We start from the raw sequence: 60,902 nt of genomic DNA, 5'->3' as shown, positions 1-60,902 counted from the left end.
CACAAAGCAGTCCTGAACGTTGCGTGTCTCTTGTACACCTAGGATCGATACTCAGCAGCAGAAGCAGCGACTCAGTCTGTGGGAGCGAGAAGAGCAAAGCCACTTTACAATCCTCCAGTTTCTAATCTTAGAACTATGATGTTCAGCAGAATCTGATGCTTATATCAGTGTGTGGAGGATGACTGCAAACTGTGCTTATATCAAAAGCATTAAATGCATTTTAAAATCCCACCATGAGAACGGCAGCACAAAGCTCAACAAGATATTGCTGAGTACGAGAAAAATGCCCGACACACACCTTTATGCGTACTGCTCAGGTATGACAAACATGAAACATTTAGTTCCAGAGTTCCAGCTGAACACACAACCCCATGATCAATCTGGATTAATTAAAGGTCCTGACAGAAGCCTAAGAGAAGTTAGTTTTTTTCTGACTGTCTGCCCCCCCCCAATCCTTGCCGTCCTCCATGTCATAATGCCTCACACTCCCTGAGAACTGCAAATCACACACATCAAGGCAAAGTTTATCTACAGATGAGCGGACATTTAAATGTTGAAGTAATAGGGACCTCTCCTGGATGTGGTTATCATCGGCTCCATTCTCACACAACAGCAATATACATTTTAGTTATGTCATAATTTTTTTTAAAAATAATAACATACTCACTGTTTTTAAAAATAATGACAAACATTTCAGACCACTTTAATAACTTAAGCTAGATAAAATATGTTCTACTTCATTGTATGAAAAAAAACAAGTTTTCTGTTGCTAAAGAAACAGAAAAAAAGCCATTTTTCCAAGGCATTGGATGATTGATGATTCTTTCATCAATCACTGATTGATGAAAGAACATTAGAATAACTAGATGACAAAAGAGCTGCTCCCAGAATCATGTTTGTGCAGATCCTAGCTATTTTTTATGAATTCATAGTGGGTTCACTAAAAACAAACACATAAACACACATGCCATTTCCTTTGAATAAATGCAAAGGAAGCTGAATGCTTTTTAGCGGCCATATGGAATTCTAATAATATTTTGGTGACATGATGCAGGTTTTCAGTGAAGCTTAAATTTTGTTAATGAGATCTGGTGCTTCTTTAAAAAACAGCCAGTGGTTCAACCTAACAGCACCTCTAGCTTCCCCCTCTTCATCCTGCTCAACAGGCACGTGCAGAGGGGGGTGGGGGGCTAGGGGGGCTTGAGCCCCTGCCCTTTTTATCCTTGATGCCCCTAATAATAGCTAAATATAATAATTTAGTAAAAATAAACTAGTCTGGCTGCCCTCAGTCTAATAATGACTCTCAGAGCCTCCATGTTGTTCAGACACCGGGTCCATGGTTTGGAGGAGGGGGCGGATCTGTGTCCTCTAACTATCAAATTATGGGCAAGAATATTTTTTCATACACTGGTTTGTGAATAAAAACGTAGGTCTGATGTTGACATTAGAAAAATTGTTTCTATTTTTATTTTCATAATCATCCTTGCGGGACAAAACCTGCCTCGCCCCTAAACACAGAAATGCTTCGGCTGCAGAGAAAACTTCTGGGGTTGCACGCAGTACTCCGATGTTGTTTTGTTACTCATTCTGCTGCAAGTTGGCTCAATTTCAATTTTGACGGGCAAGACGGTAAAATCCGGTTTAGGAATTTCAAAATAAAAGATCCGGAAGTAGTTCATTATTTCTTGCGCAGCCCGGTACCAATTGGTCCGCGGACCGGTTGGGGACCACTGCCTTAGACAGAACCCCCCTCCCTCCGGAACCCGTCCTACTAAGAACCTCAGCATCACTAATATGTTTAAATATAGATAAGGTGAATCTGTGAGAGGGAGATCAGGTTTATTGGCCAAGTTTAAAATCAATCACTGATTATTGGTTATTTGCTGTGATGTATTTGTGAACAAACCCAATCCAAACACAAAGATTACACCATATTGTAGCCATGGTAACACAACAATTAAACTATCAAGATGATTCTTTAAACTTTTACAAAGTAAACTTCCTAATTAAATCCTAAATGTACTATTTATTTTTCTCAGCTGAATGCATTAATAAAATGTAATAACATGTCATTCTCTATAAATGATGCTACAGGATTAGATCTATGGGCTGTGTTACAATTAAACCATTTCTAGGGGCCCCTGAGTGTCTGGAGGCCCCTGAATGTCTGGAAGCCCCTGAATGTCTGGAGGCCCCTGAATGGCCCCTACCAGCAGCTACTGAGTTTTCTTTGCCTTGATATCCCAGTCTTATAATTCTAGGTCTTAGAGGTGCTAACATCAAACTATTATACAGAGTTAAAAACCCCTTTGAGCTTTTTGATCTATAAATCAGTCTGCAGCCAGGTTGTTCTAGAGGTTAAATAGATATTATTAGGGCTTAATTAGTAAAATGGCAGCAAATTAGCTTATTTCATAACTTTATAACCAGAGACTTTCTCTCCTCTGGTCTGTTTAACAGCTACAGTCTCAGATCAGCTCAGCCCTCCAGGACTGTCAGCAGCAGAAACAGAAACTTTATACCTGCTGGGGAAAATATAGACTATATTTGCTTTGCATTTCCCCGCATGATGGCAGTGATACAGTAGGATCCAATTAAATTCTTGATTAATATGGGTTGTTGCTATGTTGTTGTATGGAGTTTTTGTTCAATGTGCCCCTTTTATAAATTTGAGCCCCTGCCCCTCCATAGGTCTCTGCGCAGCCCTGCTGCTCAAAGCTTTCTGAATTTTATCCTCACTAATCTTTTCCCACTTCCTGTCCACAGTTTCTATGACCTATGCTCTTCCATTCTCTTCATTTATTAGCTCCTCATAGCATTCCTTTTATCTTCTTACTACAGTCCCCTCGCTAGTTACAACACTATTACTGTTTCTATCTTTAACAAACAAAACCTGCTGCACATCATCTTCAGACTGATCCCTCTGTCTTGCTAATAAATACAAGTCTTTTTCTCCTTCTTTAAGGAGAGAAGGACTTAACAAAGGAGTATGCTGCAGTATGCGTCATGGTGTTCTGTCATGTGTGTGGTTTCTAACACTACAGTAAACACAGCAAGCATGGCAGAGGATAGACAATTATGAGTTCAGAGGTTTGGAGGAGGAGGAAAAAATGATCTATGACCTGGAAAATCTTGTTTTATTTTCCATGCTGTCAGAAAATAAGAATGGAAGGGGTAGGTGAGAAATTCACAACAAGGGGCGGACAACATGAGGCTGAGAACAAAATGATGAGACTTTTGTTATTCAACTATGACAATGAGAAGTGATGTTAGCAGTTCGGTTTGATCATGCCGAGCCCTTCAGTGCCTAGCCCCTTGTATAACTCATCATAAGCATTCTGTTTTGCCTGTGCTACCTTCGTTGTTGCATCTCCATGTATTGTTGTCTACTCCTGGGGCAATATAGGAGTAGGTGAAAAGTTCAGTTTGAATCCCCACTTTGCTCTGCCTTGCCCTTGACATGGCCTGCTGGTGATAGTCCAATGGTCTGGTGGCCAAGGTGCATGGCAGCTTTGCTTCTGTCAGTCTGCTTCAGTGCAGCTATGGTTACAATCCAGTTTCTTGCCACATCAAAGGGTGAATGATTTAATGTAGTGTGAAGCACTTTGGGGTCCTCTGGACTTCATAAAACACTACACAACTACATGCTATTTACCATTTACTCTCTTCGATCCATCCATCCATCCATCCATCCATCCATCCATCCATCTATCTATCTATCTATCTATTTTCTTCCGCTTATCCAGGGTCGGGTTACGGGGGTAGCAGCTTCAGAAGGGAGGCCCAGACTTCCCTCTCCCCAGCCACTTGTTCCAGCTAATCCGGGGGAATCCCAAGGCATTCCCAAGCCAGCCGAGAGACCTAGTCCCTCCAGCGTGTCCTGGGTCTTCCTCTGGGCCTCCTCCCGGTGGGACGTGCCTGGAACACCTCAGCAGGGAGGCGTCCAGGAGGCATCCTGACCAGATGCCTGAGCCACCTCAACTGGCTCCTCTCGATGTGAAGGAGCAGCGGCTCTACTCTGAGTCCCTCCCGGATGACTGAGCTTCTCACCCTATCTCTAAGGGAGAGTCCAGACACCCTACGGAGAAAACCCATTTCGGCCGCCTGTATCCGCGATCTCGTTTTTTCGGTCATGATCCAAAGCTCATGACCATAGATGAGGGTGGGAACGTAGATCGACCGGTAAATCGAGAGCTTCGCTTTTTGGCTTAGCTCTCCTTCACCATGATGGACTGGTACAGTCCCCGCTTGAAGGCAGATGCTGCACCAATCTGCCTGTCGATCTCCCGCTCCCTTCTTCCCTCATTCGTGAACAAGATCCCGAGATACTTGAACTCCTCCACCTGGGGCAGGACACCCACCTGACCAGGAGAAGGCACTCTACCCTTTTCCGGCTCAAGACCATGGCCTCGGATTTGGAGGCACTGATCCTCATCCCGGTTGCTCTCTTTAGTCCTCTCACTAAATTCTTCCTATGGTTAACTTCTTTCACTTTACCATTCCAACACCAGATTTCCTTATTATTTGTTTCCTATCCAAATGATACATTAAGTCCCTTCCTGCATGTCTCTCTAATTCCTGCTGCCCAGTCACCTAAAAGCTCTCTCTTACCACCCAGAGATTTTATCATCCCATTTCTGAAGTCCTCTCACATTCTTTCTTCCTTAACTTCTAGCATTTGGTTCTCTTCTCTGCCTTTGCTTGTTTCCTCTTCTTTATCCTACAGTCACCGTACACACCACTATGAACTTGTTCTTTAACAGGTTTGATGAGTAGCCTCTGATAACTCTGCCATAGTCTGCTTCATAACTCAGAGTACAGAGTCAGAACTTTGTGGACTGGTGCCGGTGAAACCACCCTCTGATCAGTGCAGCTAAAAAGAAGGAGTTAGTGGTGGACTTCCACAGGCACAGACCCACCTCACTGACACCGGTGAACATGCAGGGAGTGGACACTGAGACAGTGGCCTCTTATGAGTACTTGGGTGTTCACCTGACCTTTACAGGAAGGTTCAGAGCAGACCCTGCTTATTGAGGAGGATGAGGTCTTTGGAAGTACAGGGGGGCGTCCCCAAAGACCTTCTTTGACTCTGTAGAAGCATCATGGTGTTATTTGTTGTTTCAGCAGCTTGCAGTTTAGAGGAAGCCGTTAGCTCAGGATGGCCAGCTCTGATTGGATCCCAGCATCCCAGCAACCCAGTGCGGGTGGTCAGACAGAAGGACTCTATCTAAAATAACATCAGTCCATGCATTATGCTGTTGCTGTTGGAGACTTCTTTAAGTGACAGACTGTTGCATCCTAAATGCACAAAGAAGCATTATAGGACATCCTTCCTCTGAGCAGCTGTCATACTTCATAAAAATCACTCCTCTTAACAAAATCAACAAGTCCTTGCAATACATGCTGGCATTCGCATAATCATTTACTCTGTTCTTGCTCATTTTTAAATAACATTGTTATTGGACATCTGTTTTTCTGCATTGATATGCTGTATTATTACCCTGGGCAATGCGATCCTCTGCTCTTCCATTTAATTCAAATCTCACTTACAGCAGAGACTGGACTTTCTCCCATTGACATGGATTCCCTCCAGTGTTTTTATGGGTCCCAGGCTTTACTGCTCTGCTGATGTTTGGTTTGTGGTATGTTACCAGGCGTCCATTAAGCGTGATAAAAAACAAACAAATTCTCAATCATTCTACAGTTACAGTCCCATAGCTACACTGCATGTCTTAGCAAAGGTTTTCAGAAAGCTGAATGACTGAAGGATATATTTTATTTTTTGCCAAATGTCAGTCCTGTCAAAACATCAGACAGGATTCAAAGCAACATGCCAATAAGAAATGCTGTTGGTGAATGATTACAATAAATAGAAAAAAGCACTGCTGTCATTTATTGACTTGTTCAAATCTTTTGGCTGAGTTGACTACAATACTTTAAAAACGCTTTATATTGTATTTATATTATATATTATATTTAAGAAGAAGATCTTAATTTTAACATAGGGCTGATAAAGTTAAAATTACAAAAATATGGTTCTGGTTTTTGATTTTCACCAGAAGTCTTGCTGTAGCATTTTGGAGCAGCTCGTGCCTTTTACACAACTGAATTGCATTGGGTATGCATGACTGCAAATGTTATAAATGCCAAATTATACTTTTTTTGTAAATATGCTTATCTGTGTATTGATTAGTAATTTGTATGGCTCACTACATTGTTTTTGGTGCCAGGACTTTTTACATTCACTCAGCTTGTTGTTTGTGTATATGTTCATTCACCTCACATAAAAATAAAAAAAATATTCTCATATTTATTTTCTTCATCCAGTACCGAAACAGAAAAATGAGTGTATTCCAGAACCCGATGACCCCACAGTAGTAGATTCTTCTTTTTTCAGGGACAGGCTCTTGGTTTTTTATTCCATGGTGGGGAAAACCACATTTGGAAGAATAACAAACAGAGATGGAATACAGACTGAGAAGAGGGACTCTGAATCTCGCTGCTCTTCAATGAAAACCACATGTAGAACAGAGGGAGGGGTGACGTGTGTGTGTGTGCTGGGGGGAGTGTAACGACTAAAGATCCAGCCTCCACAAGAGAAAGGAGCTAGTCCCCTTGAGCCTTACTGGCATTCTCAACAAGCTTTGTAAGGATTGGGACTGTGGGCGTGCATGTGTGTGTGTGCTCAAAGAGACTTTACCATTTACACCCAGATTCTCACACACTTCAGTGCTGTTTAACTTGGTACAACTTCAGGACAAAAAAACTTCTTTCAGAGAGGTTGATCTTAGAGCTATATCAGCAGCTGGTGTGATCTCTGTTATTTCCACCAGTGTGAGGCAACAAGAAAAGGACAACTAGAGGCAGAAAAGAGGCAAACATGTCCCACGCTCTGCTGAGGAGGAATTCCAGCAAACAGGGTTTGCAAAATCTAATGAGGTATGTGATGGATACATCTCAGTTTCTCATGGTCGTTTCTTTTTGTTTTAGAAAGCTGCACAGCCACTGAGGTTAATGTTTAAAAGACATGTATCTCAAACCTGAGAGGTTTTGTCAGTTGTTTTTTTTTCAGATTTTGAGTGTGTTTGCTGGGAAAATCAATCTGTTTTAGTGGAAACCCTTTGATTAGTGGAAACGTTATGGGTCACATGGGGATTTAGGTGTATTTTTCCACAAGCTAATATTTGTAGTAAATAATTAATCTATTGCTTGGTCATTTTGCTATTAGACCTCACTATTGTTTTTTTGAGGATGGCAATGGAGACTTTGCAGTTGAAACATTTAAGACAAAGTAGTTGCCGAAGGATTTTCTGAGAAATGGTGTCACTAACCAGAGTCAGAGGGGAAAGGTCACCTGAGTCCATCTATTGTTTTCTGTGTGCTCATGTATGGAGGTATGTCCTGTTTCTTCTGGGGTTTGCCTCTCTGAGTTTGGTTCTATGAGGCTCTTCAGTGACTCAAATAATTTCTGCACCTGCAGCCATAGCTTGACTGGTCATTTGGGGTGCTACTTAAAATTACGATTCAATCATTTCCTATGGTTTCCTCAGTTCTGTTCACTTTTTTCATTATAACAAAGATTATAACAGGTTATAACAGTTTTTACTAAACTAAGACAGAAACAAGTCAAAAGATCTAAAAAGATTCCTTTAGTCAAGTTAATACTTTTCTAATACGTCTTACTTTTAGTTTAAATTCATTTACATTTTATGCCAACTTAAATTTCTGTGTTGTTATATCTGCAGCCAAAAGAAAAGAAACAAGAAAAAGTATAAATTTCTCACAGAGCAGTATATAATAAAAAGATTTCACTTCACTTTAAACATATTTATGTTTATTTAATTTGGACAAGAATGACTGCTTTGATTCATTTGTTCTAGGGGAGTAAGGAAAGAACATAGAAGAGAAGTGACTGCCTTTTGATGGCAAGACATCTTGTTTACAACCAGATCCAGTAGGAGGCAGACAGCAGAGGACAGAGGAGAGACCGTGATGTGGTCAGCCAGGACTCTGAAGGAAAGCTTTTGGCTCAGATATCACAACAAAACAACAAACATATAGTTTGAATTTCCTTCTCACATGCTTGTTTAAAGCCACATTCACCCACTGCTGATGTGTGTTTAGCCTGTGCAAACTTGTGACGCGCTAAAAGGCATAGTTACATGTCAATCAATCGAAACCAGTCAGATTGCTGTCATAAAATCTTACGTCGATGTACCAACATGTTATTTCGAGCCAGAATGAGATGAATTTGACTCATGGAAAGTTCTACCTGATGAAAGGAGTTCCAGGACGTCTGAATCAGGTGGTATTTGAGAATTTACACACTCCTGCTATGGAGGTGTTGTTAATCAGCAACATCCATGTCATTCATCATCAATGTAACAATCACTGGTGACTGCTCTTATGACGGATTACATTTGTGAGATGTTGAACTGGTTTCTTGAATGTTTCAATCAGCTAAAAACAATATCTGAAGAAGATCAAGATTTTAGCTTTTTCTCAAGAATACCATGACTTCTGATGAGTATTTGTTCTTCAAATGTATGAAATGACTCATCTGTCCAAAGAACATCATTCCCTGAGTCCTGGACTTTGTTTATATTTTTTGTGCAAAACTTTAGTTTGACCTTCATGAGTTTAAGTTAAGCAACACTTTCCTTTTTGCACATGAAAATTGAAATTGTGCAGTCTTTCTGATTGTACAGGAATGCACGTTCACCTCAACACTAGCACATTTATTGGTCCCCAGTTGATATTTCATAGGTTTCAAAGACTCTTTTGTAGCTGTCTTGGGCATTTTTTACAAATTGTTGTGAATGCCCACAAACTACATACTTTGGAATACTCTGATCACTGATTGGGGAGATCCTTGCCCCCAAACAAAACCAAACCTCTGTCACTGGCAGTCAACTTCATTTATGTCACGTTGTTTTCTTTAGTGTGTCGTAGTGACCGTTGCTAATTTACTGTTAGCTACAGCAGCCGTCCCTAACCCTGGTTCTGCATGTCTTAGGTGTTTCCCGTTGCTGAACACCTGGCTTAAATGAATGGGTGACTAACAGACTTTCGCAGCAATTGAAGGCATGCTAAGGAGGTATTTCAGTCATTTAAATCAACTGTGTTGTAGTGAGGAAACATCTAAAACAGACAGGACAGCAAGGGCCCCGAGGACCAGGGGTATGGGACCACTGAGCCAGAGTTATATTTACTGTTATATTTATATAACAGTAAATATTATTTTTATGTATGGATATATTATTATTATTAGTTGTTGTTGTTGTAGTAGTAGGGTTACATTATTAATAATGAATCGTATTATTCATTTGAATGGATATTCATTATTTATTCCATATAACATGATTTGTTCCATAAATAAAGCATAAATTGCTTTATTTCCATAAACTCATAAAGCCTGTTTTTTTTTTACACACACATATACTGTATATATACTGCTCAAAAAAATAAAGGGAACACTTAAACAACACAATATAACTCCAAGTAAATCAAACTTCTGTGAAATCAAACTGTCCACTTAGGAAGCAACACTGATTGACAATCAATTTCACCTGCTGTTGTGCAAATGGAATAGACAACAGGTGAAAATTATTGGCAATTAGCAAGACACACTCAATAAAGGAGTGGTTCTGCAGTTGGGACCACAGACCACTTCTCAGTACCTATGCTGTCTGGCTGATGTTTTGGTCAGTTTTGAATGTTGGTGGTGCTTTCACACTAGTGGTAGCATGAGACGGACTCCACAACCCACACAAGTGACTCAGGTAGTGCAGCTCATCCAGGATGGCACATCAATGCGAGCTGTGGCAAGAAGGTTTGCTGTGTCTGTCAGCGTAGTGTCCAGAGGCTGGAGGCGCTACCAGGAGACAGGCCAGTACACCAGGAGACGTGGAGGAGGCCGTAGGAGGGCAACAACCCAGCAGCAGGACCGCTACCTCCGCCTTTGTGCAAGAAGGAACAGGAGGAGCACTGCCAGAGCCCTGCAAAATGACCTCCAGCAGGCCACAAATGTGCATGTGTCTGCACAAACGGTTAGAAACCGACTCCATGAGGATGGTATGAGGGCCCGACGTCCACAGATGGGGGTTGTGCTCACAGCCCAACACCGTGCAGGATGCTTGGCATTTGCCAGAGAACACCAGGATTGACAAATTCGCCACTGGCGCCTTGTGCTCTTCACAGATGAAAGCAGGTTCACACTGAGCACATGTGACAGACGTGACAGAGTCTGGAGACGCCGTGGAGAGCGGTCTGCTGCCTGCAACATCCTTCAGCATGACCGGTTTGGCAGTGGGTCAGTAATGGTGTGGGGTGGCATTTCTTTGGAGGGCCGCACAGCCCTCCATGTGCTCACCAGAGGTAGCCTGACTGCCATTAGGTACTGAGATGAGATCCTCAGACCCCTTGTGAGATCATATGCTGGTGCGGTTGGCCCTGGGTTCCTCCTAATGCAGGACAATGCTAGACCTCATGTGGCTGGAGTGTGTCAGCAGTTCCTGCAAGATGAAGGCATTGAAGCTATGGACTGGCCAGCCCGTTCCCCAGACCTGAATCCGATTGAGCACATCTGGGACATCATGTCTCGCTCCATCCACCAACGTCACATTGCACCACAGACTGTCCAGGAGTTGGCGGATGCTTTAGTCCAGGTCTGGGAGGAGATCCCTCAGGAGACCATCCGCCACTTCATCAGGAGCATGCCCATGCATTGTAGGGAGGTCATACAGGCACATGGAGGCCACACACAATACTGAGCCTCATTTTGACTTGTTTTAAGGACATTACATTAAAGTTGGATCAGCGTGTAGTGTTATTTCACTATTTCACTCCAAATCCAGGCCTCCATTGGTTAATAAATTTGATTTCCATTGATGATTTTTGTGTGATTTTGTTGTCAGCACATTCAACTTTGTACAGAACAAAGTATTCAATGAGAATATTTCTTTCATTCAGATCTAGGATGTGTTATTAGAGTGTTCCCTTTATTTTTTTGAGCAGTGGTATATATATATATATAATATAATACCTATCCCAATGACTCTCAGTTTTCCAAAATGTATTTATGAACATTCAGATAGGTCAGCAAAACGTCTTGTAACCTGACATCAAATATATGGTTTTATGTATGAATTACTGTCCTCATAAAGTTACTTCAGATTTTCCTCTGAATCAGAATGAATGCTGACGGTTCGATTCTTGCCTCTGTCGAGGTTTTGTAATTGGCGAGTCACTGGAAGAATCACAAGGCTTCAAGATAACAGCTGGCAGTGTTTGGCTCTCTCATCCTGACTTATAGTTGACTCAGAAGATGGACTCTGTGTGGAGGTGCAGACAGAAACCATGACATCACACTAAATGCAGGGAGTGACTCCAAGCCCTCTGCTGTATCAGACAATTTACTGCTCGGCTGTTTTTCAGCACCGTTCGTCATCTTCCCTTCTCTTAGGGAGTTCAGATTGTTTGGACATGTTTGACCTGCTTCTGAGCAACTTCATGTAGTGGTTTCTCTATAATGTTTATTGTTTCTTTGGTTTATAATTGTCTTCTATACTGAGATCTATGTTTCTAATATTTGGTACAAATTTGAAGGATGTAAAAAATGATGAAATCCTATTTTTTTGTATCAAATTTAGACACATAGATATCACATGGATATCTGAGACCAAATATGGTCTCAGATATTTGGTCTGAGATATCTGAGACCAAATATGGTCTGAGACCAAATATGGCCTCAGATATCCATGAGATATACAGTATATGTGCATAAGGTCTCATGCACATATACTACTAACGTAGTGGCCTCAGTAGTATAATTATATGCCCAATATACCCATTTGTTGGTTTCTGTGAGACGAAGGCCACTACCAAAGCAGCTTCTGGTCAGGATTAAATTCAGACATTCCCACATACAGTATATTGCCATTTTAAATAGCTAGAAGTACACACAGGTGTATCATTTCAGATGAACATGAATAGAAAACCATTTCAGTAGAACCTCAGACAGCTAGCTTGGAAGACTGTAGCAAAGAAGGAATTCAAAGAAGTCTTATTGTTGGGTTTAGTGATCTACTGCAGAACCTGGTCAGCTCACCATCAAAAAACCAACATTAACTTCACTATGTAAAAAAGCTAGTTAGTGGAGGAAAATACTGAACCATCTAGAAATCAGTCTGGACACAGGAAGTGAAACATGGAAATGGCACAAAATGTTCAGGGAATCCACCAAAGACAATTCTGAAATGGAAAGTCCAGACAAACCCAGATCTTGATCTTATTGAGATGAAACCTGCTGTACATTAAAGAAATCATTCAAATATTAGACAGATGTCAGAAACTTGTTCAATAAGTCCCTCACTAAAGGCATTTCAACCAAAGGTGTGAAGAGTAGTTGTCAAAAATCAAAAGAAGAAATAAATACAAATTCAATCTGTTAACTTGTTTTTTTTTCATTCAGTAAAAATTTGGGTGAAATTTTCATTTACAGTTGAATAACTGAGATTAAACAACAATACCTGAACCTTACTCATAAAAAAGGACATTCTTAAAGGTGTGTCCCAATAGTTCTGAACATCTGTTGGTATGAAAAAAGTAATCAGCTCTGATCTCTTAAATATTTGTTGGAGGGATGTTGGAGGTGTTTAGAGCATGATCTTAATTTTGAACTAGTGCTGATGTTTTTTTGGAAAGACTTTATTTGGTCTCAGATTCTTTACAGGTTTCTTATTGTGTGACAGAAGAAGCGGTCACAAGGGCTTGCTGTTATGTGAAGGGGTCATGGCAGGCGTGCCGCAGACCTGATCTGCTTTTAATCAGCTCTTTGTCAGGTTGGCTCAGCCTGCAGCACAGACCGGGGCAGATCTGTGACCTCTAAGACTGGATCTCTGACTCATGTGTGGGTTGCCTCAGTGTGTCCAAAGAGATAAGACATTCTGGAATGTGTTTGGGGGAGGTGGGCTGATGAGTGACGAGAGCACAGGCCTCTCGCAACTCTCCACATGTTGTCTTCATTAAAAGGATGAAGGACCGTCAGTCATAGGTAGCTGTGATACCAGTTCTTTTCTGGCCTACCTAGCTACTTGCTAGGAAAAGTAAATCAATGAAGAGTTGTTTCAGTTGTACAGCTGCCAGCTTGTTTTCTCCTGACCACAGTGGTCTTTTGAATTGATCTTTTTCCCTTTTTTCCACTCAAAAATAATGCTAAATCTTTAATCTCAAAGTTTCTCTTACGGTTAGCAAATAGGAAAATGTCATAAATTAGGTGGAATCTTCTCAAATGTCCAATTGGTCAACGGTGTCCAACCAGCTACCAGAGTTAGCATCAAAATGTATCAACATTAGCTCCATGTCAAAGTGACACAAAGCAGTCAGTTGTTTGGGCTACGCATCCCAGGTTGGGTTTGAAATATTGAGTTTCAGTAATTTTATTTAAAAAAAACTTTGAACTTGTTTAGTTCATGAACTGCAACGTCAAGTTTTTCCTCTAAAAAAAAAATCTCATGCTTGTTTCTGCTCCAACGCATTGGTAGTTATGAAACCAATTTTTTTTTTTTCTCATAGAGAAAATCAACTCTGTGTTGTGCCAAGATACCTCAAAGTCTGCTTCTGCTGTCCTGTCTCATGGTCGCCTCATATTGTTTGTCTGAGTATAGCGTAAAGTTGAACTTAATTTAGTTTCAGTAAATTTGCCCAAGTGATTGATAAAATAAAGACAAGCGGGAGTCTGACTTGTTGTGGCCTCTGAACCCACCTGTTGATTTATGTTCTGGAGTTGCAGTGACTCATTGCATCTCTCTGTTCTGACTTGTTCCTGCAGCACAGTGACTTCATCTATAACGTGTTCCCACCATGCCCGTCTGCACCACATAGGCTGGAGGGCTTTCAGGCTGAATGCTAAACCTTGTTATTATTGTATCATTCAATCCATTCATCCACCTGATGACAGCGTGAGAGATTACAAAAGAACAACTGAAGTATAATACCCTCAACCTGTTCCCTCCTGACTGTGATCCCTCTTCTTCTGTTGCACTTCAACATGTGCAAACAGAGCAAAAGGCTTTGTGTGGTTGCCGTCAGTTCTTATCCATCATGTGAGTATGGATCTGCTATGAAACAAATCTGCCAAGTAACCGATTCTGCTCCAACGACACAGCGAGGCTCCGAAGAACTGTTAGACTCGTCTAGATTTCCGGTCTTGTCTTTGTTTCCTTAATGTCCAAATAAACATTAACAACAGAGTCACCTTCTGAAGGAGTATTCAGAAGGCTGGTGGCCAGATATGAAAGGTATCTGGGAAGGAACACCAAGAGACAAAAGCAATAAAAATTATGGCAAATAAACATGTAAGAAGGAAGACGATGCTGAACAAACTTCTAGCAGCCTTGGCTCGACTCTGACCAGAACCCACAGAATGATGATCAACATGACATAAGCAACTGAAAACACAAAAGCAGAGAATTGGACATATTCACTTGCATGATGACCAAAAGCATTTGCAATGTGTACACAGAAATGAGAAGCTGCTTTTTTGTTGTGCACAAGTGACACAATGATTTGAAGATTGAACGAGCATTGAACAAGTTTTGGACTTATTTACATTAATCTCACTTAATTCTTTTGGTTTGTTCGATGACAAATTGCTTTTTTTGTGTTGAATTTACTTAAGAGTTCTACATTTTTAACTTAAAGAAACTTTTCTTTGACTTTACTTGAAACAATTAAGTTCAATGCTTCGTTCGTATCCTGACATCTGACGTCATGACACAAGCTTCACCAGAGACAGATCCTGTACCGACTGTGATGCTGCAGTGGTGGAGCACATAAACAGGTCTTAGTCCTTGATGTGGCCATCACAGGTTCAATTCCCGGCCTGATGACCTTTGCTGAATGTCTTCCCCATCTTCCATTACTCACTTTCTTGTCTAACTACTCTTAAATAAAGGCCACTAGAGCAAAGAAATCTTTAAAAAAAAGATCCTTTATTAGTTTACTTCTTCATTTGAAGTAAACTAAATGATTTCAGAAAGACTGACTTAAATTTGCCAAGTTAAACCAACTTAATAGATTGAGTTGGATAAACGTAATTGGATTGCTTGTTACCAATTGAAGCAATTCAATTAAGTTGGTTCAACTATTTTCTTTTTTCAGTGTAGCTTTCTTAGTATTTAATGAAAGTACCCAAAAATAAACCATAGAAAGCAAATGAAGACAACAACCTCTGACTGGCAGTGTGAGGCATGTTCATATTCGACTTCATCCTCAAATATGTTGTTGTGACTTTCCGCCACCTCAAACTGAGGAACTCAGCTTCAAATCAACTCAAACCAACGATCACTTCCTGATCTGACTTCAGAATTCGTATGAAGAAATTTTAAACGTTAACTGAATTCATGCAGACACTTTTCTGCTCTTAAAAACTGGATGTGTCCTTCTAGATAAATCACTGCTCCTAATCTGGTGTGGACTGGACTGATGTCCATGACGTGGCTCAAGGGAACTTCATCAACAATTATTTGAGGAAACGCTCAGTGGGACAGCATGTCCGTTCTTGCCTCTGGTTTTGGTTTACAACAAAAGAATACCACCTAGAAGAAGTTTGTTTAAAGTCACTGCAATGGCAACATCAGCACAGATGAGCTCTGTATGTTAAGCCCGTTTTGGAAAACAAGGTTAAAATCTCCATCTCTATGCAATAATTACATGGCAGGAGAAAGAGAAACAAAGAATGTTTTTGTGAAAAAAAATGCAGCAGAAGAAAGTTAAAATACTTGTAACACCTTTGCTTAAAATCACCAGTTTAATGATTTATCATTTAAATTTAGTATGTTGGGGATGCTGCCGAGAATGACAAAATACCTCAGCAATAATTAAGAGAGAAAATGCAAGGTGAAAGCACAGTGAAATAAAAATAATTCTTTGACCAATTAAAAAAAAAAAATCTGAACTTGCACTAATGAGCGTTTTTTTCATGAAATCAGTCTGATCTGATATAGTTCTGATCTATTACATCCAGATGGAGATTGTGAGTTTGATTCCTAGCACTTTACAACTGGCAAAACCTCCCAAAACAAACTGAAACAAAAACACTTGCTTTTAAAAAATTTAAGTGTCATGTCTTGTCATTACAGCCTATGATGGGAAATCATGTTTGTTGTACAAAATCAGGAACTCAAGACAGAGATTGAGAAATTGACCTTATGAAATCAAGACTGCATCTATAGCATCAAAGTAGACTCACCATAATAAGTGAGATATCAATGCCCACCGCCACCAGGAAACAGCACTTTCTTCTGTTTCCTGTCATGACATGGTTTATTGACAGAACAAAAAACTGAACAAGTTTATTTTCTCAACTTCCAGCTCAATGTGTCATGACTGTAATCTATGAGTTTTACATATAAATGATCTGAGCTGGCCTGACACTTCTGTTCCTTCTGTTCTCACAACAATTAAAATAAATAAAAAAATCCCACTGATTTTCCATCCAACTGTTCACACCAATGACACCCAACTTATCTGCATACTAGGGCTGGTGCTTCAGCTTCAGAAAAGGTAACCCTCTATGGCACATGTGTCAAACTCAAGGTCCATGGGCCAGATCATAGCTTTTTATGTGGCCATCATAAACACTAATTGTGCTTAAATATTATTTTATCAATCAAAGCAATGTAGTTTATCTTATACTGCCAAATTTCATCAATCAGTCCCTCCAGTTTCTTGTGAATTTCACGCAAAATCAACAAATCCACGAACTTTTTTGCACTAATACTTAATTGGTGTTTTATTGCAAAAATGATCAAAAACTTTCTTACTTGTACTAAACAGCTGCCTCAGCCTTAATTGATGACAGATTATAATCCATAATCTATACAGCAAGTAATAAAAAGTTGCATTTACTGTCAAAAATAAGCTCAAATATTTCCAAATTAGTAATACAAACACTTTGGTTTTTATTGCAAAAAATCACAAGACAATCGTGTCATCCTAGAAGGACTGAAAAGATGTTCACTATTATTTAATTTTAAGAATTCATTGATATTTTAACAGTTTGTGAACGGGTTTAATCAATACATCCCGTCACAACCGACCCTTTAAGAGCATTTGTGCTCTTGATTTGGCCCAAAACAAAAATGAGTTTGACACTCCTGCTCTATGGTTACATGTTACTGTTGGAGTTCATTCATATTGTCTCTGTGCACCACCAGGTCCGTTAACCAGCTTCAGAACCTGACCAGAACCCCTCAGGGTTATTACCTTGAGAAATAATGAGATTTGGTTAAATAAAAAGAAAAAAAAACAGGCTTTAATGCTGAAAAATTGTCAAAAGTTACAAGACATGCATGTCATAAAAAAGGAATAGAGAGAGTTACATTCACTGTCCAGTGCTGGGCCACACTTAGTTCACCTTAGGGGTGACACCAAGTGAGGCAAAGATTGTATCGTGTGTTTAGCTTTTATTATTTTCTGCAAACTGTGTCCTTCCTAAAGGGTAGTCTAATCAGTTTCAATCTGTTGCTAGCGGTAGTCACACATAAACATGGTTATGTCAACTGCAGCGTGTGAGTGTATGCAGATAAAAGAGGATAAAAGAGATAGAGGAACACATAGAATCCAAAACATTACATTATTGAGGGTAAAAACAACATGCAAAGTAACCTGTTTACAGATGAAGCAATGTGAAATATTTGTGGAATTTACACCACAACGCATACTGTGGATATAAACTTACATTTTGCACGTTTCCCAGCAGTCTTTTTGCATATTTTATCAAAAGTGTTGAAGCATTTACATTAGTTAATGCCCTGTTTTCAACCACTCCTTACTGATGTATGAAAATGCTGCTCCTCTCCTTTTGGCGTGTTTGAACGCATACGTAGCATTTTCACAAAAAGCCGCTGGGATGTTTCCATGCCTGGAACTTCAGTAGTTGTTCTTCTGCCCAGACTCACCGCTCAGAGGAGCATTGAGGATGCTGAAGAAGTGGAGCGGGAACGTCGCCGAAAGGCTCGAGAATCTTTACGCCGACGGAACAGCGGCTCAACACCTGAAGACTCGTCACCAGAGAGCGAGGCGCTGGAGGAGAGGAACACGTGAGCACACACAACAAAACTGACCGTCTTCATACTGCAGCTGATTCATGTTATAAGAGACGGGCGAGTTTGACTTCCATTTTGATATATTATTAATCAGACTGCAGACTTCTCTAGCAAACAAATGGTTATATCAATCAATCAAACTGACGTCACAGTTACAAGTTTAGATAGGTCCTGTATAATAAAGCCGCTAAAACATAATTCTAGAAGTCGTGAAGTAACCCTTACTCCTGCCCACTCTCTCAAAAATGAGTGTAAAATATGTCATTCAGCATACTATCAAAAATGAGTTTCTTCTCAGTTTGCACCTGATATTGTAATGCATACTGAGATAAGTGAAGGAAATGCTAATGCTCACTGAACTGAATCAGTTTTTATCCACTTCACTGTTTTTTACATTTTGTTTTTTGCATGATTTGCCAGTGGCTGACAGTGGTGCAGTTGGTAGGTGGTAGAGCTGTTGCCTTGCAGCAAGAAGGTCCTGGATTCGATTCCTGGCCTGGGGTCTTTCTGCATGGAGTTTGCATGTTCTCCCTGTGCATGGTGGCTTCTCTCCGGGTACTCCAGCTTTCCAAAAACATGACAGTTAGGTTAATTGGTTTCTCTAAATTCTCCCTAGGTGGGCGTGTGTGTGTGTCCATGGTTGTGCCTCCTGTCTGTTTCTGTGTTGCTCTGCGACAGACTGGCGACCTGTCTAGGGTATACCCCGCCTCTCGCCCGGAACATTAGCTGGAGAGGCACCTCCTGACCCCACTAAGGGGTACAGAAAACGGATGGATGATCAGCTAGTGCCTCATTGCATGCTCTCTGCATAAGAGACTCCAGCTCTGCTGAAGGGAAGCTGTTACTTCTCCTTATCTAAATCAATACTAGATATTGATTAGGATGTTTCCTAGCTGGGTTTTCCTTCTTTTTTGTTATATAGTTTTTCAAATATTTTCTTTTGGGTGTGTTGCGAGGAACAGATCCAGACCTCTCAGGGGAGCTTTCATTAATTTTTATCTTAGCTGCTTATTTTTGTTACGTAAAACATGCTTAAACCGAGACAATTTTCTGTAAACTGCCAAACCATTGAATCAATGTGATAATAAATGATGTCATATTTATTTGAAGGTTTGGTGTCTTATGGATGAATTTTTCTGAAATCCTGCTTTCAGACTGAAAATGTGTGCTCTTGGCAAAAATATTCCTCCATAGAGCCTGGAGATTCAAACTTTTTGGAAATGCATTGTTAATAAGAACATTTTATCACTTTATATTGTCATAGCAACCTGATTTGGTCAGAATGCATCCAGGTGAAAAATTTAATGAACTACAGAAAACTGCATCACACAAACAGGCTGCTGCATTGCAACAAAAATGTTAGAGTTTCACTGAAAACCCAACAGGACTTATAAGAACAAGATATGTATATACTGTACATGTGTACACTCAATATTTTCCTCTTTTTTAAAGTATTTTCCAGGCACACAGTGGCATTTTATAGCATGATCAAGTAACTATGTTACCTTCAGTTGTTATAAAAGTGCTGTATATATTTCAAATATGACTTAAAAGACAATTTACTTTAACACCTTGAAATCCACAACAAACATAAAAAGAACGAGATGGTGTCCTACCGAGGCACCGGACATCTGTGGGACCATCTAATGTCAAACAGTCTTAGCTGATTTACCTTCTTTGCTTGAGAGCAAACAGTCCTTCAAGCAGATTGTTTGCTGCTTGAGAGAAGCAGTAAACAGTCTCTCTCCCCTGCACCATGATGATGATCTGAAGAGCGACATGCAGCTGCTTTCTTATTACATAGCATGCAAAGAATGTCTCAAGAGAAAAAGCATCACCATGCCACAACCTGTGGTGTCTCAGGAGACCTGAAATTTAAGGCCTGTAAATTACTGCTTTCACCTCCAACACCTCCTCTGTCTCATGGCAGGCTCAGCCGGCCTGGAATTGTGGTGATTCAACATTAGGTAACTCTGCTGCTGCAAGTCTGTCATTTCCATACCTCTTGTATGACTATAGCAGTGATGTAAGGCTCCCTTTTAATTTGTGGTTAGATGGGAGATTTTGTAATTCGCCTTTTGTGGCAATTCAATAATTAGTCTGTGATCGTTTTTCTAGTGTAATAAGCATCTGCTGGAATAACAGCGAAGCAGATTATAGTTACTCCACTGGCTAAATGAGCAGCCAAAGTAAATTTCCTTGTTCCTAAAGGAAACACTTCAGAGACCTCAAAGCAGTTTTAGTGACTCCCAAACAGAATTGCTGGTATTTTAGTTTTGCTACTTCATCAGGAATCAATCAGAGACTTAGGGTTCTACTGGGTGATCAAGCGATCACCCAGTAATCATCTGTGGAATGTTAATAAAATCCTCCTGCCACCTCCCGGAGACTCAGAACACATTTTCACTAGGAAACAGAGTCCTGATTAAAGGTGGCAGAGTAAGACATCATACCATCCTGCATGTAACAGCTGCAGGTAGCTCTTGGACAGCCCTGATTCAAGCCAGAAATATCATAAAGTGCTAGCTTATTTGACTCTTTATTCAAAAAGTTTCCAACTCTTCCTAGAATCTCTGAATCCATAATTTTTGTTGAACCTTGTAATCTTTTCGTGGAAGAAGAACCTATGTCCTTTAGAGTACATTGTTTCAGTGTGCTGCTGAAAGGTAAAATCACTGACCAATAACTGTTAGTTAACAATATAACGGTCTGGCACTAAAACCAGCTAATACTCGTAGGTAGAAGAATATTTAGCTGTGTTCCAGAGAGCTTGTTCATATTTACTATTAGGAATGTAGTTATAGTTCTTACAAAAGCTTTGAGAAAAAGGTTTGGCTAATAGCTCCAAGCCTCCCTGTCAACAATAACAGTGTTTCTGAATGTGTTATAAATATTCTGAGTCAGACAAATCTATACAAAACTTTCTCATTAGTCTGCTGATAAAATGCAATCTCATAATTGTTGTGTTTCCATTAAATAAGAGGCGCAATTGAAATGACACATGAACAAGTCATTAAAAAACGTTACACCATGATCCTCCAACTACTTCCTGTTATCTTCTTCTTTGTGACCCGTGTGATGCGAAAAAAACTATTTCCGTTGCAGTTTTGCAAAATGAACCAATTTTGATACAGCCGAAAAACCTACCTCCAAAACTGTTTACCAAAAAACTGGAGTTTTTTTCTTTTTGGTGTGTTTCGAAATGTCCAATTGGGCAATTATACGGTCAATGGAGACGCAGTTACTGAAATATTCCTAATTTACGTGGAAGGCCCACACTACAACAAAGTGATTTTAAAGATTTATTGAAGTGGAGAGCTTGAAATGAATTGGGCAAAGCGATGCATCTTTTGTGGAGAACGGCAGTTCCCTAAGCTAACCTAAAACCCAATTATACAATTAGAACAAAGAGGAGACGGAATAAAGGACATGAATAATAGTTTGAAAAGAAGGTCAATAAAAATGTTCATTGTTTTAAACTGTAGCTGCCCTTCAGAAAGTCCTACTGAGCTCATTATAGGCGCTACTTCTCAGTGTAACGCTGGTAAAAATGTTTTTAAAGGGTTTAAGAAGAGCCATGTTGTCTTCCTGAAGGCGGAGTTTCAGAAAGAGCAGGAGTTTTTGAAGAAACAGAGGCCCAATTTCAAGGCCTTAAATTAAGCAATTTAATTTCTTTTAAGTCATATCTTATATATGGGAGTTCTTACAACTCTAGTTAACATAGTTACTTGATTGGGCTATAAAATGGCACTATATGTCTTGGAAACACATAACACTGCCCTTTTAAGAGGTACATGGTTACAGGTGTGCCACCCAAATAGTTGAACCATATTTGTATGACTGTCTCTTGTTACTTCAGGTATGATCGTGAACTGAAACCCAGCAGTTCCCCTTCTCTTGAGGAGGATGAGGGTTTTAGTGACTGGACTCAGCGCAGAGAAAAACAAAGACAGCAGCGACTGCAGGAGCTCAGTCAGGATGGAGAAGAAGAGGAAGAAGAAGAAAATGTCTTTATGAAGAACAATGCAGCCAATAAGGCTGCTCACCCTGCTTCGACACCGTTCAGTCCAGTTCAAAGACAAGATCAGGAAGATACTGACAGCATCAGGATGAAGGCAGAGAGGAGGAACAAGTATGAAGAAGAGGTTAGGAGAGTGAAGGAGAGGGGGGAAATGAAGAAGGACAAAGTGCTGCTTTCCACAAAACAAGAGACTCAAAGGTCAAATACAGAGGTAAGAGTTTTGTATCAAACATTTAAGTGTTTGATTTCTGAAGTTGCTCAGAATTTTTTTTCTGTTTCTATTTTTTTTTGTCATTAATCTGTTTCTGAATTTATCAAGTAAAAGATAATAGTCATGAAATCAGAGAGATCTTCCTTAGATTTAGAGTGTTGTGAGAAACAATATGTAGCTATCTACACCACTAATTTCATTTAATTCAACTCAGTTTTATTATTTAGTGCAGATTCTCAACAATCGTCTTTTAAAACCACGTGAAAAAAATCCATTGTTAAAATGTGTTAATTTAGTCCAACCCAACAGACTTAAAAGTTAGTTTCATGTATTCTAACTTGATCATAGCTGGTAAACAAAGCAGTTAAGCTTAGCTTGTCAAAGCCAGCTGATCAGAAGGAGCATGTAGCTACAGTCAGCAGTGGATCCCAGAGTCACAAACGCATAGTTAGCAGCATGCATGTGACAACAGTGAGAAGGAAAACTCTCCTTTAACATTAAGAGATCTTGCTTAGAGTGAGAGAGACTTTCTTTCAGTTACTCTGAGAAACCGGGTTTAACTCAAATGTTTTACACATGTGGGCAAATTGTTGGCATGCCTCTCTGAAAGAATGGAAAGCCTTCAACGGTCACTGAAATAACTTGAAATAGACAAAAGTAACAATAAATACAACTTGACTAAAAGTAACAAATGAATATCAGACATTGTTGTTAAAAAGAACATTTTGAATTTAAAATGAAAAAAAACATTTTTTTAAATTAAAAAATTAAAACATATTTGATCAAGATTTTTAATGTCTGGTACACATTAAAAAAAAAATCTGATATGTTCAAATAGTGTTTTTTTTCCAACATTTTACCAACAGGAAGTGAAAATGAAAGAACTTAAAGTATCCTACACATCCAAGGTTTTCCTGTGTCAGAAGCCAAAACACAACAGCCAAGAGAGTGGCACGGCCCGCCAGGAAGTGACATCAGTCATGAACCAGAAGAGCAGATCTAGCAGGTGTGTGGTGGGTGTGTGCGTGTATGTGTGTGTGAGAAAATAGTCCAAACATAACGCTCTTAATTTATCCAGCATGAAAGAAATAGATTTTTTGGTAATACTTTATTTGAAGGTTTGTTCACAAGTCTGACATGACTCAAAAAAAAAACATGACATAACATCTGTCATGAAGAATACTTTATGAATATTCATGCCTATTATCATGGAAATGTCATTCGGTAAATAATGCCACTTTTAATGCAAAGTTTGCACTTTTAATAGACTTTTAATGCAACTTTTAGAGCAACTTTGCATTACAATTGTCATTATTTACTGAATGACACTTCATGACAACAGTCATAAACATTCATAAAGTCTTCTTCTTGTTCATGACAGCTGTTATGTCATGAACATAACAGCTTATGTTTATGATAGTGTCATGTCAGTCTTATGCACAACCCGTCAAATGTTACCGATTTGGTATTCCTGGACAGCATAACCTACACAAATATCACCAATATTCTTCTGATCATATTTCTGTGTTTAGAAGGGCAAAAGTAGTTATTTTGGGACTAAAGCTTCATAAAATAATAAACTCAGATAACTTGTTTAATTGTTTGTTTAATTAATGAGTCCTATATGTGCTCCAGAGCCAAAACCAAGATATTTGTGTCATATGCAGACAATTTGTGGAGTCAGAGGAGGCGAAGCCCTTCCTGGAGGCGGAGCAGAGACTGGAGAGGATTCGCCAGAGCCTGCAGGAGAAGGAGAGTCAGGAGCTGGAGCAAATTAGACATAGGCAGTTTGAGGCCGAGCAGGAGCTGGAAGAGCTGAAGACGAGACGGAAGGAGAGACGGCGAGCTCGTGAGGAAGAGGAGCGCCAGAGAGAGGATGAGGAGAAGCAGCAGCTGGCTGCTGAGGAGGTGCTTAAAGCAGAACAAGTGAAATAAAAACTATGATGCTTTGGCTTTATGTGGAGGAAATGTATCATCTCTCTGACTATATCAAATAAAATAGCTTAGAGATTAACCAATTTTTTTTTTTTGCACATTTCAGCAACAAGGCAGTACAAAGAAAGTCAATCATTCAGTAAAGGCCATTTAGCACAATCAAGTCCTAAAACTTTCGGGGTGAATTGAGTTTAGGTTGTGTTTTTGTAAGAAGGAGCTGCTGTTATGACCAAAGTAAAACAAAAACAAAAAAACAAAAAAAAAACTTCCTTTTACATCAGCCAGAATATTTTGGAAATGACGACTTCGCTGAGGAATGTTCAGGGAGGAAAATGATGTCTGTTTCATATGAGACCGTATTGCACAACATGATGTGATCGAGTGTTTTCGAATTCCATTCAGGAGGAAAGAAGAAAGATGAGGGAAGACATGGAGAGGAGGAGGATGGAAGCAGCAGAAAGGATGAAGAGCCTCAGTACGTCCAGTGCAGAAGGAGAGGAGGCGTTCAGTCCCAAAGTTTCAACACATAAGGTGATAAAAACTGAACAGCATGACTTTGTTTTCAGCTGCAAAACTGTAAAACACTGTTTATTTTTACTTTGTGCTGTGGTATTCAGCATCATCTAGTCTTATACAACCAAAAAGTGCTTAAGCAGCATGTTTTCAGAACTTTACACTTCACATCTGACCTGCATGTTGGGTTAAAAACTGGAAAAATAATAAACTTAAGTGGAACTAAGCTTGTATCTGTTCTGGACGAAAGAAATAAAAAAGAATGATATGAATGTGTCAGATGACAATAACTGTTAGTTAGCTGACGACTTTATTTTTTGTGTTGTTAAATGAAATGAAATTAAAGTTACATTAAAACCCCATCTGGTAAAATCCTATGTTATGTAGCAAAAAGCCTTTAACAGGACACCACCATGTTTATCTTACCTTTATTTATCAGTTTAGTTAAAGATTTTGCTACCTGGTTTAAGTAATCCTCAGTTTTAATCTTGCTTACAATCAATTAGAAAGGACATTAAAAATAACCAAAAACAGAAGCACCAGACCAGGCTTTGTTACTTTGACTTTTGTGAAATAAACTTTATTGAACATACAATAAAGGAATGAACATAACTGTGTTCTCTTTGCAGATGATGAGTTCAGTCTTTTAGCTCTTGTAAGTTGCATGTGTGTGTGCGTGAGTTTGCAAAGCCAGCATGACTTGGCTGCACCTTGGCAGCATGTGACGTTGTTTTAGAGTTCACTGATACTTCCACACTTACGTTGCTTTCAAATGTTTAAGACTTTATGAACAGATGAGACCACACGTCGAGATAAACTGAATAAAACGACACACTGACCATTTTGTTTCACTGTGTGAACTTCAGTCAGATCAAACTAGAAATAGAAATACCACATTTATTTTCTTTATGCTAAATGCCACAGAAATGTGTATTTTAATCTTTTTGTCAATGAACTATGCTAACAATTTACACCTGCAGTCATCCACTGCGCCTCATGTTTCAATGATTTTTGCTCTTTCATGCATCAAAATGCTATCAGTTAATTCTTTCATGCAGCAATATTTTGACCGAAACATATTCTGATTATAATTAGCTCAATTTTGAAAAGGTACCATGTTATCCCAGTCCTGTCCTCATCATCAGCCCTGACAGAAGCTTTTATTTGAAATGACTCAGGTGTCACCATGTTGATCAGGGCTGCCTGGAAGATGAGATGCTCTGTGGCTTTCTGCTTGAAAAATCACTAAGAATCACACTGTCACAACTAAGTGTTAAACATGTCAAAGAGTTTGGTAAGCATGTGTAGCACCATGGACATCTGGGGCTTTGTTTAGGAACTTGACAGTCTGAAGGTATGACACATGACCCAAACTTTTTTTCTTTTTCAGATCACAGAGAGAACCAACTCCCTGAACCGTTCACTAAAGAAAAGGTAACTATGTTCTCAGTCTTTTTTTTTTTTTAATGAGAAGAAAAAGTTATTATTTTTGAAATATTTCAACAAAACTGTTGATGAAATATTTTAAATATTTTAAAGATTCTATTCAAAGTAAAACAGAATATGACTGCTAGTCCACGGTGTCCAAAGTGTGGCTGATGGGCCGTTTGTGGCCATCAGAATGATGTCACCACAGTCACCATTCAAGAAATGTGGTCAAACTCAAAGGCGGCTGATGCAGATACTTTTTAAAGATTTTATGGTTGTCATTTCCACTAACTTGGAGCTTTTAAAGTAAAATAAGTTAAATTAACCTTTAATCCAACTATTTCAATGACCATATTTTATCTCCTTTGGTTTTAGCAATCATAGTAAATAAGACCAATAAGAACTTCCAACAAGTAGTCTTTATTGCACCCATTCAGTTAACTTCCGTAAAGAACAAAGAGTTCTTGTTTCTGACAAAGGCTAAAAATATGCCACCAAACAAAAAACTAACCCCTAAAAGTGTGAGCCTTTCCTTAATGAACAACTCTTTAAATGCTTTGGATGTGAAGGGATTTACAGATTCACCCTCCTAACAAAACTCTGACAACTTTACACTGTTCATGTGATGTGTGTTTGGTTCATCGTTGAGGAGATGAAATAAAATATACAAGAAATGTTTTGTGTTTTTAATCTGCAAAGCATTTCAATTTGTGGGCTTTCATTACTTTCAGGTTAATGATTTTGGCTTGAATACTAAGAGGTTTGGACATCACAAGTTAAAGCAGCCAATGAACAAAGATTGCTGCCCCATCGCTAGTCTGTAAAGCTAATATTTAGCCTGCTGATATTTCTCAAAGAGGCAGCTTTTGAAACCATTCCATGCTGGAGAGACAAAATTTTCCACAATGAATTGTTTTCAGAATTAACATCAGCAGCCCTGGTCTGAAAAAAGGTGGAAGTTGCAAGAACTTTCAAATCACTTTAAATCTACTTTAGTAGAAAATGCTGTTATTAATCATTATGCCTAAAGTTGAATGGCTAAATCTTCAGTTGTTTGTCCTAACTGCTTTAGAGCTGCTGATTAACTCTTAGTTGCCTGAAGTTAAGACAGACATGGCAACACAAGGAAGAAGGTCAACCAACATACATTTCTCAGGATATAATACTCCTAGGTTGTGATTTGTAGCTCTGCTTAATGGAGTCCAGATGTCAGGGACTGTCTGACATCAGTAGTGGGTGAGGGACGGCGGCTCCAGGCAGTCTGCAGAAGGAAATGATCAGTTCTGAGGAACTTTCAAGACAAGGGATCAGGATGTATAAGTTCAAGATCATTTAACTTCCTTGTTGATAGCTTTCGAGAATTCACGCTTGATATTTTCTAAAGAAGAATAACTCAATAACATCTCTATTGAGTGAATCCAGTCCTTTCTGAAAATATGGTACTTAAACTCGTCTGCTTGAGGCAGACCTTTAACCCAGAGTGGACGGTCCAACATTGGGGAGACTCCTTTGGGATTCCCTGACTTGTCAGTTGGTACAAAAAAAAACATATGAAGATGCCTTCAGGAAATGTATGGAAATATCTGACCTACAAAGGTAAAACAGCAATTGCTTAGTCTTGACTATCTGTTTTTGTGTAGAAACAAAAAGGCTTAGTCTCTGGAAGCTCTAAAATGACATATCATGACAGCTAAGTGAAAAGTTGCACACAGACAGTTTTCTGTCTTATCTAGTTAACCGTTTGTGGCTTTCATTTTAACAGACATCAGTGTCTTATGTCTAATTTAGCAACAGTTTCAAGAAGACTCAGCCTCCCTTCCTCCTGACCAGAATCGATGATAAGATGGAGCAGTACACTCACGCTGTGGAGGTCAGCATCCCACACACATTTCCAGCATTGGACAAAAAGTACATGTTTATGTGTTTCAGTAATGTTGGATATATTACTGAAAATAATTATTTTTCAGTAATATAATTAGTTAAAAATTATATTAAAATTATATTTTATTATATTAAAAGTGAAAATAATTATTTTCAGTTGTTTATTATTATTTTCAATTATTTTTATATTACTGAAAATAATTATTTTCAGTAATATAAAATATTATTTGATATATTATCTACACACTAGCTCATTTTGATACAGTGATATATACACATTATAAGGGCCAACCATTAAAAAATAAGGCAGCACACATTTAAAACTAGATAGGTCTTATTGATCATATCTTTAAAAACATTTAAATGTGTTTACTGCATGATAACTGAACCACTTCAATATAACAATACACTATATATGAGACTTCATAAACATAGTCAGGTTATGTACATGCTGAAAACACAGATTTTCCTCTCAGAAAACCTCCCAGGAGCCGCGGGCACTGAAGGTGTCGCTCTCTGACCTTCCCAATTCCCCAGAGGTCGTTGCCTCCAAGAAGAATCTGTTTGAGGCTGGAGAGGCCTGGAGCCTGAACAAAGGAGCAACATGCAAGGTGACAAAACACACACAGATTGTTGCTTACATATGGCATAAATATATAGAATGAACATAGACCAATTTTTACGGACCTCCAACTGGGACTATGCAGACTTTACTCACTCTGGCACCTCTTGATATCTCATTGAAAGAAGCTTAAACTGTAAGAACAATGTGATGAAATTATGTAGCAATTTTGAGACTGCAACTTTTTTAAACCTTTGTATTGCTTGATTCTCTGCCTAGAGGCTGAGAAGTTGACCAGTTGTATGCAGACTAAGAAAAGTTAGATGATATTTACTTTATATGGTACCAAAATAATTCATATGTCCCGAGGTACAAAACAGATTGTTCCAACTCACTTCAGATATGTAGGATTTAAATTTAATTAAAACGATCCAATATTCAGTCGCACATTTCTCTGCTTAAAATAGAATTTTTTTTTTATAAAATAATTTCATTATCTGTCTGCTGATTTGACATCAGCAAAACAGATGACCTTTGTGTTCGTCAGTCTGTAATGAATGACATCAATAATATGAATTTGTATGATAAATTGATTGTATATATATATATAAGATTACTTTAAAATGATTTGCTAAATACAAAATTTATAACAGTTTTACTCATCTCCACTGATCACCTCAATCATGTATCAGATTAAAGAATTTGGAAATAATAAAATCACATTTTTACTCCTTCATTTTCCTTTGTGTTGCTAAAACAAAGAAATGGTTGTAAAACTGAAGTCCATGTTGTCTTTCCTCTACTTTCTGAATCAGGACACTGGCAGTCTGAAAGTGGGCGTGGCCAGCCTGATCACACACTGGGTAAAAGGCCCCTCAGAGCCCAGCAGCAAACAGTCACCATGCCGACCGTCTGTAAGTTCACTTTGAATCTACTGAATTTGTTCTCTTATGTCAAATAAAGAAAAAACATTTTTATAAACATAATCTCTGGTTTCTAAGCATAAGTTCATAGTTGTGCAGTGACATCTTATTCTGAGTGTAACATCTGATTTGGCAGTGATGTGTTAATTCTTATGATGAAGTGTCTTCTGTCTCTGTCTTTGGCTGTTCGACATTGAGTGCCATTTATTTATTCACTTTTAATCCTTTCTTGCCTGTATTTTGCATTTTTCTCTTTTTTTACCCTCTATTTTCTCAAGCAAAATCAATATAAAACTCTTATTTGGCTTGTCCCCTGTATGGCAAAACAAGATGACAGGAACACTTGCTGCTAGTGCAGCTAAACCAGCTAAAACAGCTAAAGCTAACTTGGCTAAAGTCTCTGCATGAGAACATACCATCAACAGCACGCAAGAAGTTAAACAAACTCATAAAAATGAAATAAAGCTTGGGCGTCTTTACTAGAGCTTGCATTCTCGTCAAGAACTGGACGATGCAACACTTTAGATCTGATAACTATTTGGCTCGCTTTATTAGGATGATAAAGCAGGTTTAGCTGCTGCCAGGCTGCGCCCTCCACTGAGGTAAAACCAGGAGGAGGTGTCTGTGTTTTTATACTGAGCCAAGTCAAGACAAGTAAAACTGAATTGTCCATTGGTTTTGGAGTAGCTGTTGCTTAAGTGTAATAACAACTCCAACTCAAGCAGACTCCACATGGCATTCATCTATCTCTCTGATAGATAAATCTGACATCTTGAATTCGATGCAACATTAACTAAATTAACGCAAAACGATGACAAGTGACATTTATTTCATTTGAATGACTCAAACTCATATGACTATGAGTTCCACCAGATGCTGGAGGTAACACAGCAATTTGTTGTTTGTTTACTGTTAATAAGAGGAGGTGATGGAAGAAATAAACAAAAATGGAAGACAGTCAGCATATTGCTGTTTCTTATCTTTTTATTCATGTCTGGTTGGTTGGTAGTCAGTTCAAACAAACCAACTGTGGACTGTGTAGAGATTTCAAAATCTCAAAATAAATAAATAAATAAATACTTGTTGACTAGAGTTGAGTTCTTTTCTCTCACACACTCAAGTGACACTTGGTGCTGATGGTTGGACTTTCTGAGACTTCCAGTTGCAATTATATGATTACTGTATTTATTAAAATCAGTGTTATAAAGGAGTGAATGTAATTTGATCTGAATCTGTCCATATGATTGGATTTGACTTGAATCCGGTTTATGGATAAACAGGTTCCTACTCCTCTGTTGCCCCAGTGTGCATGTTTTCACCTTAGAGTTCTAACAGTTCTCTTCTGCTTCTGGATGCGTTTTCCAGGATGTGAGGTCTGGAGGCGTGCTGCAGAAGAAGAACATGTGGGAAATATATGGAGACCCACCAGGGAGGACCGAACCGAAAGCAAAGGTTTGTAGCAACTGTTTTTTTTCTCTTTCAAAATAACAGCTGGCCCATGGCAGTAAGTCTCTTCATGTCAGAATTATGCAGCATTGTTACAGTGATGCTAAGTACATCTTTAAATTCTAGAACGTTATGTATTCTGTTCTGTATCTTTCTGTGAGTTCTGTATGTATGTAGAAGTAAATATGTAGATTAATGTGTGTGTTGTTTGTGTGCTTTTTGTACATACGAGGAAAAGGTTGAAATATTTTTCCAAAATAGTGAAATCTTAGGACTTCATGAATTGTAAGATTTTGCTTATAGTTTTATCTTGGTTAGATAAAAGTTATTCACAAAGCACCGTAGGGCAAGATGTTAGCAGCAGTGAGGAAAGGAGAGACGTTTTCTAAACAATGGATTGAACTGTGCTAACAGCAGGCACTGCATGTTGATGCTGTATGGCAAATAATACAATATTGCATAGTTTCATCATGGCACACTTCTCTTAAGCCAGTCTGTATGATTGTTAATTTATATCAACTGATTAAATTTTGTGTTTTTTGTGCCTTTTTAGTTTTGTGCATTAACCAATCACAGTCAAAATTAAACCTTATTGATTCATTTCAGAAAGACAATCAGTAAATGCTACCTGGCCATAATATTCAAGACATTTTCAATCTTGGGTAATTTGTCTGATGGGATAAGAATTTTTTATTGTCAACACTCTTCGCCAGTGGGTGGCGGTAATGCTCCTTTAAGTTATTTGCCAACGCCTGTTGAACAGAAATTGAAGAACAGCCAATCACAGTCCCTAGAGGACGGCATCACCACTAGCAACAGGCTCAATTACACCTCCTCATTCAGACAGGAGTTTTCTGTCGTCTCCTTCACAGAGTGGCTCTCAGCAGCTGAATCACTCTGATGTCTATGGATGTGTAGGGAAAACCTTAACCCTACAGGTCAAAGAGTTAATCTGAACAAAAATCATAGGGATTTTAACAGAAATAAACTTATTTCTGTCTCATCTCTCCACAGCCAGCACCACATGGGAAAAAACATAAATTTATTGTCACTGGTCATGGAAAATATGAGAAGATCTCTGTAGATGAATGTGGAGACCTCAGCCAAAATGCCGGTAGGACCTTCATCACAAATAGAACAACACAACAAACATATAGAGTTGTAATTATGAGCTTTATTTTTTGTTTCTGTGTGCATCCTAATCTATTAGAAATTGAAACTTAGTGGCAATGAAACATTATTTCAAGGTGTCATTTAGTACATAGATGGTTATTTTTTACACTGCAAAAGCTAAACATGTCAGACAGTTTGGGTTTGACTTCTAAATTAAATTCTTTCCCTAAAAAAGAAGATGAAACTTGGCTTTTGTTGATGAAAATCTTCATTTTGAAAGTAATTAGACTTTATTATCTAGTCTATTAGATAAAATGGAGTTCTTTGATAAGTAGACTTTTGTCCACCCCCCATAAAAGGTGTTGATCAAGGGGAGATGATACTTAGTGAAAAAAAAAAAAATCAACAACTACAGCCAAGAAGTGCAGAGCTTTCTACCATCTTTCACCATCTAACTAACATCCTGTACAGCACTTTGTCTGCATTTCATTCTTTTTCCCTTACAACTTTGACAACTCACAAAAAAATACTTTATTCTATATTTTCTCTACATTATTTATTTCTTTTTGACCTCTAAAATGCTGCCCATCTAATGTTAACCTACAGTCGCTTCTGGAGTGCTGTTTACAGTGTCTGCCTAATGTTCCAAATAAAAATCACAGTGATTATATAACAAAGTGGTTTGTTTATTACTGATGCCAAATTTGTAGTTATGGAGGTCTATGAGGAGTGCATGATGTACTAGTGCCTTAATCAGTGATTCCTTCCATCGTGCTGTTTTTGAGGGCCGTTAATAGAACACATTAAACATTGTTGCTAATATAAACTTTCCTGCTTTTCTCTTCTTTCACTGAGGTGAGTGTTTCCAAAGAAAAGAGGGAAAAACATGTACAAACTCTACATAAGCATTCATCATTTACTCAGAGGTGTTACGTTGTGGCAAATAATACAATTTGGTAAAAAAAAACAAAAAAAAAAAACTTGTGTTTTTTAAAATTTTGATTATGGATTTACATATAGTCTAACATTTCTTGATAAATATAAAAATACTGGAAGATTTAACACAAGCAACAACCATGTACATACATATTCAGTGGCTCAGCAGCATCTCTAGTAAAAGTGTAATGAAAGAAGCAAATGGAAATTGTCAGATTACATCAACACTTTAATGTTTTGTGATGTCTGGAGACATTTAAGACAAGTCAGCTCGTTTTTGCTTACTAATAAAAATAAAACCTCTAACACCCCTTAAGCTACCGTCATACTATAATGCATTTGTCAAGTATAAAGTTGGGGTTTAGTTTCCTTCAGCAGTGTTCAGAAGTCTTATGTTGACAGAGAAATTAATGTAGAGCTGTACATTAACTTACAGAACAAGTTTAGCCATGGTTTAATGTGGACATTTCACATCAGGCATAGTTTAAGAAGCAGCAAACCCTCTGGCCTTCCTGTTAAAGTCTTTTGGTTCCTCTTCTTTACCTTTCCGTCCAATCAGACCCATTTCAAACACAACTGAGATTTTTGACACTGGTCTTGAGGCTGCTTCTCTCAGCTTCTTAGCATCAAATCTGGGGCTGAAAAGCAACACCGGTAGCCTAAACGCAAACGAAGGGACCTCCTTCTGATCATTGCTTTTCTCCTCATTTTTTTCATCTTCACTTTTGCTTAGCTCAATCTGATGCATGATGTTCTCTTTGGAGGAGAACATCTGGAAGAGGACAGCATCCCACATCTTAGTTGCCTTTGGAGTGTCTGTGTCTTTGGGTGTAGCTAGTTTCTCATCCTGACCACTTGGCTTCTCTTCTAGCCTCATCTCTTCACTCTGGTCCTGCCCTCGGATCTCAGCTTGAGAACCTGTCTCTGGGAATTTTGGTTCCTCCTGTTCCACCACCATGTGTTTCTTTAGTCGCGACCACCCACTCGCTTTTGATTTCATCCCCTTTGACTTTTGCATGACATTAAGAAGAGATGCTGCTGCTGCGGGGGAGTCATTAGTGCCCTTTGTGTCAGGTTTATCTGCTGAACATGGTTCTGTGTTATTTTTATTGTTTTCAGTTGACTTGGTAGAAGGGGCCTCAATCGGCAGAGTAGGTTCAGCAGATTCAGATTTTGAGCATTCATGCTTAATCTGTGTAACAGGTGTCTTTGGTTCTATTATGACAGATTTGTCAACTTTCACGTCAGATTTTGCTTTCTCCTCATCGGTCTGCACCTTCCCTCTACTCAAAAGCTTTTTTACGACCTTCAGGGAATCTTGGTCGCCACTTTCTAGAAGAGAATCTTTTGTTTTTGTCTTTGTAGTTACTTTGGTTTTTTCTTTCTGGTTTTCAGAAGGCACAGCCATCGCTTTTGGCATTTCTTGAGTCGCTGTTGCTGCAACTGGACTGGTTGCTGTACATGGATCTTGTATTGATATTGTTCCTCTTGAGTCAGATGGTGTTGAAACTACAATAACTGGGACTGTGACACTGGAAAAAGCCTTTACATGACTCTGTTCCAGTTTTTCCTCACATGCAGTGGTGTCTTGTCTTTCAGAAATTTCAACCAATGATTGTTCCTTTACAATTGCTACGTGACTACTCTGTTTTGAAACTTCTTTTTCAACTTTAACATCATCTTGTGTTGGTGTCACTGAGGTTATAATGCAAAATGCAGGTGAATATGGTTGGATACCACCGTAAGCAGCGTATTCAGCTGGTGTAAGTCCACGGTAAGCAGACTTTGACTTTTGAGAGTCTGGGGTTTTAGGTCTCTGAAAGGCCACATGTGAAATAGATGATGGTAATGTCTTTTGCTTTTTGTAGCCTGGTGATGTGGTCAAAAGGCGAGATGCTTCAAAAGTTGGAGTTTTTGGCCTTTGATAAGCAGTGGCTACTTGTGTTGAAGACACAGATATAGGAGTTACAGCTCTTTGAGAGCCAGCCGCTGAAACCGAGGTCACTCTTCTTGTCAGATCAGACTCTGATTTTGACTTTGTAATACTTTGTTTTATAGAGTTGTCTGCAGGTGTCACATCAGAGTGGACATCCCCATTTAATAAAGTTTCAGGAAGCTCTGTTGTCTTCAGATTAAGGGAGGGCAATGAAGTGCTCACAGTAGAAATCGTTTGGGGTGACCTTGATCTCTCTGGATCCACTGTGATTGGCGACACCGCAAACAGAAGAGGATTGGGTCGTGAGATTTCAAAGACGGGAGTTGCGGCTCGGCTGATGTGGTATGCTGGGGTTTTAGGTCTCCTGGATGACAGAAACTCATAAGTTGGTGTTTGAACTCTGACCTCAGATGTTGGGGTGGTGGTTTTATGTTCAGCTGTTTGAGTTGGTCTTGTTGTTTCTATGTTTGGAGTTGGAGTGGCTCGTTTGATTTCTGACACTGGAGTGACTCGCAGGGTTTCTAACGTTGGAGTGACTCTTCTTACTTCAGCCTTTGGGGCGGCTCCTTTTACTTCTGATGTTGGAGTCTTTCTACCAGGATCTACGTCTAATAAAGGAGGCTGCATTGTTGTTGCTGTTGCCTTCCCTCCTCTGATCTCAGATGCTGTGAGCACTTCTTGTTTTGTTTCTGCTAATGTTTTACTTTGAGGTACTATGCTGCCAATAGCAGTTAATCCAGCCGTGTCGTACACTGGAGGTGTCCTGGATGTTTCATAATATGATGTGCTTGCTGTATACATCCTAATCTGAGGCACTTCAAACATCGGCTTTGGTGATTTTGAAGGCTCAGTTGCTTTAAATGTTGGACGTGGACTTTTGGATTTTATGAGTGGGGTCAACACAGTAAGAGGCCGAACCACAGGTTGACCCGCTGGTACCGGATGTTGAGTTGCACCTGAACTTGTGATTTTTGAATGTGGGATGCCTACATAAGGGGCAAGTCTCAAACCAGCTTGGCTTTCAGTAAATGTTTCCAGTTCAGTTGTTTGTATGCTTACCTCAGGCATAGAGGAATATGGCAGTGATTGCTTTGCTTCTCCTGGAGAGGCTAAGACTTTGGAAAACTGATTTGAAGCAGAACTTAATGACATTTTTGTGATTTGGTGTGAGTACGTGCATGAAGGGGTGGCCGCTGTGGGAGGCGACATCCTAACTGCTCGATCAAAAGCTGCACGCTGCGGGTAAGGGGACGGCACATGTTGATACAGTGGCCTGACAGTGAACCGTGGAGGTTGCTGGATGCTGTTGAGTCGAGGGGTTGTCTCTGGTTTTTGAGGGGAAGTTGAGTGGTCGCTGCGCTCCAGGTCAGGGCTTGCTTCATTTACAGGGGAAAGGCTCGACCGGAAAGGTGTAGCAGACTGTGAAGTCTGGGTGGAGGCCTTTTTCTTTGCAGTCCTTTTGAGGAGTTTCTGAAGACGGACATTGTCTTTTCCAGGCTTGGGCAGCAGTGGTGGAGGGTACTGATGGGAAAACAGGCCCATCTGGTGGATAGTGCCATAAGCAACAGACATGAATGCTTCTGCACCCTATTGGAAAAAAGAGATAAAGCATTCTTAAAACTTAGCCTAAAGTTTCACAATTGTTCATTGTTTTATGTTTTCACATGCAAGTCATTTAAATGGAAGTGTTAACCGCAAAGCAGCTGGTCAGTGGGGACGGCACATTAAACATATTTTCTTTTTTTAATGTCTATAACATCATCATCTCTTTCCTCTTTTACTAACTTAATCCTGAATACTAAAAAGTTGGAAGTGGACAAACTCAGTTTCTCTTTCAAACAGAATTTATCTTCAAAATACACCAGGTTAATAGAAGTTTCACATTTTCAATATCTAATGTTTTTCCTCTGTCCCTTTTGTAGGTTTGTGTTACAGTGATTGCTGAGGAAGCATTTCCTCTCCTGCTGCCTACGTGATCTTGCAACACCTGACATGCTGATGCAGGAACTTTGCAACAGGAAAGTCTGTATTTTTTCTGACCATCTCTAGAGGAAATGCACCTACAGCCCCAAACCCAGGCCCAAATATATATATATACCCTTGGCAGATTTAGGCTAAGTAATTTATTTTTTTTATTTATGTTTCATTAAAATCCTAGTATGTTGAAAATGCAAACCTTTCTCAATAAACAGTGGGAAATTGTTTTATTGGCAATCACACTGTTCCTTCCAATTGATGAGTAGCTTTTCACTTCTTTCCACTGATTTGTTGCTGACATATTCTCCAAGTCTTTAAGCTTAGACGCCCTCCATCACCCTAATCTTAAGCTTCACTAATGGATTCTCAATTATATTCATGTTGGTATGCCTTCTGCAGCCTACAAGAATATTAATGCTTCCAGTCAGGAGAAAGACTTTCAGAAATCTGTCAGGGGTATGAATGATTTGGGGCTCAATTGTACAAATTAAAAATTAAAGCCCACAAAAAAATATCTGATGGTTATAGGTGTGATCCTCTTTATATCTTCCTGCTTTCTGTTTTTACCATTATGAGTCTATCTAAATGTGAGTTAGTTTTCAGTTTTCTTCTGTTCAAGACGATCATTTGTAAAACGTTTACAGTTTGAATCATCTCGAGTAAATGGATCACATCAATGTTTGACCTGTTCAGCACTTTTTAGCTTGAGGACAATCAAAACTGCAAAAGCTCTGAGCACCAGCCACAGTTAAAAGCAGACGTTAGATGTTACACACTGTATAAAAACACACAACCATTTTATTCTCTGACATTAAATCTGAATAAATGTTATGTTATTTCGGCCACTTGGGATTACCAAAACTAGTTGATAGATGCCAGAAAAATAATGGAAACATTTATTTTTACAACTTTGTTCTAATTCAGACAGTTTTTTCAACTGTATGAGTTATGTAATATTGGGCATCCTTCCACGAGTTTTTCACCAAAGTTTACTAGAATTTTATTTGGATTTTTTTTTTGTGCTGGAACAATTTTGATTTAGACATTTTTTAAATAAATTCTTTACATTATTGTTCTATTAAATAATATGCAAACTTTCATGGCATTGTAACTTACTTATGTAACATCACATAAAAATCTAAATAGGAAGGGAATTGTGGACCTCCACTATTTAGTTCATCCTTGGGAACAATCTCCAAATGCATGTGCGTGCCACATACACATGTTAAAACAATTATATGTAAGCATAAACACCACAGTAATTTCCAGCTGTCTGATCTAACCAATGAGAGGGAAGACAGGTCTGTAATGTCACTCAGCCAAGAGGAGTCAGATTACAGTTTTCAAACTCACTCATGGACATTTCTTAATATCTGTCTGATTAAACTAAAATGAAACTGTGTTAGTAAAATTGCCATCATTACAATTTGGAGTAAAAATGGCAAAATCTGCAATCCTGAGAACACCATATCAACTATGATGTAAGAGGTTAACACTATGATATCTTGTGCATTTTTGGGGGAATGATGATTTTCACAAAAAAAGTTGGCATCACAAGAAAAGAAGAGTACTTTAAACAATTAACGTCTCACCTCCATACAAGAGCAAGGAAGTTAAACCTGCAAACAAAATAGTCTTCGAAGTGAACAATGAACCCAGTCATACTAGTTATGTACTGGTTACAAAGTGTATTAAATATATATATAAAAATAGCCATTTAAAACTCCCTCAAACCTATTACCACCTTTCCACAGCAGGTCTGCTGAAATGCCAGCAAGCTTGTGGAAGGCCCAAACCAACCCAACTCATACAGTTCAAAATTTTATATAAAGGTGAACATGTAAACGGCTGAATTTGAAGAAATTTACAGAATAATCTCTGACTCATTTTTCTAGCATTTAGAAGTAGTCTACCAGAAAGTCTATTTGGCTGTCATAGGGATTGGAACAGTCTTCTCTCTAAAGATAATAAAATAATTTAACAGAAGAAGCAATTATAAAGAAAAAAAATAAAAAATGCAAAACTTTTTATGGAAAAAAATTGCATGTTTTCTAATTGCTGACAAATTTTGTTAAATCATTTTTGGTGATTTGCCTTTGGTCATGTGTTCCAAGCCTTTAAAGTTGGAATCCCTCTTTGCCATCACCATAATCTGACGGCAAATATTCTCTATTAGATTCAAATCAGGATGTTCCCTCTCCATAACTTATGTTACAATGTCTGTCTTTTGACGTCCAGTCAAAATTGACATGTTGGTAAAATGAAAAGGTTGATTTAAACTTTAAACTTACAAAGGCATGAATACTTTTTTAGTTTAGCTATAAAAAACTGCTGTTAAGTGTATGTAAGAATCATAAATATTATACAGTGCATAGTTGTGACAATTGTGGTGGACATTTGCTTATTGAAATTTGACTTTGTGATATTTAGCTTAATAGTTACACCTTTGAACACTAATGTATGCTTTAGTTCATACATGTCTGCTTCTGTCTCAAAATGCTTTTACTTTTATTCTTTTTGAACAAGATTTTTTTGCTTCTATTTTTATGCCACTTTGAAAATATTAAATAAAATCAGTACCTATTCTTCTAATATGTCTACTGTTTTTATTATACCCATCGTGTCAAAAATTACAACATTCACTGTATTAAAACATTTAAATGTTTTAATAACACTTTACAAAATAATTGCTATCTTCCCATGCTTAAAAGATTCATTAAAATTCTTTTTTTTTTCAAGGAGAGACTTCATGTGTACTGTACGGAACATCCTGTAAATAAAAGGCCAACACAGACCACCAGTGATCTCAAACTCTGTCCAGTATTCAATGTAAAATCCACAAATTAACAAAATCTGTGTTTTTGAGAAGAAATTGGATAAGAGGTATTATATATATACAAAGATGGCATACACTCCTGGTGTGTGTATATATATATATATATACAGGGGTTGGACAATGAAACTGAAACACCTGGTTTTAGACCACAATAACTTATTAGTATGGTGTAGGGCCTCCTTTTGCGGCCAATACAGCGTCAATTCGTCTTGGGAATGACATATACAAGTCCTGTACAGTGGTCAGAGGGATTTTAAGCCATTCTTCTTGCAGGATAGTGGCCAGGTCACGACGTGATGCTGGTGGAGGAAAATGTTTCCTGACTCGCTCCTCCAAAACACCCCAAAGTGGCTCAATAATATTTAGATCTGGTGACTGTGCAGGCCATGGGAGATGTTCAACTTCACTTTCATGTTCATCAAACCAATCTTTCACCAGTCTTGCTGTGTGCATTGATGCATTGTCATCCTGATACACGGCACCTCCTTCAGGATACAATGTTTGAACCATTGGATGCACATGGTCCTCCAGAATGGTTCGGCCCATCTAGCACAAGTATGGGGCCAAGGGAATGCCATGATATGGCAGCCCAAACCATCACTGATCCACCCCCATGCTTCACTCTGGGCATGTAACAGTCTGGGTGGTACGCTTCTTTGGGGCTTCTCCACACCGTAACTCTCCCGGATGTGGGGAAAACAGTAAAGGTGGACTCATCAGAGAACAATACATGTTTCACATTGTCCACAGCCCAAGATTTGCGCTCCTTGCACCATTGAAACCGACGTTTGGCATTGGCACGAGTGACCAAAGGTTTGGCTATAGCAGCCCGGCCGTGTATATTGACCCTGTGGAGCTCCCGACGGACAGTTTTGGTGGAAACAGGAGAGTTGAGGTGCACATTTAATTCTGCCGTGATTTGGGCAGCCGTGGTTTTATGTTTTTTGGATACAATCCGGGTTAGCACCCGAACATCCCTTTCAGACAGCTTCCTCTTGCGTCCACAGTTAATCCTGTTGGATGTGGTTCCTCCTTCTTGGTGGTATGCTGATATTACCCTGGATACCGTGGCTCTTGATACATCACAAAGACTTGCTGTCTTGGTCACAGATGCGCCAGCAAGACGTGCACCAACAATTTGTCCTCTTTTGAACTCTGGTATGTCACCCATAATGTTGTGTGCATTGCAATATTTTGAGCAAAACTGGGCTCTTACCCTGCTAATTGGACCTTCACACTCTGCTCTTATTGGTTCAATGTGCAATTAATGAAGATTGGCCACCAGGCTGGTCCAATTTAGCCATGAAACCTCCCATACTAAAATGAGAGGTGTTTCAGTTTCATTGTCCAACCCCTGTATATATATATATATATATATATATATATATATATATATATATATATATATATATATATATATATATATACAGTATATATCACAATTGTGTGAACTCTATATGTTTCTATATGTTATATATATATATATATATATATAGAGAGAGAGAGAGAGAGAGAGAGAGAGATTTCTAGAAACATATAATATAGTTCACACTATTGTGTGAAACTTCATTTCAAACAATGTATTGAAACAAAACACCAGCGGTGGGTATGTTTCAACAAAACATGTCAAAGTCTTAATAACAATTATAGCTTGAAGTGCTGTTCATAAATCGACTTATTGAGACATGGCCCTTCTTCATGAAGGACAGCCCTCATGTCATTGAGCTTCTGGTGTCCAGAACTACAAGTCCACTACATGGTGACTCAGCTGATTACACAAGGCTTCTGTAGGATTCAAGTCTGTAGAATGTCCAAGTTCTCCATTGAAGAACCCCAGTGTCCAGCAATCACTCTCTTGTGATGTGACCTTGATCATTCTCATCCATGATGATGACATTGTTCTTCATACAGGGACACCATGACTGAATTAATGATGTTACTCAAGTAGTATGGGTTGTGTAGGGCAGCCCTTTATTGGCACACTAGTACACACTGTAACACCACCACCCAGGTTCGTCTGGTGACGCAGCACTCTTCTTGATGTCTCCAACATCGCTGGCGACCATAGTTTCTGTTTAGAGTGAATCAACTTTCATCAGAGAACTGCACTGAAGCCCTCTGGTCCCTTATCCAGGATAACTTCCCCCTGCCAGAGTTCTGGGTGGCTCAGCTGATAGAGCACACACACTGTGCAGAAGCTAACTGTCAGTTTGCTGTTCAATAAAAGCCACTATATCCAAAACATCTTTTAAAAAATTGTCTCTGGTCAATGCAAGATGATGGCGCCTTTGCCTGATGATGTGCTCAATATCCTTGCAAGTTGTCTAATACACAGACTATGCTGGTGTAGACGGATTTCAATGTTCTGACCTGACATTTGGGTGATTCTCAGTTCATCTAAATTTGCTCAGAGTTGAGTGTCATTAATCATCCAGTTCCCCAGGGCACTGCTCACAATGAAGAGGTCATCCGTGTGGGATGTGGTCAAAGAATGTCCACTTTTATGCCTTTCTCCGACTCTTCCGGTCTTTCTGTATCTCTGTTGCAGCCTTCTGGTGACACTCTAAGCTCAGGGTCCAATTCCGTCAGAAAACATCCTCGACCTTCACAATGCCAAGTTACTGTGGATCAGTTCTTAAGTGTTGTCCTGGTCTCATGATGTTAAATGTGAACAGCACGATGAAGAAGAGTGGACTCTTGATGTTCCTGCATTCATTAAAAACTAGAGAGCCTCAGTACAGAGTTAAAAAATTAACATTTGATGTTAAATCTGAATTTTATGATGCAGTTTTGATTGATTATTGCAGGTGCAGCTTCGCCCATAAACAATGTCTCTGTCACAAGAGTACATCACCTGCTGGAAAGTAAATGTACAGGTGCATAGCGTCTGTACATTTCAATTGTTCTAGCAGTTGGTTCCATCTTGTAATAAATATTTTTTTTATTGCAGGTGTCAAGGGCATCAAGACACCTGCAATAAAAGCTAGACCAAAAATACTTGGCATGTTTTTGTTTTTTTGCAGTGTCCAAATTCAATGCAAGGTTCAGTGAACTATATTTATAATTCCAAGATTATTGTCATTTAAAGTTCTTCTTCATCATCATCATCATTGCTGCTGCTGCTGTCCCAAGAGGCAAAGCTCGTAGACCCCTGAGTTTTGGTTCCATTGTAATGATGGGACGTATTATTGGACTGTGACTAACTGCCCATCAGGTGTTTGCTTTTTTATTTATAACATGCTGAAAGTGAACGCTCATTATACCTTATGATCTCACATCTCACTGACACTGGATAATATCTTTGACATGTGACGTCACCGAGGAAAACATGAGGGCCAATTAGGCATGAATGCCCCATGAATATGCAGCTTTGGCACACGGCCTGGGAGCCATTATTTTAGGCCTAAGAAATAACACTCTGTATGTGTCACACTGCCAGAACATTGTGTCACCAGCCTTAACCCTGATTTACCAGATCAGAGAACCATCCGGGCAGTTTAAGGTTCTGGCATAATTAAGTTCAGTGTTTGTTAGCCTTATCTTGCTATGTGTCACCCCCTTGATTTAGAGGCACAATCTGATAAATGTTTAGAACTCTCCCAGCTCCCCCCTTCTGCACTTAGCCGCCAGCCTGACACATGAGATACACATTCCTCCTTTTAAGGCTCTGCTAGTGTTGGCATTTGTAGTTCTTTTAGGATGCAGGTTCAAAAGAGGAAAGTCTAATAATAGATGTGCAACAAAAAACTCAAACAGAAATGACCTGCTTATGCGCGTGAATACAAGCTACAGACTTGTAGCTTGTACAAACTTAATGTCAAGCAATAAGTTTGGACGTAAATGAAAACGACTTACCAGGCGAAGAACTTATTGGTGGAGTTTAAAGTGCTCCAGGCAGATTTCCCCTGGCAGGACAGGACAGTGTTTTCATTAATGGTAAAATGTCAAGGTGAAAAGTGAGCATTTATTAAAGCTGTTCAATTGAAATTACAAGTGAATGTTACACTGTATTATAACCGGGACATATGATCAATGGTAAAATTAGTGTTTAAGCTACGGGGGGTTGAAACATTGAAATCATAACCCTGTCAGTGCTTCAGTTTTGCAGAGGACAAAAAAAGTTACCCTTCCACACACGTAAGGTCTCAGCGTGTATCCAAAAGCAGCTGCCTCCGTAACATAACGCTTTTCCTCTGGTCTGGAAAATAAAAGGTGTAATTGAAGGGAATTGTTACCTGTAGGACTGCTGCTTGGGGGTGGCCGGCCAGCTGCTGCCTGCTTGTCCCAGCCTGGAGTGTCAGAACGGCAGGTTCATGTTGAGACCAACTCGACCCCCCTTCCTACAAATGGAAGGAACGGGCGCCATGGCATTCCAAAAATAAACCCTGAGCGCTGTGGGTTGCTCAGAAGCTGCAGCAACATTGTGACCCCAGAGAAAGTTGAGGCGAGATGTACAGTACAGACCAAAAGTTTGGACACACCTTCTAATTCAATGGGTTTTCTTTATTTTTATGACTATTTATAAGGCAAGAAATCCCACTTATTAACCTGACAGGGCACACCTATGAAGTGAAAACCATTTCAGGTGACTACCTCTTGAAGCTCATCAAGAAAATGCAGACTGTGTGCAAAGCAGTAATCACAGCTAAAGGTTGCTACTTTGAAGAAACTAGAATATAAGGGCTATTTTCAGTTGTTTTACTTTTTTTTTGTTTAGTGCATATTTCCACATTTGTTATTCATAGTTTTGATGCCTTCAGTGTGAATCTACAATGTCAATGTCAATGTCATGAAAATAAAGGAAACTCATTGAATTAAAAGGTGTGTCCAAACTTTTGGTCTGTACTGTAGCTGAAAGGCCAACACCCAGTTTTTACAAACACAGAGCTCTGAGTGAGCTTTGAAGCCCACCTAGAGGTCCTTGAGAAGATAAAAAAAAAATTAAATGCTACAGAGTTAAATTTAAATGCTACAGTTTTTTCAGCTGGGCCATTTTACAAAATAAGTTATCGCAAGGAATATTGCAACAGCAATATTGTCAGACTCTTCCAGTTCATTCAATTCCAGTTTAGTCCAACACTAACCAGTCTAACTCAGTCAGAGTGTTATTCTTTGAAGGGGAGAGTTTGGAATAACACTCTTTTTCCCAAAACACTATATCTCAATATTTCAGTTTCCTCAAAGACAGCAAAAAAAATATAATAATACAAATACAGAAAAATTTTAAGTAAACTTATCTATCATCAGCAATGATGATAGATAAGCAATGGCAATGATGATAGCAATGTTGTCTCAAGGCACAATTAATCTAGGATCTTGATTTGCAAAGGAGAAAGGAGAGAAACAGAGGGGAAGTGATCATAAGTGTAAATTCAGATACTAATTTGACACTGTATTATATCATCACTAACCCGACGCTGTGTGAGGAAGGGTCGGGTTTTATGATCATTTAATCACGACTGGCTACAATACACCCTTCAAATTATAGTAATAGCAATGATGCTGATGAATGTCTATGATTCTGGTCCTTTATCCAACTTATGATTGCTTACAGTGGATTTGACACACTCAAGTAGTGAAGTAGTGAAGTGTAGTGCATGCACAGGAGTGTATGCCATCTTTGTGTTTAAACACTTCCTTTACCGTTAGGAATATTGTCTTCTTCTGAGGTTAGTAAAGTAAACCACCCTGTGACTGATAAAATAATCTAAGGCTGACCTGTTATGAGTCACATCGCCTGCGCAATCCTGGTTCTGATCGCTACCTTAATAAACAAGTGATAGGACTTGTATGGTGAATAGAATTTATTATAACACCATATTATAACATCTATTTGGTTATTTTGTTCAATTATTTTACTTTTTTTTACTAATTATATACCCAGTAATTAAATCACTGCTAATAAACAAGGTGTTTTATGAGATCTTATCAGCAAATTCAACACCTGAAATCCCAAAAATGTCAATTAAAGCAGCAAAAGTTCTCAAAACAAACTTTTGCTGTGATGTTTATGTGAAAAGGGAACACACGGATTTAAAGAAAGTGAGCATTTTTTATTGTGGTAGATGAGTCAAGGGACATTGCTACCTAAAACTTGTATTTGTTTTCTTAGAAGAAACACAAATCCTATAAATAGCTTATGTGTTTTTGTGAACATTTTGTTGACTCACTTTACATAGAGAGGATTTTCACAACGCTGAACCTCCTGGGTTCAGCTTTGCCACCCAGGCCAGACCTTTTCCCCTCCCCAATGTAAAATGTTCTAGATCCCCCACTAGGTGACAGATGTGGTAACTAAGCGAACCTAGAACTAAAATAAGCAGAATGTCACTGTGTGCCAGAGCTATGTCCAGTCACATGTTGGGGAGCAGAGGAGCAGCTCCCAGCTGACAAAGTGGATCAGCAGCCCAGAACCAGGCAGAAGCTGCAAACAGGTCTGACTGAGCAGCAGATTTCAGATAATCTCCAGCCACGCAGAAAGGAAAAGGAAAGGTTTAAGTTTAGTCTGGGAGCTGGTTCCACAGGAGACAAGTCTGAGAATTAAAGGATCTGCCTCACATTCTACATTTTGAAAGTCTAGGAGTAAATCTGCAGTCTGAGAGCAAAGTGTTCTGTTAGGAATATATGAACCGATGTCTGATGGAGTTGATTATTAAGGGCTTTACATGAGAGATGGAGAAACATAACTTCTGTTCTGGATTTAACAGGGAGCCAATAAAGGCAAGCTAAAATAAAATAAATATGATCTCTCTTTTTAATTGTAATCAGAACCTTTACTGAAGCATTTTGTATGGAGCTCTCGAGGGGACATGTGGAATTGTCTGAATGGTTTAAAGGGCACTTCTCACACTTCTCATGTTCAGTTCCATCTCAACCTTAACAGACATAAACATTCAGTGAATAAATCGATTTTCAATCAGTTTTTTTGCACCTAAGAGTTAAAAATAATAAATACGTTTTATTATTATAAAACACGGCAAACTAGTTGAGGTAGAGGGCCGAAATAATTGCTTATTTCCGATGAGTGTGTCAATCATCTCCAGGCCTCGTCTTTGTTCTGTCACAATTATCGATTTATTCCATTTTGATTATCATGCTTCAAACTTTGCAAGGACTGACCATCCCGCTCATCCGCTTCCTCATAAACACAAAGCCAGCAGTTCAATAACCTTCAATTCATACTTAGAGACAGCCACGCCCACATCGACACGCCCACCACCCAAGTGTCAAAGCCTCGTGCTTCTGTTACATCAATAGTTGCTTATTTCATTCATATGGCTCTCACAGAGCCTCAGTGAATTTTTTTTTATTATTATTAACTCTTTGGTGCAAAAAACTGATTGTACCTCTCTTTTCATCAACCTTAATGGGGCGTTTCCATTAAGGTTGAGATGGAAACGGCCCTTTTAACCGTTCAGACCAGCACAATAGAGACACAATCAAAACTGTCAGATGATTTATTACCCCACGATAATAACTCAGAAATAGTCCAAATAGTTTGGACACATTTTTATTCCTTTCCTACTTAGAGAAAGTTTCTGTTTCTATCATAGGTTTGTGGTGCATTTCTATAATGACAAAAAATATATAAAACTTCAGATATTCCACAACGAGATATTAAAATACAGTACAGACCAAAAGTTTGGACACACCTTTTAATTCAATGAGTTTCCTTAATTTTCATGACTATTGACATTGTAGATTCACACTGAAGGCATCAAAACTATGAATAACAAATGTGGAAATATGCACTAAACAAAAAAGTGTAAAACAACTGAAAATACCCCTTATATTCTAGTTTCTTCAAAGTAGCAACCTTTTGCTGTGATTACTGCTTTGCACACACTCTGCATTTTCTTGATGAGCTTCAAGAGGTAGTCACCTGAAATGGTTTTCACTTCATAGGTGTGCCCTGTCAGGTTAATAAGTGGGATTTCTTGCTTTATAAATAGTCATAAAAATAAAGAAAACCCATTGAATTAGAAGGTGTGTTCAAACTTTTGGTCTGTACTGTACATGGAAAAACCTTACATGACCTTGTATTAAGGCAGAAAGTACGGCGGCCCGTAAGAAAGGCTAGAGAACGCAAAACCTTTTTCGAGGGAATGCCATAGAAATTTTTTTCCCCCATACCCCCTTGAGGGCTGACAGCTTTTAATTGTATCTTATAAACGTTCTGACAGTAAAGAATTACAGCAGCCCAGCCTTGAGGTAACAAATGCATGAAGAAGGTTTTTCAGCATCAATTCTATACAGGATGTTTACAGTTTTGTTGATATTCTGAAGATGAAAGAAAGAAATTCTCAAAACCTGTTTAATATAAGATTTCATTGACATGTTTGGGTCAAACACAGACATTCTCAGCTTTATTATTGGAGGCCAGTTTAATGTCATCTAGATTCAGAGATTGACAAAGCAGTTTATTTTTCAAAGTCTGGTACAAAGAGAACAACTTCTGTCTCATTTACATGAACAAACTGGAAACTGTCAGACAAATGAGATTAAATCTGTTCTCTTGATCTCGGCAACATGCTTAACACTTTCTATGAGAATATTGTTGATCAACTGTGTCTAAAGCAACCAAAACATACAACTTCATTATCTGAGGCCAAGAGAATATTATTTGTGACTTTCAACAGAATCATATAGAAAATGAGTGCAGTAAGTTAAAGGGAACACTTCTTTGAATAATTTGTTGGGATTGGGTCCAACATCATGGCAAATTAAAGGTTTAGACGAAGCTAATATTTTTGATAACTCCAAAAACAAAAACTGAATCAAGATAGTCTTTTTAAGTCATTTTTGTTGCCATAAAAGTGCAGAGCAAATGCATTTTTAGTATCAATTTTAGAAATCTTGAGTGTATACTTTGATTAAAAGCAGTACAGAGCTGCTCCTGAGGCACCAAGTTACCAACCAGAAGAGCCGTTTTTCTCTTTCCTACATCCTTAATTTATATTAAAATTAATCTAATGTTTAATCAGAAATATTTCTATTTTGAAGTGGAGAGAGTTTTTTTTCCATTTCAAATCAGTAATAACTATATAAAAACAGTCCCGGTTTCACACACCACCACTTCACTATGGCGCTGTGTTGCAGAGCAATGACTTGTCAAGTTCTCACATTCTGCCGTCTCCCTCTACCTACATCAGGCCATCAGTCTCAACGAGAGCTACGAGGGACCACATTTAGTCAGTAAATATGAATACCTGCCCTTGTCTTCTTAACGGTTTAGGAAATACTTCACTTGGTAAACTGAACACAAGACTGAATGAGTTGGCATTATCCAAATGTGAAGCATTTTACCTAGTTCTCCAACTGCCAAGATCTCAGTTTGTTCCCTTTTCTCATATTACTATTAGGCTTTATTGACTTGAGCAGGGTAACACTACAGACTCCTGGTCTGAATTCTGTTATTACAACACCATCTGGTGGAAGGCAAGGTCAACTTCAATGTGAGAAGATTTTACAAAGCCCCACTGTATGCAATAGGCCACTGATAAGTTTCCTGGATGACTCAAGCTGCAAATCATCACAAATACAAATCAAATTCTGCTGTTGCTTTCTATCAGACCTGAATTCATTCAAGAACAATGGTAGGAGAACAGCACCTCTAACATAATGTTGGCTATGAAGGATGTAAACTACAGTCAAATCAAAATCTCTACCATCAGTATTACTGTGATAAACACACAAAGGAACATGCAATTAAAGAAAACCAATAGAGAAGGTTCAACACGTTTGATGGAAATTTTGGTCTAAAAAAATTTTCTGAATGTTATTATTTTTTTATGTAAACTGTACATTGTGTTTGTCTGGATTAGTTTCTGAAGCACCACCTGCTGTTCTCCCTGACTATCAGCTCCCATCTCTCGCTTAGATGAAATTTGCTTGCCTAATGCAGCGACACCAGAATAGCATCCTACAGGCATCTTCTCCATTGCTCTCACCAAACTAGAACCTCCCTCCTTAGAATTCGAGCCTTCCATCTCCTTATTGAGCACTTGTGTAGGGCGTGGGTGCACAGTGAAGACGTGGATCCTGCCCCATGACAGGGCCGGGCTTGTCTTCAAGCCCGGCCTCTGGCCAATAGGGAGGTTGAACAGATCAAGTGTCACTATAACAGAAGGACATAATCACGGTGGTAAGTTTGCAGAACCTTACAGCCTGTCTTGGCCAACAGGGAGCTCACTTCATTCAGCTTTTCTGAGGTAAGGCAGAACAGGAGTGATTGCATGTGTGGATGATGGTGGGAGCTCAACTGCAATGTCCCTAAACATCACCTAAAGTCAGGTGCAAACTGAGTCCATGTATCTTAAAATCACTCTCACCACCAGTTGAGGCATCTACAAAGATCAGAGCTACAGCTACTGGAAGACATGTTTGTGTTTGAGCTCTATCAAGCAAATATTTGATGTGTTTCTGCCAGAAGAGCTGATGATCAATCGGCTCACTGTACTGATGTACTGATGTCTAACTTTAGCTGAGCAGAAAATATACTGTTTATTTAGCACTTCTAATGGAGACACAATGCAAGCCGGTGAATCTCAGTTTCTTGTTAGACGTTCAACTGGACTTTGTTGTAGTTTTTGTGTTGTCATGGCTGGAGTCAGGTTTGATTGAGTGGGGCAGAGATGCTGAAGGGATTTACAGATGGCTCAGAACCTTAGCTTAGCTTTCCACCTGGGCCGCAAAAGATACATGATAAACCTTTGTAATGGTGGTGGTTCACTGGGTAGATTTTCTCCTTACCTTAAGTAAGCATGCACATTTTCTCCACTGCTGCAGTTTTTATTTGACAATTTTGCATGTGGACAGTAAAATACTGACTACAAGACTGAATGTGTTGGCATTATCCAAATGCCAACACAGCTAGTTTACTGACATCACATTAAAATGTGGACAGAAACTTCATCTATCGAACCGTTCAGGACTTCGCTGTAAATCTCAAGTAAAGCAGCTTCAGTCAACAAGGCGCCTGGAGGATGATTGAAGGAACCATGTGAGAGCAGAAAAACTCCACATAAGGGAATGATGCTGGAGGAAGTCCAGCGGACGGAATATAATATTTTACATCATGCAAAGTGAAACCAAATCTGAGACCTGTGCAGCTGTCATCTGGAGAAAGTGGTGATGTCAGAAAGTTTTCTCGGTGGCCCTGTGCTAAAGAGATTTATAATGTAGACAAATAACCAAAAAGCTCATCAGGTAATGGATTTAATGATGCGTAAAGTTGGGTACTGTGTGTTTGGTGTTGGGTTTTGATCGCACACTGTACCGAGACATGCTCCCAGATGAAATGCTGAAACAGATTTACATGTGGATTTTGTCCATTATTGGCATAAAGACAAAATCATCTTTAACACATTACCTGCTGATGAGGGAGGACAGCAGGCTGACCTGTAATACTATCACTGGACCTTTTTTTTCTCTCCACTGCAATATTAATCTCCTGCCTCGGTAGTTAAAAACAGACTATTGGCATAAATCTATGTTTAGTCTCCTTCTCATTTATCATGAGAGAAGCAAATTCATGACTGTGGCTCAAATTTCAGTCCAACGTTTTACACCAATTATATAACCAAGCTGTTCAGATATCATTACGCTAGAAAGATGTGACAATAAATATTATTGGGAGAAACATTTAAAATAAATCAGATGTAATAATTTTTGTTCATTTATTTCTACTAAGGAGGATTGTGTGAAAGTAAACAGGTTGGGGCTCATTTAGGGTGGGGTCTGCTGCACATATTTAAGGCATCTGCTACTCAATCCTGAGCTATAAATACAACAGGAGACTCAGTTGCTCCTTAAAGACAGACTTTAAGTTCCTGTTTTCTTTGGTTTTAAGGTTTTAAAGTCCACTGCCACCATGTCTGATGCAGAGGAAGTGTAAGTCTTCTCCCATTTCCTCTCAGAAATAAAAATGTTTCATTACATTTGTGAGTATTTTTGATTAAACAAACAAAATAAAATCTCAACTTTTGCTTTAAAGCAGCTTTTATTTCCTCTTGAGAAATTTTCCAAAATACTCTTTACACTTTAACATATTGCTGTATTCTATAGTGGTGAGTATTTTTTGATACTAAGCTGTTTTTGTCTTGTGTTTTGCAGTGAGCAGGTCGAGGGTAAGTAGTTATATTTTCTGTACTTAAATGTATATATATTTTTATTGCCAAAGTATCTTGCCCAGGTACAATTGGGAGCTCCATGCTAAATCCAGATGAAATTTCTGAACATTCTCTAACTGATTTTCCATTTCCTGTAGAAAGTTAGCACTGGACAGTTTTGTCTGTTTGCAGGTTTGGCTTGACTCCTCCAGATTGAAACTGTGCAGACAGAAACAAAATGTTTTTGTTGCTGTAGCATTCTTGCTGGTTGCAGCACTGGCAAAAAAACCCATAAAAAACAAAACAATTACCATGCTGTTTGAAATCCAATTGCCCTGTTTGCAAATATAGTCTTCTAGTTCTGCATGACTATCTGCAGTTGTAGCTGTCCTTCTGAGCTGAGCACACTTCCATCTGAAAAGTGATTGTTTAATTCATCTTAAAGCTCCGATCAGCCCAGAATGACTGCTTTGTTTTGCTTAGCATGGATTCCCACTGTGCCCATCATTTCCATTTATACTTTTTTAAAAATGGGTACAAATGGGATGAAATGATAATATTCTTCTGCTCCTTTCTTTCTTGGATCAAGAATACGATGGTAAGACAGCCGGCAAACTACCAACCACAACATTAAAACAATAATAATAACTCATTTATGACCCACTTGTGAGTTCTTCTAGATATACTTTATGCAGCATGCTGTTTAACATTAACAGTATTTAAAATTAAAAACATTCAAGTGGCAGTGCAGCTACAATCCCATTTCATCCAACAATGGTCCTTTTTGTATTTCTCTTTCCGATGCCTGCTGTCTCACGTGCTTTGGCGCCATCTTGTGGAAACTGACCAAACAGCATTCTCATTAACTCACATGTTCCCTTCCATATCCACAACTGAAAACATCCATCTCTTTCCCCCTTTTCCTCTCCCCCGCTTCTATTAAATATCTTGCTACCCCCAACCCCCACCTCCATCTCCACGGTGATTTGCTGCATGCTGTTTAGCTGTAGAAGTGGAGGTAGTACAGGAGGTAGAGGTTGCCCCTGAGGTGGCCCCTGAGCCAGAGGCAGAGCCTGAGCCTGAACCAGAACCAGAACCAGAACCAGTGGTAGAACCAGAGCCAGAGCCAGTGGCAGAACCAGAACCAGAACCAGAACCAGAGCCAGTGATTGAGCCTGAAGGTATGTGGCAAGAAGGGGGACGGGGTTATTCTATCATCCCTTTCAATGCAAAGACCCCACTAACGTCTTGATGCTGTCTGCACATACTACCTTCCTTTCACCTCTGGACAAACTCAAACACTCGGCTTTTACGCAGAGCTTAGACAGTGCAGGTTGAAAGACCTCTTGAAGACATATATATATAGAGTATATACAGTATATATATATATATATATATATATATATATATATATATATATATATATATATATATATATATAAGTCATACCATTCTGCCATGACCTAGTGACAGTTTCAATAAAAATCTAAAAAATATATATTTTTATAAAATGTTACATTCTGCAGCTTTAATGCTGCTTAGTTAGTTTACATTGCTGAATGACGGTTCTGTGAAGTATTGGTGATAGTTCCCTTACCTGCAGTAGGAACATGTCATTTCTCCATCAACAGTTTGTCTGTTCGAGGCTACCAGCTAGTTGGTTGTATGCCTACTGTTTTAGTTGACTTTTGCAATTTACTTCTATATTTTAATTTCTATATCAGCTTTTTATGTGACAGTACCTTGGTTCAGGAAGTTGGGGTGGTACCACCTGTACAGGTCGGCAGTCCGTCCAGCACAGGGCAGCACAGAGACACAATGCAACACACCTAATGACGATTTAAGCATGACCAGTTAACCTGCCGGCATGTTTCTGAACTGTGGGAGGAAGCATGAGGACCTGGAGAGAAGCACCTGAGCGTGGGCAGAAGTTGTTCCCCATGATGTTTGTCCTAACTGACAACAGAGCTGCTAAGAATACAGAAAGTGACAAAACGTTTCCTTAGTGTGTCATTCTTGTAGGTTGACCCAAATGGATCCTGCAGTTGAATCATCGATTGAATGTGACTGATTCAGTTCAATTTTACTCTAATACTTCTAGAAGAGAAGCGTCTTTGAGAACCCTGTGATATCTCTACATAAGTCTGCCATTTCATTTGATTTTATAAATAACATATTTAGTTTACAGTAACAGTAAACACCACTAGCTTTAGCAAATCTGGGGGATGGTTTAAAAAGATTTAATTTTGTTAAAACCATTTTGAAGGGCGCTCATCTAATTTGGTTATAGACCTACTTAATAAGCATAACGTACTCACAATACTAAATGATATGCACACAGAAGGCTTGACTAACATGTTTGTCTCCTACTGACAGAAATGGACATTGCTTTCAAAATTTTTCAAATTTTAACCTCATTAATGCCTAATATGTGTAAATGTTCCATTTATATATGTTTATCCAACAGAAATAACAGAAGTGTAATGTGGGATACCCATGCAAACTACCCAATTATTTTTATGAATTTGATGTTTTGGATAACCGTTTTTGTTTATTTTATTTTCCTTGCGTTGAATGGGTTTACCTATTTCAATGTCAAATGTTGCTTTTCTGTGTTATTTGATGCTTGTTGCATGCTGACGTCGTTGAGCTGAAGAGGAAGGTATGTAGAGTTAAAAACATTTGATGGATATGAAAGGGATTCTTCTGGTTTTGGTGGGATGTCAGTGTTCTGGTTTGAGGCTTGTTTCTGTCAGTCATCACTAAGTCAGTCCATGAGCACCAGTTGTCAGGGTGCCGGGGTTTAACACATAAGAATGAAAAGAAAGTGATTTTTTAAAATCTGTTTTTAGGGAAAAAACAAAAGTGTTATTGGAGAGGAAAAAAAAGGGTGAACGAATATGGATTCCTAACACATGCTTTCCTGCACAGCAAACGTAGGGGGGCTTTCAGACCCAAAACAGCAACTCAACACTGCACTCCAATACTTCTATATTTATTTATGCTGCCAAAAGTCTTCAGATATCCATTAAACTGCTGCCAGTAGGGCTGAACACACTCTGCCGAAAACAGAGCTCATGTTTCTCTTCCCTAAAACTCAACTCAACTCCTCCAGGTCTGGAAGTCCGTCTACGTTTGCTCTGCAGCTCATCATATGCATCATATGGCTAACAGACAGAACATGGAGAAATAATTTGTGTTAAATAATTTTGGGGGTCAAGCCAAAAAGAAAAAAAAGGCTCGAAAGAAAGAAAGCAAGAAAGAAAGAAAAAGAGGAAGGAAGAAGTAAAGAAAGAAACACTAACAGAAAGAATGGTTGTATTAACCGTTCAGATTTAACTGCCTCTTGATTCTCACACAAGTTTTATTTAATCCATGTTTAAAGTTCACACTTCTGCCCATATCTGTTTCATTGAATTTTGTTTCATTTCCCTGTTGTGACTCTAACCTTAGCTGTTAATAAGGCAAGTTTTTAATTTTTTTCCACAAATTAATCTCTCATTTAAAATGATTGTGATCTGTGAGGAATGCCCAAAAGAAGTGCAGTATAGTCTGTGTCTCTCCTAACCCAATGACATGTACTCATCCCCTCTTCATTTCTTAACCTGCAGAGGAGAAGCCAAAGTTCAAGTAAGTTTCCTCCTGTAGTCATGTGATCATTGGCATCAAAACAACAATAATAAAAAAAATGGCACACATCAGTAGACTCAAAAAGTGAATCCACTCTGTTGCAGGCCCAGCGCTCCAAAGATCCCAGATGGTGAGAAAGTGGACTTTGATGTAAGTGAGAATTAAATGAGAGTAAGAAGGTTTGTTTTGGTTTGTCTGTGATGTTTCCTGCTGAGTGCTGGGTCCATTTTATTATTATTATTTTATTATTATAATTTTTTTACAATGCAGGACATCCAGAAGAAACGTCAGAACAAGGATCTGATGGAGCTGCAGGCCCTGATTGACGCTCACTTTGAGTGCAGGAAGAAGGAGGAGGAGGAGCTGATCGCACTCAAGGAGAGGATTGTGAGTTTGACTCGTTGATTTGATTTAAATCCAAATGTTGCATCCAAAATGTCCTGCACAACAGAGTGAAAACATACCTTTATTGCCATATATTAAGAGGAGTCAACAATGAAATAATTTTTTTAATTATATTTTCCTTAATTCTTCTTACTTCTGCTCAATCAGAAGTAAGACATACGTATATACTGTATATATATATATATATATATATATATATATATATATAGATAGATAGATAGATAGATAGATAGATAGATAGATAGATAGATAGATAGATAGATAGATAGATAGATAGATAGATAGATAGATAGATAGATAGATAGATAGATAGATAGATAGATAGATAGATAGATAGATAGATTTTTTTAATAACCTGTCAGTAACTGAAGGACAAAAACATTTTAGGTGAAACAACACAACATGGATGAGTAGATGCAGTCACTTACTCATCTGAATTTGTCAGTGCGGTTGCTGTTTTATTTCTCTGATGTTTTGAAGGTTTGGTGTCGTCGACAGAGAACTGTCTGATTGTTAACAACCTGCTGGACGTAAAGGACGTTGTCCTTTTCACCTCAGCACTGCCAAACACTCTCCTCCTGACTTTGCTGAAATTTTACTTACCTGCAGTCAGTTTTATAGTGCGTGGCGTGTGCTATATGAAGTTTTAAACTGCAAAGATATAAAAGCATTTTTGGACTAGTTTCTATGGTATATATCTTAGTACACTTGAAATAAAACAAAATTAACTCATAAGTAACTTTTGAGCAACCTACAGGAGCTTGTTTAAAGTCTATATCTCCTTAATGTTGATGAAAAAAGTATTACTTCCAAAGACAGATTATTTCAATTAAAACTTGGGAAAAACATATTGCTAAAAGTGGAATTATCTGCAATGCAGAAAGTACTTTCTTTTAATCAATATTAATGAATTATTGACATAAAACAAGTTTATATATCTTGCTGAAAATTTACTTGTAAGTCAGTTTTGTCTTATTTCTAAGATATTTCTTCTAAGATATTTGCTCTAGAAATTGGACCCAAATGACCTGATAAGATTTAGTATTTTTGCAGTGCAAGTGTTTTTGCACAGTCTCCATGACTACTCTCGTCCTAACCCTGCAGGAGAAGCGTCGCGCTGAGAGGGCTGAGCAGCAGAGGGTCCGAGCTGAGAAGGACAAGGAACGCCAGGCCAGACGTGAGGTCGGTCGACAGAATGTGATGTCACAATGCCGGTCAGTGAGTGTGGACTCACTGTGGGTTTATGTGTTGTGAACACAGGAGGAGAGGCGGATAAGGGAGGAGGCTGATGCCAAGAAGAAGGCTGATGAGGAGGCCAAGAAGAAGTCAGCTCTGTCCAGCATGGGCTCCAACTACAGCAGCCACCTGCAGAGGGTCAGCACACATACGCATGCTCACACCGACGGAGGCATAGTTAGAATCGTGATTCGCTCTGAGCCTTCACCTATCTCCAAAATAAACAGGCTGACCAGAAGAGAGGAGGAAAGAAAGAGACTGAGAGGGAGAAGAAGAAGAAGATCCTGGCCGCCAGGCGCAAGGCGCTCAACATCGACCACCTGAGCGAGGACAAGTTGAAGTATGACTCATTTTCTCTTCCAGGAAGTGTCTTTTTGTTGTTTCTTATCTACAAAAACAATCAGAGACCAGTAAAAACTCTTTGTGAGCACATGAGAGTTAAAGCTGTTATACATTGTGATCTAACCTTCTGCTTCCAAACTAAAAACCATTCTACTGAGCAACAGTCTGATGTTTATTCCTGTTTGCTGTCTGCTTTTTTTACACTAGACAGTAATGCTTTAGACTACCTGTGAGTCGCACAATGACAGCAGCAGTCAGAGTTTGTAAAAAGCTGATTGGTTCTCCTGCAGGGAAAAGATCAATGAACTCAGTGACTGGATGCGTCAGCTGGAGTCTGAGAAGTTCGACCACATGGAGAAACTGAAGCTGCAGAAGTACGAGGTAAGAAGAATTGATTACTCTGCTGCCTTACACACATCAGACCCCAATGGTCAATAAAGGTTATAATAATTACATTTTGTAACTAAAAATGCAGAATGAATGATGATTTTTTTAAAACACAGATTCTACGTGACGTCTTTATTTTGTTAGTATTAAAATACTGATTCAACTTAATTCAGTTCATTTATACCAACAATTCACAAAATCTGATTTATACACAGAAACATATTAAATCAATTCAATAGTATGTAATAGACAAGTTCAAATTCAAATTACAAACTGAGTTCTAATTATTATACAGGCATCTAATAGTGGATGTATTACATGTTACTTTTTTATATGATGTTATTTGTTCAGTTTTATTCCATGAGATGCAAAAAAAAGAAAGCTAAATGTGGTTATTTGTAGTATTTACTCTGATTTTGCTTTTACTGTTTTGATATGTATTCCTTAAGGTTTTTGATATGAAAGAACTCCAGAAAATGAGCATTGAAAGCTTGTGTGTATGTGTAACACCTCCACCTGCTCTGCTGTACGCGCTGTCCTCCATCACCTCATTATCTTCAGAGATTAAAATTCTTTTTTATTTTTTTTTCTTCAGGTTACAAGACTGCGCAAGAGAGTGGAGGAGCTCAGTAAATTGTAAGTCACAAAAGTGAAGTTGTTCCTGCATGTCAGAGAACAGTGAGAGAGACACCACAGTTTCCCAGAATCACTTTGTTACCATGGAAACTAAACCTCCACCCATGAGTTGGCTAAAGAAAGTCAGAGATGGTAACTGGGGGAGTGTGGATCTGTTGCTAGGGTAGATTTCCTGCAACCTGGAAGTTGTGAGTTTCATTCCAGAGTCTGCATACGTCACTGTGACCCTGAGCCAGGTACTTCACCCAAAGCTGTGCATCAGTTGTGAATGAGTGAATGTGGATTCAGTGTAAAATACTTTGAGTTGTTTGTAGAACTAGAAAAGGCGTTGGTTCGTTTTATGACCTTTGTTGACTCATCAGATTTATAGTGTTTTTTATGTGAAAGTTGGGTACAGCTCCCTTAGCTGAGATCATCTTTGAGTTTTTGTTGCAGTTTGCAGGTTATATTAAAGCTGTAATTGGTTTAAAAACAATATTTTTATGTTTGGCCACCCCTCCAAAAACGCGTTAGATTGCAACCCTTCATTTACACCTGAGGTTCTCCTTTTGCTGTCAACCTGTTTGGGGATTTGTCATGTATGCTGGCAGGGAATCAGACAGGTCAGTTAGAGCCTGATGGGAAATCAAGGTGTGTTGCTGGAGGTGTTTATATATGAGACTGGTACTGTAACATCACAGCCAACAATGGATTTAATGAGACTGTAAGATTAATGTATTATTATACTTATATTTTTCCTATTACTCAGTATTTGCTAAAACAAAACTGGAAAAATAAAAAGGATTTCTGAATCTTTCAAAGCATTAAAAGTTGATTGTATTGGATGTTTAAACTTTAGATACTCACATAGCCAATCTGTTGTGCATAAAATAAAGAATAGATATATAGGAATATTTTTTTTCTTCACTTTACATATATGTTCCCCAGCTCACAAACTAAACATAATAAAAACTACCAGACTAAATAAAAAGGATCACAATTTGCAAAAAAGGTTTGAAGTGTCCCTTTGTCCAAAACATGCTTCATCTTCTCATGTTTTAACTCTCAAAATTAGGTTTAACCTCAATATAAATATACTGGTGCCTATCTCCAGCTACCGTTTCGGGCGAGAGGCGGGGTCACAGGTTGCCATTCTATCGTAGGGCAACACAGAGACAGACAGAACAAACGACCATGCACACACATCCATACCTAAGGAGAATTTAGAGAGACCGATTGACCTGACAGTCGTATTTTTGGATGTGGGAGGAAGCCGGAGTACCCGAAGAGAACCCACCATGCACAGGGAGAACATGGAAACTGCATGCAGAAAGACTCAGGCCAGGAATCGAATCCAGGACCTTCCTGTTCCAAGGCATGCTACCAACTGCGCCACTGTGCAGCCCTAGTCAATAAACTATTTCAGCCAATTAATCAATGATTATGTGGGAAAGGAAGGAGTTAAGCCTTCTGTGAATAAATAATTGTATCTACAGCACACTGTTCTCTACCTATAAATGTTCATACGTGCTTTAAATGGTGCCAATCTGTTTGCCTTTACGTTTCACCAACATGGAGTCTTTGGGACAAATGAGACACAAATTGCTTCTGTTTGGAATTAAAAATGTGAAGTCGCAGCTCTGACATGTCTCCCTGTTTTCTGTTTGGAATTGCAGCAGTAAGAAAGGTGCCGCAGCCCGCCGCAGAAAGTAGATTGGCTGAACCCATGAGTACTTGCAAACCAAACTGCCATCACTATGGACACACGCAGGATGAAGCAAATCACACTGTGGAGAAGGTTGCACCTCTGAAGAAACTAGTAACGCTGAGGTCCGCCCTGCGTTTTCTCAGCCATGTCCTGAAGAAACAAGGAGCCTTTAGCTGCCATTTAATAGGAAGAAAACACTACTCAACATGCTTGCCATCACGCCTCCTCACCCTCAACTCTGTGGTTCTCAGTAATTTTGTAAATAAAGTGTGACTCTTCAAGCCATTTCTGTAGTTATCAGAAGCCAATAAAGTTCCTTCTTTTCAGATGTGGAATCTTAAAGTCATCTGTTCAGCTCTTATTTCAGTTTTGCCAAGCTGATTCAGTCAAAAGCTTCAGTCATTCAGAACATGCTTTTTCACTTCAGTCAGCCTAACTTAAATTATTTTCAAGGGTCTGCAGTGCAAAAGAGTGCAATGTGCTTGAAATGCGGATGTAAGCGGGGATGTAAAAACTTCAGATCAAAGTGGATGGGATGTGTCTGAAGAATATTCAGGCTCAAGAACATCAGGGATGCTTTGGCCATTCTCAAGAGCTTCTATGCTACATGATCCGTGATTCATTATCCTTCCTGATCAGAA

The 60,902-nt window shown here is 38.8% G+C and overlaps 3 protein-coding genes across 10 annotated transcripts; 2 read left to right on the top strand and 1 right to left on the bottom strand.

Moving 5' to 3' along the window:
- The first annotated feature begins 6,612 nt into the window (after window positions 1-6,612).
- lsp1a (lymphocyte specific protein 1 a) lies at window positions 6,613-39,584 on the top strand. Its single transcript, XM_032547702.1, has 13 exons — window positions 6,613-6,939; window positions 17,958-18,104; window positions 21,970-22,342; window positions 23,209-23,348; window positions 24,010-24,250; window positions 24,680-24,808; window positions 26,181-26,224; window positions 28,007-28,088; window positions 28,576-28,710; window positions 29,477-29,575; window positions 30,950-31,036; window positions 32,045-32,144; window positions 36,938-39,584. The coding sequence occupies exons 1-13, from the start codon at window positions 6,881-6,883 to the stop codon at window positions 36,958-36,960; spliced, it is 1,659 nt and encodes a 552-aa protein (XP_032403593.1). The 5' UTR covers window positions 6,613-6,880; the 3' UTR covers window positions 36,961-39,584.
- On the bottom strand, window positions 32,185-44,197 carry prr33 (proline rich 33). The gene is made up of 3 exons (XM_032547689.1): window positions 44,064-44,197; window positions 43,684-43,733; window positions 32,185-36,602 (listed from the first exon to the last, which is right to left on the bottom strand). The coding sequence occupies exon 3, from the start codon at window positions 36,585-36,587 to the stop codon at window positions 33,564-33,566; it is 3,024 nt and encodes a 1,007-aa protein (XP_032403580.1). The 5' UTR covers window positions 36,588-36,602; window positions 43,684-43,733; window positions 44,064-44,197; the 3' UTR covers window positions 32,185-33,563.
- Window positions 44,198-49,886: 5,689 nt separating this feature from the next.
- LOC116709213 (troponin T, fast skeletal muscle isoforms-like) lies at window positions 49,887-60,596 on the top strand. 8 transcript variants are annotated; one of them, XM_032547637.1, is made up of 14 exons: window positions 49,887-49,972; window positions 51,680-51,720; window positions 51,943-51,956; window positions 52,528-52,536; window positions 52,943-53,119; window positions 55,550-55,568; window positions 55,673-55,718; window positions 55,839-55,955; window positions 57,078-57,155; window positions 57,234-57,347; window positions 57,437-57,549; window positions 57,842-57,932; window positions 58,534-58,574; window positions 60,230-60,596. In XM_032547637.1, exons 2-14 carry the CDS (start codon window positions 51,701-51,703, stop codon window positions 60,264-60,266), a joined length of 876 nt encoding a protein of 291 aa, XP_032403528.1. In that variant the 5' UTR covers window positions 49,887-49,972; window positions 51,680-51,700; the 3' UTR covers window positions 60,267-60,596. The 8 variants fall into 8 exon arrangements, with proteins under 8 accessions (XP_032403528.1, XP_032403542.1, XP_032403521.1 ...); XM_032547630.1 differs by having other exon boundaries at window positions 49,909-50,039; XM_032547651.1 differs by lacking the exon at window positions 52,528-52,536.
- Window positions 60,597-60,902: the final 306 nt, after the last annotated feature.

Source organism: Xiphophorus hellerii, chromosome 2, assembly GCF_003331165.1.
Source record: "Xiphophorus hellerii strain 12219 chromosome 2, Xiphophorus_hellerii-4.1, whole genome shotgun sequence".
Taxonomy (NCBI): Eukaryota; Metazoa; Chordata; class Actinopteri; order Cyprinodontiformes; family Poeciliidae; genus Xiphophorus; species Xiphophorus hellerii.
Note: the sequence above shows the minus strand (reverse complement) of the source record. Positions and strands in the feature narration are given on the sequence as shown.

What these genes read in the sequence shown, in the direction of transcription:
- lsp1a (XM_032547702.1), top strand. Translation starts at nt 6,881, where the DNA reads ATGTCCCACGCTCTGCTGAGGAGGAATTCCAGCAAACAGGGTTTGCAA. An exon ending in AGCAGCTGGCTGCTGAGGAG is followed by an intron (nt 24,251 to 24,679) that starts GTGCTTAAAGCA and finishes AATTCCATTCAG; the next exon opens with GAGGAAAGAAGAAAGATGAG. An exon ending in ACAAAGGAGCAACATGCAAG is followed by an intron (nt 28,711 to 29,476) that starts GTGACAAAACAC and finishes TTTCTGAATCAG; the next exon opens with GACACTGGCAGTCTGAAAGT.
- prr33 (XM_032547689.1), bottom strand. Translation starts at nt 36,587, where the DNA reads ATGTCTGTTGCTTATGGCACTATCCACCAGATGGGCCTGTTTTCCCAT.
- LOC116709213 (XM_032547637.1), top strand. Translation starts at nt 51,701, where the DNA reads ATGTCTGATGCAGAGGAAGT. An exon ending in TCGCACTCAAGGAGAGGATT is followed by an intron (nt 55,956 to 57,077) that starts GTGAGTTTGACT and finishes CTAACCCTGCAG; the next exon opens with GAGAAGCGTCGCGCTGAGAG. An exon ending in AACGCCAGGCCAGACGTGAG is followed by an intron (nt 57,156 to 57,233) that starts GTCGGTCGACAG and finishes TTGTGAACACAG; the next exon opens with GAGGAGAGGCGGATAAGGGA.